The sequence below is a fragment of the Myotis nattereri genome (assembly GCF_964212035.1).
Source record: "Myotis nattereri genome assembly, chromosome: 2".
NCBI lineage: Eukaryota > Metazoa > Chordata > Mammalia > Chiroptera > Vespertilionidae > Myotis > Myotis nattereri.
The window spans coordinates 19,710,515-19,781,519 of record NC_138076.1 but is presented as its reverse complement, the minus strand read 5'-3'; the positions used below and the strand labels follow the sequence as shown (position 1 = coordinate 19,781,519).

At 45.3% G+C, this 71,005-nt stretch overlaps 3 protein-coding genes across 5 annotated transcripts; 2 read left to right on the top strand and 1 right to left on the bottom strand.

The window, feature by feature from the left end:
- Positions 1-13,301: 13,301 nt before the first annotated feature.
- On the top strand, positions 13,302-26,454 carry RNF122 (ring finger protein 122). 2 transcript variants are annotated; one of them, XM_081084559.1, is made up of 6 exons: positions 13,302-13,748; positions 19,431-19,587; positions 23,695-23,740; positions 24,071-24,112; positions 25,058-25,140; positions 25,398-26,454. In XM_081084559.1, exons 1-6 carry the CDS (start codon positions 13,724-13,726, stop codon positions 25,510-25,512), a joined length of 468 nt encoding a protein of 155 aa, XP_080940685.1. In that variant the 5' UTR covers positions 13,302-13,723; the 3' UTR covers positions 25,513-26,454. The 2 variants fall into 2 exon arrangements, with proteins under 2 accessions (XP_080940685.1, XP_080940686.1); XM_081084560.1 differs by having other exon boundaries at positions 25,061-25,140; positions 25,398-26,441.
- A 23,861-nt stretch (positions 26,455-50,315) lies between these two features.
- Positions 50,316-60,510, top strand: TTI2 (TELO2 interacting protein 2). The gene is made up of 7 exons (XM_081082913.1): positions 50,316-51,367; positions 53,555-53,741; positions 54,263-54,355; positions 56,630-56,817; positions 56,893-57,036; positions 58,852-59,014; positions 60,318-60,510. The coding sequence occupies exons 1-7, from the start codon at positions 50,748-50,750 to the stop codon at positions 60,420-60,422; spliced, it is 1,500 nt and encodes a 499-aa protein (XP_080939039.1). The 5' UTR covers positions 50,316-50,747; the 3' UTR covers positions 60,423-60,510.
- Positions 59,926-70,517, bottom strand: MAK16 (MAK16 homolog; the record flags this gene model as incomplete). Of its 2 annotated transcripts, XM_081082915.1 has the most annotated exons (10): positions 60,023-61,360; positions 61,741-61,806; positions 62,672-62,785; positions 63,473-63,547; positions 66,116-66,170; positions 66,988-67,139; positions 67,553-67,617; positions 67,719-67,828; positions 67,919-67,968; positions 70,426-70,517. In XM_081082915.1, the coding sequence occupies 10 exons, from the start codon at positions 70,438-70,440 to the stop codon at positions 61,166-61,168; spliced, it is 897 nt and encodes a 298-aa protein (XP_080939041.1). In that variant the 3' UTR covers positions 60,023-61,165. The 2 variants fall into 2 exon arrangements, with proteins under 2 accessions (XP_080939040.1, XP_080939041.1); XM_081082914.1 differs by lacking the exon at positions 70,426-70,517 and having other exon boundaries at positions 59,926-61,360; positions 67,919-67,992.
- Between the last annotated feature and the right edge of the window lie 488 nt (positions 70,518-71,005).

Sequence of the window (71,005 nt, the reverse complement as noted above, 5' to 3'; positions counted from 1 at the left end):
GAGAGGGAGGAAGCTTTGCCTTAGGTCAGTCCCCTCTGTAACGGATCCCAGCTGAAAAGTTCCACAGGGAACTACCTGTGATGGAGAGATCACAGTGGAACCAGAGAGGCAGCAAAGAACGTGCTGGCAAGAGAGAGGGCTGGGCAAGGTTGCACCCCAGGGCCCCCCACCCCCCACCCCTAGAAACCATCCCTTAAAACAAGGGTGGGAAGGTCAGGCCCATGGGCCGGTTAAGGCCCAGTAAATCAATTGGTCTGGCCGTCTAGGTGAGGAGACAGAAGAAAGCTAGGTAGCCAGGGATGGGACCATGAGGGAGTGGGTATGGGGGAGGGGGGGGAAGGGGGGGCGGAACCAGCTGGTGGAAATTACTAAGGCAACCCAGCTGGGTGGGGAAAGAAGGGCCCCTGTAGTAGATGTGAACTTTGTAATATATAGATGTTACTAGGATAGGAAGCTTACAGAAAACCAATCACAAGGCAGTGAGGTATATAACCACTCCCAAGGATGTTACTAAGGCAGAACGCTTAGAAAGGACCAATTAGGAGCTAGCAAGCTATGTATCCACCCTTACGCAAAACAGCATGTGCTTCCTCTCTCTCCCCCCCTTTCACCCACCCACCCCCGCGTGTGAAATGGGTTCCTGACACTCCTGTGGGGGGTATGCATTCCCCTGCACCCACGTGGCTTATGGCTGTTTGACCAAATACAGCAGGCTAATTTTTAAGTTGATAATTCTGTACGGCCCTCGAATGATGTTATAAATATCCAAATGGCCCTTGGCAGAAATTTTAAAGGTTCCCCACCCTGGAAAAAAAGGAAGGCTGACCAGAGGAGCAGTGGGCCAGGTGATCAGGAAAGATAAACCCTTGATCAGAGGTCTCTGTCCTCGGATAGAAGGAGCAAAAGAGCCAAGGGCTCAGGGAAGAGCCCTGCTCACAGCCTCATCCCTGGAATTGGTCAAGCGTGGCCCCAGGGGGTAAAAGGGGGTTTGTGGGTGTCATTAAATTACAACCTTGTGATGGAGAGATCACACTGGATGAGAAGGTGGGTCCAATCACGGGAATCCTTTAATGCAGAGAAACTTTTCAAATTGTGGGGAGAGATCTGACATCTGAGGTGAGGATGGACCCCACTGCTGGCTTTGAGGAATGCGGGTGGCCTCTCAAAGCTGGGAAAGACAAGAACCTGGATTCTTCCTGGGCCCTCCTGACAGGGCTGATTGTTGCCCAGTGAGAACCACGCCAGGACTCTGATCTACAAGACTGCAGGTCAATAAACTGGCACTGGATAAGCCATTCAGTATGTGATGATCTGTTCCTCTTAGGGGCAGAAATAGAATATTAGGGTCTAGTTATTAGTTACAAGAAATATTAATCATGCTCTGTTCACCGTGATTGTTTTGTGCTCATTAAAGAAAGCACGTTCGCCAAAACCTGTTTGGCTCAGTGGATAGAGCGTCCTGCGGACTCAAGGGTCCCTGGTTCGATTCCGGTCAAGGGCATGTACCTGGGTTGCGGGCACATCCCCAGTGGGAGATGTGCAGGAGGCAGCTGATCGATGTTTCTCTCTTATCGATGTTTCTAACTCTCTATCTCTATCCCTTCCTCTCTGTAAAAAATCAATAAAATATATTTAAAAAAAAAAAAAGAAAGCACGTTCGAACCTGGCAGGGAGTTGTATGCTCTGGGACCTGGGAGCTATCCTAGAAATGCCAACCATCCTCCACGTCCGAGAGCTACCTATTATCAGGGAAAGATTAACAACTTTGTTGCCCAAACAATGGCATCCCGCCCCAGCCCACATTGCCTGTGATCTGTAACCATTACACTCATTTTTATTCCTTTTGCCTACTTCCCCATGCCTGTAGTACCCGTGTTGCATACCCATTCTTTTTGTTTGTTTGTTTTGTTAATCCTCACTCAGAGATATTTTTTTCCATTGATTTTTAGACATAGTGGAAGGGATGGGGAGAGACGGAGAGAAACATGGGTGTGAGAGAGGCACTCCGATTGGTTGCCTCCTCTACGTGCCCCTTGATCGGAATTGAACCTTTGATGCTCCAACCACTGAGCCAAACAGCTAGGACTGTAGACCCATTCTTACTCCTTTTGCCTACTTCCCCATGGAATCTTTGTCCTACCCCATATAAGCTGTTGGCTTATGCGGATTGCAGAGCAGATTTTCTTGGATGACCTGCTGCTCTCCCATACTGCGAGCATTATTGGAATAAACGCTCATATATGATTCAACCCTGTCTCTGCTTAATTGTCTCAAGTAGTGACAGGCAGCCTGGATCCACTGGTTGTCCAGTTACACTGCAACAGGAAACCCATAGCAGCCCCTTGACTCACATGAAGATTTTCCCCTGTGAACATCCAGTCATGCCCTAACCGGTTTGGCTCAGTGGATAGAGCATCGGCCTGCAGACTCAAGGGCTCCAGGTTCGATTCCGGTCAAGGGCATGTACCTTGGTTGCGGGCACATCCCCAGTGGGGAGTGCGCAGGAGGCAGCTGATAGATGTTTCTCTCTCTCATCAATGTTTCTAACTCTCTCTCTCTCTCCCTTCCACTCTGTAAAAAATCAATAAAATATATTTAAAAAAACAAACAAACAAAACATCCAGCCACTGGTGAAAAATGCAGGAACTAATCTCTAACACACACACAGGGAGGAAGGTCATTCAACAAGGGTGAAAACTAGCACCTGGCAGCAAACCCCACCAGCCAAGGGTGCTTCATGTTCTGTGCAATGTTTTCAGTAACTGGGAAATGTTACCCAAAATGTGGGTTTCCGGGTCCCCTTACAAAGCTGAAAGGCACCGGGAGCCCTTGGTTGCATGTGGCAGTGTCAGTATGGGCTGTCCCATTCGGAGGAGGGAAAGCCTGCTCTCAGCTCATCACTACCCATCGCTACCTGTTCTCTCACATGGAACCTTCTTTACTTCTTAAGATCATTTGCCACAACCCTTCTGGGTAAGCCACCCCCTACCACTGTGTCCTAATGTCCTGCCCAGATATGCAAGATACTCCTCACCCTGAGAAGCCCTCAGTAATCCACCTTCCCTCATCTCCCAATCCCCCACCTGCTCCTAGACATTCTGGAATGTTCTGTTTGTGGGCAGTGGTCACCGGCCTTACAAACGGCCTGGGGTTGTTCCTCTGATTGAGCAGACACTGAAGTCGTCTGCCAGATCCCCATTCGGCGTCTGGAGCCGGGGGGAAGGGGGCTGGTACAGCTGTTCTCCGAGGAAGGAACATCAGAGGCGGAGGTGAGTGGAAAGAGGCCCAGCCTTGCCTTAGGAAGCGGGGAGGGGATCCTGTAGGAGCTGGCTCCGATGGCCCGGGGAGGGGATCCTGTAGGAGCTGGCTCCGATGGCCCGGGGAGGGGATCCTGTAGGAGCTGGCTCCGATCGCCCCGCAGACTGGAAGAAAGGAGCTCCTGTTCCCCCCAGGCAGCTTAGCCTGGGGCAGTTTGCATTTTTTAGAATTCCGAGATTAACTGGGGAAGAGAAAAATCAGAGGGGACAGTCTCTCCCTTCCGGTCCCTGGAGTTCACTCTAACTAGGTCAGGGCTGGGCTAGTCCACATTCTCCATCTATAACCGTGACTGAGCCTGAGCCCTTGATCCCAGGTGAGGACAACAGTAGCCATGAAGAGGTCAAGGATGATAAAAATATTAACCTGGGGAGGGAGACAGAGTGTGATCCAAGAACCTCCATGTCCCCCCACCCCAGGGCCAGAGCACTAGGCTAAGTTGTACTGACAACTCAAAAATACTCCTTCTTGCCCGGGAGACGTGGCTCAGTGGTTGAGCGTCAACCTATGAGTCTGGAGGTCACGGGTTCTATTCCCCGGTTAGGGCATAAGCCCTGTTGCAGGCTTGATCCCCAGTGTGGGGCATGCAGGAGGCAGCCGATCAGTGATTCTCTCTCATCACTGATGTTTCTATCTCTCTCTCCCTCTCCCTTCCTGTCTGAAATAAATAAACTCAATAAAAATATATTTTAAAAAAATACTCCTTCTTGCCTCCACCGTAGCACTTTGGCCCCAGTCCAGGGATGGGGCGGGGACCCTCACTTGAATTAGGAAAAAGGAGAGGTATGTCACAAGACCAGGAAAGGGGTGAAAGGAAGTGAGGTGAAGCAGGACACCCAGCTTCACTCCATTTTCCTGCCAATGCATGCCAGGAACCACAGCTCCCAGCTGCCAAGCAAGATGAGACGGTGACCAGCCCAGCTCAGGGCACACAGGTGAATGATCACAGCCTCCAACACGCCAGGGCTGGAAGGAATCCAGGAGAACTTCTCATTCGGTGATTTTCTGATCGTGCTTCATGGGGCTCCAGTATTGCAAACTAGCTTTCCCTGGGGCTACTGATGTGGAGGGGAACAGGGAGAGAAACCCCACCCCCATGGGATTCCAACAGAGCAGCTCTATTTTTACGTCTTTTATACATGCAGCTTCTGTTCTTCAGTATTATTTAATAAAACAGATTCTGCCCCTCCTCCCCCAAAAAGAAAAAGGTTTGAAAACATCAATCTTATCTAATCATTTAGTTTATAAATGAGAAAACTGAGCCCCAAAGAGGTGAATAACTGGAAGTCACAGAGCAGGTGCCAACACCAGGGCTCGGTCATGGAGAGCTGGCTCAGAGTCTGCCAGATTTCATTCTCCACTTCTTCCTGTTATTCATAAAACTGCCCTGAGCTTCAGCTAGGCTCATGACTGTCCAGCTGGAGACCTCGCCCCCCAGTCCCCTTTGCAGATAGATGTGCCATGAGACTAAGCCCTCACCGATAGAATTGGGACAAAAGCAATGCTCAAATTCTTACAAATAAAATGCTGTCCTCCACTTCTTCATACCCTCCCTTGGGGTCAGAACATAGATATATAGTATACCTGGTAAGCAAGCTTCTGCTACATAAACAAGAAACACATCTTAGCACAGGGACAAGCAGCAAGAAAAAAGAAGCTTGGTCTCTGGTGGCTTCATCAAGCAGAACCACCTCCTTTCTTTGGAAAATTCATGACACGGAAACAAACTAGATTGCCTGAGTCTCTGCACTTTTCTGTCTCTTTGTTATAGTAGCTGTTATCATTTATCTATTGTTAAATAGTAAATTACCCCAAAACTCGGTAGCTTAAAACAACAAACATTTGTTGTCTCAGAATTTCTGTGATCAGGAATTCAGGAGCAGCTCAACTGTGTGTTTGTGATTGGCCCTGAGTACCCTCTTTGGAGCTCTCAGCAATCCATAGTGGCTCCCTCTGCTGGGGCTGGGTGCCTTTGGAAAGGACTAAAATGTGCACCAGCGTCTGCTTTTCCTAGCCCCGGGCCAGGTTAGATCAGGCAAAGACTCAAAGCCTCCAGAGACCCACTTCTGCCTGCAGTCCCATTGACATTCATATTTTATTAGCCTCAGTTTATCGGCCACAGGATGGGGTGAGAGGTCTTCCAACAGGGTGGGGCAACTGCCTTCCCCCCAGGAAAAAAACTGGATAACAAAGGTTTACTGGAGAAAGATGTTCTCTACAGTGTGAAGGAATGACTCAGCACAGGAAGCCCCAGAGCCCCTAAACCTGGCTTCTGCTCACAGAGCTCCAGTCCACTCTGCCCTCCCTCTGATGGAGCCCAAGGTGAGTGGCCGCACACAAAACTTTGTGTGTTGGCCCTTTAAGAGGGTGCCTGCATTTCCAGCCATCGCTTGCAGGCAGACAGCGACCCTGCTACTTTTCACAGCCAGATGTTCTGTGGGCACCTTTTTCACTTCTGGTGCTCTCTGCTGGGGGGCGCAGCTTGGGGATTAGACCCCAGAGTTCTCAGTGGCAACCCCCCAGTGGCAACCCCCTACAACCCCCCATAACTTCAGTTTCTGTCTGTGGGATCCACCAGCCTTTCCCACCTCTGCCCTTCCTACCAGTCTCTATGTGGTCTCCACTTTCTCTCCTTGGTTATCAGGGTTCTCTCCAGCTAGTCTTCAGCTGATTTTTCAGGGTGTTTTTTCTGTATTTTAGTTACATTTCCAGTTTGCTCCTGGGAGAGTATCAGTGTAGCTTCCACTTACTCTGCTGCCATTGTGGAATCTCTGCAAGGACACTTAAGAGTAAATGGTTTGCACTTCTCCTCCCCGACCAGAGGGTAAATAGCTTAAATCACCCTACTCAGGGAGACAGATATCAGAAATCCAATTAAGTGCCATTTGCCAACCACACCCAAGGATAGACAAATTAAGAGAATAAGTCTCACTTTGGTACATCAGCATAAAGCTGATGAGTATTCTATTGATCTGCCCCTAAGACCTCCCCTAAATGCCCAGCCTTTTAAACCCCTGAAAATGAATGTCTCAGCATGCTCTCCCTCCAGGGAGCTTGCCTATGCCATTCCCTTCCCACCCCTGCTCCACATATCCCCTAACCTCTAAGGGACCCCACAAGGCTTGCAACCAGGGGAGCAATGGGCAGCAGCAGCTCATCCTGGGCTAACCCCCTGAACAAGGCCTGCTTTTCTTTTCTCTGACTTCCAGAGTCAAAGCAGCCCCACCAAGCCTCTCCTGTTGCTTTTTCTATGTCCTTCCTTGTTTCATTGCCTTAAGTATGTTTTGCTGGGGTCAATAAATTCTTGCTTGCTTTTCTACGCTTTGATTCTTGATTGAGATTTTTCCTTCAAGAAGACAAGAATGGAGGTCTCCTCATCTCCTCTTCTCCCTGGTAACATCTTTTTGGTTTAAACCATATACCCCACTAGAGGCCCAATTCATGAAATTCGTGCAAGGGGCTCGGCCCTTGCAGCCATGGCTTCTTCTGGAAGGTCGTCTGGAAGGACGTCCTGAAGGTCATTCGGCTGTCCGGTCTAATTAGCAAATTACGCTTTTATTATTATAGATGAGTTTGGGGCCATTGTCTCTCTCAACTGGCCTCCTCGCTTGGAGTGTATCTTCAACAAATCCCACGTTGTTTTACTTTCATTTTTGTTGACCTTATAAAATATTTTCTGCATTGATGAGAAAAACCGAGGTCCCAGCTGGTAACCCCAATCGGTAACAATTGGAGAGAGAGGGTGGCCAAGAAGGAAAGTGCAGGGAAATTTTTATGACCCAGTCTCCAAAGTCAAGCACTATCACCTCTTCTTCATTCTACTAGTTGAAGAGTCCACAAGTCCAGCCCAATCTCAAAGGAGTGGGAACCAGGCTCCACCTCTAGAAGGGAGTATCAAAGAATTTGGGGGCTTATTTTCAAATCCACCACAGGATCTCAGCCTGCAGCCTAATTAATACACTAGATGCACTGGCCCTGGTTAAGTGCTGCCTCAGAGCCATGATGCTTCATGCTGCAGTTTGATAACAATAATAATGAGCATTTTGGGGGGACTTTTTATGTATCAGGCACATGCCAAATATGTTTCAAACACTTTGTTCATTGTATGACCCTCAGTGGTAGAATCTACCGGCCCTAATTTCTAGGTGAGGAAACTGAGGGTTAATGTAGTAAGACCATGCCAGATCCCAGAGGCCTCACTCTCAACCACTGCACTCGTGTTGGGGAAAGAGCATATTTTGTGGAGATATACGAAGTGTGGTTGGAATTCTGTCACGTGAATTTCATGATTTTTAGTAAGGCTTAACCTTCCTGGGATTAAGAAAATAATAATACCCTGAGGGTTGTGGTGAGGAATAAATGGAAATGTGTGAAGCACTGAGCACAGGTGTTGGCATGCAATGAAGGTCCAATAATAGAGGGTTCTCTCCTCTCCTCTGCTTTATTCTTGAATCTCCACTTTCATACATGAGATGATTCAGATCTGGCCTAGTGTAATGACTTCATTCCACCAATGAAAAAATATAGCAGGTCCTGCAGAATTCCTGGAACCAGGTTAGCCTGAACCCCATGGCTTCTGTTGCTTCACAACCTTCCGGTTTGTAGGAGGAGCTTCAGGGGATGCTTAAGAGACTCAGGGAAAGCCCAGGCATCAATCCAAAACTGACTCAGCCTCTGGAGAAAGAAAGGAGGATCGGCCTCCTCAGTCACACCAACGCCTTGTTCTCCTGTTGGACTTCCATGTGGGTGGAAGCTGGGGGAGGGGTGGGGAAATTGATACTTCACTTTCTTTTTTTTTCTTTTTTTTTAAAATATATTTTATTGATTTTTTACGGAGAGGAATAGAGAGTTAGAAACATCAATCAGCTGCCTCCTGCACACTTCCTACTGGGTGTGTGCCCACAACCAAGGTACATGCCCTTGACCGGAATCGAACCTGGGACCCTTGAGTCCCCAACTTTCCTTGTTGGCCACTCTCTCTCTCCAATTGTTACTCTATCCACTGAGCTAAACCAGTTAGGGCACTTCACTTTCTTGGAGAACCACAGACCAGAATCTGGGGGACATTCCTGGGTAGGTTATGAATACTTTTGGCTAAGAGTGGCATCAGTCCCCTAAAAGCATCCTGGTACTGAGACCAAACCTTTTAAGGATGAAATGAGTGAAGGGCCTCATTTGCTCAAATATACAATAAACAACCCTAAACTCCCTCAAAGAATTGTGTGTTCCTCTCATGAAAATTGGTTTCTTAAGAAATAACACTGTTTTGGAAAATGGTGTGGCAATTTGTCTAACTTCGAAGTATGACATGTTTATTTGCATTTAATTATCACTTTTTACAACTGACCGTGGTTAAGCATGCTCTTCTGCATTTTAGGGCTGCATTTGGAGGCCATGAAAGAGAGAAGAGAGCCTCTTATAGAGGTAAACTGGTATGCTTACGATTTCTATGCTCCTCCACAGAATTAGCCATCTCTCCCCAAAGTGTTTCTCTAGTCTACTGCTTACAGGGCCTTAAATGAGGGGGTTTATGGGCTGAATAAGAGAATGCTGGGATGGGGCAGTGGGAAAGAAAAGAATCCCTGACTTCTTAGAAGTTTTCCATGGAAGAATTAGAAACACAGTTCTACTTCAGATTTTTCAAGTGGCTTTTTTTTTTTTGTACAGAGATGAAGGGAGAGGGATAGAGAGCCAGAAACATCCATGAGAGAGAAACATTGATCAGCTGCCTCCTGCACATCTCCTACTGGGGATGTGCCCGCAACCCAGGTACATACCCTTGACCGGAATCGAACCTGGGACCCTTCAGTCCGCAGGCCGATGCTCTATCCACTGAGCCAAACCGGTCAGGGCTCAAGTGGCTTTGAATATAATTCATCATCTTCTTTACTGTTTCCATTTCTTCCTCATTAGATAACCAGCTGTGTCTTCCTGATTCACAAGAAGCTGGTCTATGATGCATGACCTGGTTGGGGTGGGGGTGAGGTGAGTCATCTAAATTGTATTAACATGATGTGAGAAATCAACTTGTTTTGTGATAGAGACTTTCAATCTAGGAAAATGCAGGGACCAAACCAACCTTTTCAAAAATGCCAAGGTCAAAGCCCTTCCTCCAGCCTACATCTCCCAGTCTAAGCTGTCATGAGGCATTGCCTCGTGGCCACAATAACGGGAAGGATTGAGAGTGGGAGACTGGAAAGGTATGCATCAGGTTTTCTAAATTAGAGTCCTTAAGTGTCTCAGAAGACCTTACTGAAAGCTTATAATATCAGGCTTCAGACTTGAATTGTTATAGGGCAGTGATGGCGAACCTTTTGAGCTCGGCGTGTCAGCATTTTGAAAAACCCTAACTTGCCGAAACCGGTTTGGCTCAGTGGATAGAGCGTCGGCCTGCGGACTGAAGGGTCCCGGGTTCGATTCCGGTCAAGGGCATGTGCCTGGGTTGCAGGCACATCCCCAGTAGGAGATGTGCAGGAGGCAACTGATCGATGTTTCTCTCCCATCGATGTTTCTAACTCTCTGTCTCTCTCTCCCCTCCTCTCTGTAAAAAAAAAAAAAAAAAAAAAACCCTAACTTAACTCTGGTGCCTTGTCACATATAGAAATTTTTTGATATTTGCAACCATAGTAAAACTAAGACTTATATTTTTGATATTTATTTTATATATTTCAATGCCATTTAGCAAAGAAAAATCAACCAAAAAAATGAGTTTGCGTGTCACCTCTGACACGCGTGTCATAGGTTTGCCATCACTGTTATAGGGGCTCTCCCTCCCGGAAGCACGCCCAGGCCTTTCTCTTCTCTCTTCCTTTACCCCCAGGCACATTACTATTATCTTCCTCACTCACAAGCTCCAATGGCCCTTCCTTTACCTCTAACTTGTTTCCTACAGCCATTTCTTCTACAAATTACTTCTTCCTCTGTGATTTTATAAATAAACTAGAGGACCGGTGCACATGCACCCGTGGGGTCTCTCGGCCTGGCCTGTGGGGATCAGGCTGAAACCGGCTCTCCGACATCCCCCGAGGGGTCCTGGATTGTGAGAGGGCAGTTCTTGGGTGACGCACCCCAGAATTGGGCTCCCACCTCTCTGGTTTTGGGGTGTGTCACCCGAGAACCACAGCTGCCAAGTCACTGCACCTCGGCAGCTCCTGTGTCGAGCATCTGCCTCCTGGTGGTCATTGCATATCATAGCTACCGGTTGGACAGTCTGACGGTTGCTTAGGCTTTTATATATATAGATGTTCTCTTATAGTTTGTAAAAAAACACACATGAATTGTTATAGAGCATTCTGATGACTGCACTTACGCAGGTGCCACTGCGATATTCACTGTCCTGCGTGACCAGCTCAGTCTGCATGAGAACTCCCATGGTTCCCACCTTCATCTTCCCACATCAGCTCCTTAGTCTAGGTGGGGAGGAGACATTCCTCACTCCTGACAATTTTCCTTCCTCGATGCACCTCGCAATTAGGTTCACCTATAGACACCTTTCCCCTGAGTCAATGAATATGAAGAACTATTGGATAAGTAACAATGACGTTTTTTAATCGCTTTCACTGCATCTAGAATATGGCTTAAATTAAATGTTATACACATGCATGCACATACATACATTCATTCCAAAAATATTTATTGAACCAGACACTGGAACCACCACAAAAGTGATTCATGCCCTTGAAAATTCTTTTGTAAGGAAGGCTCATGAAGGGATCAAATTCAGGAAGTCACATCATTATCCTTAAAATTCTATAACATAGTACATTGTACATGAAAAGTGCTGAAAGAGATGGAGACAGGGAAGAAATGAGAATGGTGAGCCACGTAGAGATGAATTTTTAGCTGAATCTTACAAAATGTCAGGCACAGAAAGAAAAAGAGCGCATTCCAAACATAAGCCATGCCATGTACAAAATCAGTCAAGAAAGAATATACTGTATTCGAGGAACAACAGCAAAAGCTTCATGGCTGATGAATAGTGTGTGGGAAAGGAGAGTGCCAGGAAACAGGCAAGGCCAGACTGAAGTGGTTTGAGTGCCATACTCTAAAGTTCGACTGTATCCTGTGGACACCAGGGACCAATAAAAGTTATTAAGCTCAAGAAATAAATGGTTAGATTTATGTTTTAGAAAGGTAACTCTGCGGCCAGCAGAGAGGATGGATTTCAGAGTAAGATCACAGCATTATTTCAGCAAAATTGTATGAGAATTTTTTGGGACAAGGGATGTTAAATAAATATTTCTGGGGTTCAACCTTTAACTACTGAATCAAAATCTCTGGGCTGCAGGCCTGGGAGCCTGCATATATAACATCTCTAATATCACGGGCCCTACAAGTCTGAGCCATAGAGTCATAGAGGCCACTTAGAAAGGTTTCACAATTGTCCAATTCAAAGATGAAATTAGGGAGATCTGCACAGGCTGCCCTTCCAGGCTAGCTAATAATTTTTTTTAAGGCAATTATATAATTAAGTGCTAAACGTTTGTTGCAGAGTGCTATGTTATCTTGGCCAAGTCATTTGCTACCTTGACACCAGGCATTTATATGACAAAGCACTGATATGCAAATCGTGTTGAAGTGTCACAAATTCCCAAGAGATAAAGTATTTATCACTTTCAACTAAGGGGTTGCAGGAAGATTAGATTAAGCCATTCTTATTTGTTTGCTTGCTTATTTACTGTCTCCTGTAATTCCCAGGTGAGTAGAAACCTTGTTGACACTGATGGGTCTCTGGTGCAAAGGTGCCAACCCAAAGAAAAAGTAAAAACATTCTGAAAAAAGACAAATAGAAGGCGTAGGAAACGCTGCAATGTCTGGTGAAAGAAAGCACATTGGACAGGGAATTAGGAGATTCCGTCTTTTTCCATGTAGTACTTACTACTCATTCAACACCTTCACGGTGCTGGATGCTGAAGATTTTACCCCTAATGCATTGCCAATGTCCATTCCAGGGTTTGATCCCGCAACTCAGGATTAAGGAGCCCTGACAAGTTTACATTGTGGATGAAAAAAGGGGTGCTATGATAGATCATAAGTTCCTAACTGGGTCATGGTGGGTGGTCAAGACCCAGGCATATAACTTTTTAGTAAAAGGTTTATCTTGGCTTACCTCTGCCCATTGTTTCTGTGGATTTAGGTTAACAAACCTTTGAAATGCTTATTTTCAGACCCCTCCTTCAAGATACAACCTCCCAGGAGAGAGCATATAATCTTAACTATTTTCTAATCCACCACCCACCTTGCTTTCTCCCACCTCCATGTAACCTCCCTTATGTCACCTCAACTTCAAATGCACAAAAGAAACTGTAAAACTGTTACTCTCTGCAGCAGTTTAGATCTGGCTTCCTGGCAATTGTTGTCAGTTTAGGCTCAAATACACTCTTATGAAAATTCCCTACAGGTTTGTACATTTCTTACGTGGAGATCATTAAGCTTAAACTTCAAGCCTGAATTCCTTAGTAAAATGAGGGACTGGCCAAAAAGGAGATGATTCCAGATTTCACTTTGTCATTCATTTTCTTTACCTTCTGGCTTCAGTTCCCCCTTTTACCGTGAACAAAGGAAAGTGCTGGCCGCCAAATCCTTGCCCTCGGAGCAGAAATGTAACCGCTCCTCCAAGAACTGGTTCCTCAAAGAGCGATAGAAACCGTAATCGATCCGGAGGCGGAAAACAATGTGGCCCTAACTGTTCGGTGTCTCCCCGGCCCCCGGCGGGGGAGGCTGGTCCCGCCAGCTCCGGGCCAACTCGCGGCGGCGCACGCTCCTCTTTCCACTTAAGTTTTCCCAGGGCCGGGAAGGTGATGAGGGGGGGGGGGGGGGGGGGGCGACGGGACGCCCCACCTTGCGAAGACGCTCCGCCCTGGGAGGGGGCTGGCCTGCAAAGAATACCCGGGGCCCAGAGGAAGACTCCCATTGGCCGGAGGGCGGGTGACGGGAGGGGGCGGGGCTTCCCAGGGTATATATGGGAGGGGGTGTGCACAACCTGTGTCAATTTCGGAGTCTCTGGCCGCGCTTGTCCTCCGCGTGGTGCGACCTGAGCCGTCTCCCTTAAGGCTTGCCCCGCAACGGGCCGAGAGCCTCTGCCGCCTGGGTACCCCCATCCTGCTCGGTGGCGCCCCACATCTCCCCCACCCCCGGGGCCCTTCCTGCATTTCCTCGACGGTGCGTTGATTCGGGGGACTTTCTGTTTGTTTTCTCCTCTTTCCTCTTTGTTGCTCTAAAACCGGCCTCTCCGAAGCCCCTCACTCCGAAGGGAGCTCGACTTCTGGAGAAAGGCGGCTGCGGCGGACTCTCCGGCCCCACCTGCGGACCGGCGAGGGCCAGCGAGCCGGTGCGCCCTCCCGCCTGCCTCCCCCGCCGCCTGCGTTCGTCCGTTCGTCCGCCTGGGAAGCCCGCCGCGCGTTCATTGATGCACCCATTCCAGTGGTGTAACGGTGAGTCCGGGGGCGAGGAGGGGGCGCGGGGCTCGTCGGGGACGAGGAGGGGGCGCCACACTTAAGATCTGAGGCTCGCTCTGCCTCTCGAGCCAAGTTTCACTTGAAATGGGGCGGGCGAGAAGGCGTCCTGGAGCCCAACTCTGCTCCGCACAGCGCGGAAATGGAAAAACAACCAAACAAACCCACGCACAGCCCCGACCTCGCTGGCGGGCGGGGAAGGGTCTCCGAAGGGGCGGCGGCGGCGGCGGCGGGGGCGTGGGAGCCGAGGGGTTCGCGGCCTTTGTGTGGCGGCTTCGCTCTCCTACCCCTTCCCCTGCCTTTGTGCGCTCCCAGTCTGTTCTTTGTTGTGATTGTCGGAGGAGCCTGAAATCCGCGCTCCGGCTAGGATCTCCTAGACTAGAGGGAGCTCAAGTTCCCGGGCTGAAACTTTGCAGGCTATTTGAAATGTGCACACAATGCTGCGTGCGGGCCCGGCCGGGGGTGGCTTCCTCGGTGTCTTTGTTGCCTTCGCCCTGGCTGCGATGGGGCTCTGTGCCCGTGGGAGACGCCGGATTAAAGAGCGTGGCTTTATGGAGTTGATAACGCTTCGCAGATACGTATCTCGGAGCTCGGTTACCCCGGGGTGCAGGCTAATCTGGTCCCAGGAGCCTCATGGTGGAGCTTTCACCGCCAGACCCAACCACCCCATTCACTAGCCACCCTCCCAACCCCCGGGTGATGCTAAATTTATCTCATCTGAGGCTTCCTTTGCGGTTCAGGAGATAACAGGTTGGGCGTGGGTCTGATTCCTCACCCAAGCTAATTGAACTGGGGGCCTTTCTCAGGGATCCGTTCAAAACCTTGAATACTAATACTCTCTAATGGTCCTGGGATCTTGACCGCCTACTTGTAACGCCTGTAGAGTTGGGGTAGGAGGAGAGCTAGTCTTATCTCTGAGTGTGGCAAACTGGCTAGTAAGGAAAAATTCATTCTGCAAGCAGACTCCTTCTTGCCAGGTCTTGGATTAATTATTTCAAGAGGCTTTTGTTTTAAGGCAAGGTTTGGGCAGCATGTGTAAGAATGCCCTCCCCCACCCCCTTCCTCTGGCAAGTAGTATCTAATTTCCTGACAGTGAACCAAGCTCTGTGATAGGCGGGCATTGCGGGAGAGGGGGCGGAAGACGGGGGTGAGGCCGAACTGTGTATCCCGGCATCTGGGAAAGATTCCCTCGGCTGGGAAGGAGGCATTTCCCAGAGTCTCTGGTCTTTCTTGGCCAGCCCTTCTCTTGACGTCATTCCCACTCCCAGCCCACTCACGGAGATGAAACATTCTGATGTCAGGGCTTGCATAGGTCGGCTGAGACAATGGGGAAGAGACTTCAGGAGAAGAACCCCGGGGGTGTGTGTGTGGCGGGGGGGGGGGGGGGGGGGGGGGGTCGGGGGGGTTGTCAGGCACACTGGCCTTTCTTCTGGTCAGCCCTCTTTCAGAGAGGTTCTTAGGTCAGCAGAGGACGTGCTGCTTTCTCTGTTCACTTCTTAGTGACTGAGAGATCCTGTTCTTTGACTCCAATGAGGAAGCAATCCCTCTCCCCACCGTTTTGTGAAAAACCTCTGAATCCCCTCTTTCCTGGGGTTGGTGTTCTGCCCAACTTTTAGAGGAAAACTTCACCATCCAAGCAAATGGACCATCTCTTGGCTATGAAGCTCTTCTCACCTACACCCCTGTCCCATAAGAGTCCTAAGCTCAGTGACTCAATCCTGGGTTATCAGACAAGAGAAGATGATGAAGATGGACTGCTGAGGCCAAAGTGCCTGCAGAGTGCATACACAAATCCTCTACAATAGCTACTGTCACCCCACTGCGAGCTCCCAGAATAGGAAACCAAATGCGGTTCTTTGGAACCCCAAAGACACCAGGATCCAACCTATAAAAGAATGCATAGAGAGTCAAGGCAGATTGGCGGTTAGGTCCTCTTATAGCATCAAATAGTGTTGGGGGCAGGGAGGGATGGAGTTGCTCTTGTTGGGAGGAGGGCCTCATTGATATTGTGGACACAGTTTCTTGAAAGGAAGCCCTAAGACCCTTTTCCAGAATAGACTCAGTCCACCATGATGTCTTCAAGAAAATTTGATTTCCTTTGGCCCATCGAGCAAATATTTGAGTGGAGGGGTGGTGAAAACTTTCTAAATCCTGCTGGAGACTAGAAGCAAGGGCTTATTGTTGGGTATAGCAAAGTTTAGTAGCTAATTATTTCATTGTTTTCAGCTTAATAAAAAAAATCTTTCAGGATAAGAATTACTTCTTGTTTACCCACAATGTGTAGGTCATTGCGTAAATCAGGCCTTCAACAATACTTGTTCATTGACTGGTCATCCATTCAGCTGAGGGCAGTTTCTAGGCAATTTTCCCAAACATCAGTCTACTTACTTCGGAGTGTGAGTTTCTGCCAAGGTGCCAGGGTTTGAGAAAATTAGGAGTTATTTATCTGTTAACTAGTTTTTGAGAACCAGCCAAACACTAGACTAGGCACTGGAAAATATCCAAATTGCTTTCCTCAGACCTCAGAGCATTCAGGTTGTTAAGGACTTTCATCTCTGATCTTAGGATTATAGTTGCACCTCCTCTGTGCTTCATTTTGTATGGTAAAAACCTTTTTGTCTGGCCCTTGCTGGTTTGGCTCAGTGTGTTGGCTCTCAGACTGAAGGGTCTCAGGTTTGATTCCCAGTCGAGGGCACATACCTTGGTTGCAGGAAGGCAACCAATCAATGTTTCTGTCTGTCTCTCTCCCTCCCTTCCACTGTTTCTCTCTTTAAAAAAAAAAAAGAAGAAATCAATGGGAAACATATCCTTGCATGAGGATTAACAAAAACAAAACAAAAAACACCTTTGTGGCTTTCTTCTTCCCTAGAAGGTAAAACCATCTACTCATTTTTTTCCCTTGATTTTATCTTCAGTTTCTATCATGGTACTTGTCATATAATCAATGCTTAATGTATGTTTGAATTAAGTTGATGCTAGGAACAACTGGGCAATGTAAGACAATTACGAAGTATTCAAGAGCCAGAACATGTGATAGAGCTGTGAGCACACAGAATTCTGGGAAGAGAGGGTCACTGGAATATGACAAAGACCAAGTTTGGTGGATTTTAGGAAGACAGGGAGCTTCAGGCAGGTAAAGCTGATGAACAAAGGCATGGAGGCAGTGAGCACAAAGTTGGGCAAGAAGTAGTGAGGAGACAGGCCCACATGGGGTGGTGCTGGAGAACATTGGTGGGAAGGTTAAGAGGGGACCCAGTGCACACGTGGTTAGGAGGAATTTAAGCCAGTCATGAGTTTGGGAAACTCATGATAGAAACAGAGTAGGAGGATATGAGAGCCATGTGGGCTAAATTAGAGGAGGGACTAGACATCAATTAGGCGACTGGATAGGGACTTGGAATAGAATTGGGCCTAACGTCTGTTTGGAATAGGGACTTGGCAATAAAATTAGGCACAAAATATGAAAGAGGTTTGGAGGGAGGCTCATTATATGGTCACTGGATCGATCTAGGGCAGGGGTGGGCAAACTTTTTGACTCGAGGGCCACAATGGGTTCTTAAACTGGATCGCAGGGCCGGAACAAAAGCATGGATGGAGTGTTTGTGTGAACTAATATAAATTCAAAGTAAACATCATTACATAAAAGGGTACGGTCTTTTTTTTTTTTTTTTTTTTTTTTTTTTTTAGTTTTATTCATTTCAAACGGGCTGTATCCGACCCGTGGGCCGTAGTTTGCCCACAGCTGGTCTAGGGGATGAAGAGAGGTAGGAGAAGTACATCAAAGATGGCTTCATCTTTCAAGCCAGACTTCTGCTGAACTGTAGCTCTGGTAATTATAATGCAGAATTCTGAAGTATATATTAATGGGTTCTGGCTCGTAACCAAAATGTCAGGAAAGTTCCTAAAACCCATGTTCAGGGCTCGAGTACAGAGGACTTTGGAGCCAGGCCTTGTTAACTGTTGGAATATAGACAGTTCAATGATTGAGTCTTTTTAAAACTAAACTGGTAGCATGAGAATATGCCTAGGATGTAGCAGGTATATGGTAAATTCTCATTTGCTTGTCTCACCACATTCTGAAACAAAAATGTTATGCTTATCTTTTGGATCACTGTGGTATTTTTGCCTGCAAGCATGAATAAACACTCAACCAGCTTATTGATTATATCCTATCTTTTTTCCCCCTTTTTCCTTATGGTTAAACATTACAGGCAATGTACTGTCAGAACCAGTAGCCCCAAGATAGAGAATGGCTCCAGCACTGGCTAATCTAGCAACTCAACTGATAAAATCTTTCCTCCTCTTTGTTTCCCCTGCCACAGGCTTTATATTGAACTGCTCTCTTTCCAGCTATAACTTGGCTGCCACCAGGACAGGTGTTTTGAGCAGACATGACCGAAGAGAGAGAGAGAGAGAGAGGGAGAGAGAGAGAGAGAGAGAGAGGAGAGAGAGAAAGCTTCCCTTTTTCAGCAGACATTTCTCTGTTTCATTGGCCAGAATCTTGTCACACACCTACCTCAACACAAAACCCTGGCGAGGGGAAGACGGCTATCACAGTTGGTGGACCAACCAGGATACCCCTGAGGTCATGTGAGAAGGGAAGCGTAGGGCTGAGGACCTTGTTAATGTGTAGATTCTGATTCATTTCTTCTGGGGTGGGCCCAATTCGCTGCATTTCAAATAAGCTCCAGGGAGTATCATTGCTACTACGAGACTGCACAGTGAGGCTTTGAGTAGAAACCGGGACAGTAGACAGTAAGAGTAAACTGCAACCCCCACCCCACTTTCTGGAACTCAGCCTTGGAATGAATAATTTCTATTCTGGTCCTATTGCAGCTTGTCTCCTGGAGCAGGTGGCTTCATAATGACAAATGACCTTTGGGGTTGCACTTTGCAATTTACAAAGCATATTTCTTTTTTAAAAATATATTTTTTTATTGATTTCAGAGATGAGGGGAGAGGGAAGAGAGAGATAGAAACATCAATGATGAGAGAGAATCATTGATCAGCTGCCTCCTGCATGCCTCCCACTGGGGATCAAGCCTGCAACCCAGGCATATGTGCCCTTGACTGGAATCAAACCCACAACCCTTAAATCCACAGGCCGACGCTCTATCCACTGAGCCAAGCCAGCTAGGGCTACAAAGCATATTTCTTAAGGCTGGTTCTCTATGTATTTTTTTTTTTTTTTGTCCTCTCTGTATTTTCCTTGTTTTCACATAACAGAGTGAAGCTTAGTGAAGTAACCTCATAAAAGGTCACATAGCTAGGAAGAAACGGAGTTTAGAGCCCAAATATACATTTCCTCACCTAAGGTTCTTCATTTTGCTGCTGCACCATACGGGCTCTAACTAAAGGAAGTATTTCCATTTTTCTGCCCATTGCCTGAAATCTTGACACCCCGCCTCCGCCCCACCTCCCAAGATGGGGAATGCAACTTTAAGTACTGTGTATAGTAGTCCATTTCATAGATTGGTTACTTGACCCATGATCACATAGCTAGTATTAGAACTAGAACATGAACTTAAGCCCCGGAATCAGAGGTTTAGGAGCCCAGAGTCTGCCAGTTCTCTCTCCGTCTTTGCTGACACAGAGTACATCAGCCCCAGAGGTCCATTTCCCACTAGAATAATATTATTTTTCCTCCCCCTTTCCCTGCAGGGTGTTTCTGCGGCCTGGGACTGGTTAGTACTAACAAGTCCTGCTCAATGCCACCCATCAGTTTCCAAGACCTTCCTCTGAACATCTACATGGTCATCTTTGGCACAGGCATCTTTGTCTTTATGCTCAGCCTCATCTTCTGCTGTTACTTCATCAGGTGAGTGACTCACTGGCTGACCTGGAATGGGAGAGTCGGGGAGGAGGCAGCCAGGGGTAGGGTGAGCTGAGCGAGGCTCACAACGGTCACCAGCCTCCAGCGGGTGTCCTGCTTGAAAGACAGGACTTAGCCAGTCCTTCACTGGGCCCCCGAGGCCTGGTGTTTCTGTTTACATCAGCCTATCAAGTTGTCCCAGAGCAGATAAGGTCACTATGGGTTGGGCTGCATCCTGCCTCTTGGCCAGTTATGCTAAGGTTGTCAGGCTTACTGTCTGACAAAGTAATGTCATTGATGGTCCTTTAACTGTCTCTCTTCCCACTCACACCCGCTGGGTAGCTGGGGATAAGTAGGCATGAGTTACACCAGTGGCACGTACCTCTGTCCTCCTGGGAAATCTTTCTATGTCCAGCAGATGCTAATATTAGCCAGCTGGTGTCTGGAGATCTGCTTGTTTATTCTGCCTTGGAGCCCTTATTTTTGAGAGTGAAAAAACTAAAAGCCTCCCTTAGTGCACAGGGACCCAGGGAAGGACTGGAGTTTCTCCAGAAACTGTTTCTCCTCCTGGTGATAAGACATGGGAACTGTGGCTATTTCCTACCAAAAATGTGGGACATAACCGGAATTTAGACTGGAAATTAGAGCCATTTCTTTTTTTTTCTTTTTTTTTTTCTTAAATATATTTTATTGATTTTTTTACAGAGAGGAAGGGAGAGAGATAAAGAGTTAGAAACATCGATGAGAGAGAAACATCAATCAGCTGCCTTCTGCACACCCCCCACTAGGGAAGTGCCCGCAACCAAGGTACATGCCCTTGACCGGAATCGAACCCGGGACCTTTCAGTCCGCAGGCCGACGCTCTATCCACTGAGCCAAACCGGTTTCGGCTAGTCATTTCTAGTAAGAGCACGCTTTTGGTGTTAGTCATTCTTCGCTGTATATTGGGGAGTGCTGAGCGCCTCTGACTAGCAGAACATGCTAGAGCCATTGTGATAACTAACCCCCACAAGTGCTTGAGTAGATGTCAGCTGGAGTCTAGGCTAGTGTCTGATCAAATCATCTAAGAAGATGAAGTTAAGACAGAGGAAGAAGGAGATCTGGTTCCCTACTGAGGCGTCCTGGTGGATTTGCGTCCTTCACCCAGAAGGAGGCTAGAGAAGGTGCTTGTCCTATTCTTCAGGCTGGAAGATCTCCCTCTAAGAGGAGGAAGTGCCTGCAGGCCTGCTCTCCAGTGCTCTTGGTTCTTTCTCAGAACTTTAAAAAGTCCCTACAACTAGAATTTTCCACTGAAGCCACTATCTTCTGTAAGGACTTTTGTTTTTTTCCTCTTGTACAATTGTGTCTAGAATTTGCATCTCACTATTAAGTGAGGGGTGAGGATAGGTTTCTGGTATTGCCTCACTCCCTTGCCTTTCCCCAAGCCTGAGTTTTGTTCCTCAAACTTCCATCTGCCTGACCACCAGCCAGTCCCATCCTCTCATCTCGAGCAAATGTGCAGTTCCCAGAGGCTGAAGGTGGACACATTCCAATACCAAAGATTTGTGTATGATGCTGGAGGAGTCTGTAAAGCCAACTCCACTTGGTCCCTTTACACACACACACACACACACACACACACACACACACGAGCTCACATATGCCAAGCTGCAAAGGTGACCAAGTGAAGAAATCCTAGAAAATCACTCTGGGCCACTAATGGGTATAACCCTAGATTTTTAGCTATTCTTTACCAAGTGCCACCTGCATGCCAGACATCATGGTTAGCATTTTGTAAAATACTTAGCTCACTTAATCCTCAGAACATCCCTGCAGTTTAGGTATGAGTCCACTTTATAAATGGCTGATTCTTACTCCTTGACTGTGACGTGGAGGGGAACTGTGGCTGTGGCCACCTCTTTACAGCTAAAGATTGGGTGTCTGCAGAAGGAGAGGCTGGGAGCTGGGGATGGCTGATTAATTTTTGTTTGGCTGGCCTGAAGGAACAGAGCGACAGAACCGCACGGTGCCAAAAGCTTTCCCGTGGCAGGGCTGCTCGGCACCACCTGTCCCTTCTGCTGTCATCTGCCCCTGCACCACCCCACTCTGCTCTGCAGCCCGCTCCGAGCCAGCCCACCCCGCAGTCTCATGGTTCCAGAGGCTCACTGGTGTGTGGCAGCCTGTGGGCGTCTATATATAGAAAGACACACAAGTGCAGAAGCCACTTCCTCTCCCTGCTTCTTGGTTTCCTCCTCAGCCAAAATAGGCCCATGACCCCTGCTCGGGACCTGGTGAGCTCATTGGCCAACACCAGCCTCCACTCCCAGCTCCCCCACACTCATTCTCCCCCAGCCCCCAAAGGGCTGATCTCTGCCCTCCACAGGATGGAGGGGCCAGTGAAGTACACACAGGCAGGAAAGGAACAATTATTTTCAGGACCTGGCTGCATTGTTTGTTCGAAAAGGGAAAAGAAGCTAAGGGAGAGCTCACTGGCAGTGGCTGGAAATGGTGTCATTGAAATCGGGGTATTTTTAGCTACTTTGCTCACCCAGCAGCTGAAAGGGCCACCTGTGCAATGTTGTTGGCACCATACCCCCTGCTGGGATGGCCCGGCGTCTTTGTTTTCTTGTTTTGTTTCCTTTTGCAACCTGTTTGGCCCCATTTCATCACACGCTGAAGCTTCCTGATCCAGAAATCTGCATGCAGGCTGCAGGTGCAGCCTGAAGCCCCTCAGTGCTAGAGCGTCCTGGGCTCCGAGAGGCAGGCTTCTGGAGTTTCCTCGGATAAGACCATTAAAAGGAGGGCACCCCAGGCATCCGCCCGTACAGCGCGGCGCACACGACATAATAGCCATGTTGCATTGAGGCTCACAATTATGTGTGGCATCCCCTCATTCTCTGGCCAAGAAGCAGGCTCCTCACCGCTTCCCTAGTCACTCTGCTCCTACCTGCTCAGAGTGGCTGTCTCCCTCAGAAGGTGGCTGTAAGCACACCCGACTGAACATTCCTTCTTTCCCCAGTGTCTGTCGGCTGGCAGGTATGTAAGCTTTGGATGCATCCTTCCCGCCCTTCTCACTGGGACGTGGGGACAGAGATGCCTGTGAACATATGAAAGTGCAAAGTGAAGGATGGGGCAGTGGGAGCCCTGAGGAGGCCTTTATCCAACCCTCCACTTTAGGAACCCTCCGGAGAGGGGAGAGAAAGGGGACAGATGTGCTGCCCAGGCCTCAGCCCAGTGGCAGGAGCCACTTGGATTGGAGTTCGTTCTTTAGAGGATCCAGGCACCTATGGCCTGGCCAGGCCCCCGACTATGGAGTGCTCACCTAATTGGTGAAACAGGCCACATTTTGTGTTAAAGAGCTCGGGCTCTGTAATCAGATAGACTTTCATTCAAATGCTGCCAACTGGCTCTGAAGTTTGAGCAAGTTACTTCTCTGGACTTCCTTTCCCCTCATCTGTGGACAGGGAAGCCTGTCCCTCTAAAGCTGTTTGGAGTCGATGGGCATGTACTTGAATATGTTAGTGGGGGATCGGTGCACAGCAAGTCCCCGGTAAGGGTGTGCCATTGCCTTTGGTAACGCGTGCCAGGTTTTGGCTCTTGAGAGAGGCAGCATGCAGGCCACCAGCTTGAAACAAAAAGGAGCAAACAAAGAAGGGCTCGCCTGTGTTTTCCTGGCACCGTGTGGGGAGAGTGCTCTGTGTCCAGAATACTGTGTTCTCCGGGCAGAACGTCCTGCAGGGCCAACAGACACTTCTTTATCCTGCTCCCCTAGGTTCATGGAAATAGCCCTTTTAAGACTATCTAATTTCTCTACACTCGGTAATTGTTAATCTATAGGGTTTGGGAGCCTGCAGGAATTTACCTCCTGAGAAAAGCAGGAAGAGGGAACCTCCCAGTCGGTGGCACTTGCAGAAAATGTTGAGGCTGTTGAGCCTGAGACCTTAATTCACTCGGGGTGACCCACATAGGTCCAAACCCGACTCCATGGCCTCTATAGGTGAGCCACCCTTGTGAGGAGCACCTGTCCCCACCCCCGGAAGAAGCCAGGCAGCCAGCCTGCCCGCCTGCCTCTCCTACTTTGAATGGCTCTGTTGGTGCCATAGTGACCGCTTCTCTCCTTTTCTTTTTCTCCAGCAAACTGCGGAACCAGGCACAGAGTGAACGATACGGATATAAGGAGGTAACGCACCGCATCTTTCCCTGAGACTTCCTCCTCTGCTCCTTGTCCTGCTAGAGACAGAAGAGGGGAAGCTTGAGCTGTCCTGGCCTGGAATCCCCCTCAGCCTCCCCTCTGGCCTTCTCCAGGGTTAAATCCTTTCACTGTCCTTGGCCTAGGCAGTGCCCAGAGCAACCCCTTAATAGGAGGGAGGGGGGAGGGAGGGAGGGAGGGAGGTAGAAAGGAGAAGGGGAGGAGGATCCTGTGCAGAGCTGGGGACTTTCCTCATTGGTTGATACCACCTGGCCCCGTGATTGGCTTCTTTGGACACCATGCTGCCTCCTTTGTTCCTAGGTGGTGCTTAAAGGGGATGCCAAGAAGTCACAATTATATGGGGTGAGTGTGTTGGGAAGCCAAGTGGGAGGGGCCCCGTGGGTAAAGCACAGGGCACCTTCAGCTTTCAGCCTGGGCCCGTTCGGGAACCTCTGAAAAGAAGGTCCTTTTACCCTTGTATATTCACTCTGCCCTGGCAGACTATGGATCTAACTAGTGTGTCCATGCCTGTGGTTCCTCCCTGTACCCCCATCACTCTGCCCACACCCAACAAATCCTGGGTTCCCCTGCACACTGACTCTTTAGGAATAGGCCATTCCTACCCCTTTCCCACCTGTGCCTGGAGGTCACCTAACTCACCGCCCAAAGCTTCCTTCCATAACCAGGACCTCCTGCACACAGTGTTTGTGGTTGTGTGGAGAAGGGAGCATCCCAGATATCATCAGACACAAGATTACTGAGAAATGAACCCATTTTGTCCCTGTTTTTAAATATATTTTTATTGATTTCAAAGAGAAAGGGAGAGAGAGAGAGAAGCATTAATGATGAGAATCACTGATCAGCTGCCTCCTGCATGCCCCCTACTGGGGATCAAGCCTGCCCTTGACCAGAATCGAACCCGGGGCCCTTCAGTCCAAAGGTCGACACTCTATCCACTAAGCCAAACCAACTAGGGCTGCCCCTGTTTTTTATATCTCAACAAGTTCAGATGTTTCCCAAGCCCTCTTCTAGAAGAGTAATTCAGTTGAGATTGAGGGGATTCATATATACGGACAGAAGGCTGGATTTAAAGACGGTAACTGACCACATACCCTCACCTTACCTCTCGTTATTGAGACATGTCCCCTTGCTAAATGTGCTAGGCTAGAACGCATTAAAAACCATTCTTCTAGAATAGCACTGTCCAACGGAAACCTGTGAAACTGGGGTGGCGATAATGTGTGTTCAGGGTGGTGAGTGGGGTTCTTGCCCGATCTCACACTGCCCCTGCCCCCTTGCTCTCCACAGCAGACCTGTGCAGTCTGTCTGGAAGACTTCAAGGGGAAGGATGAGCTAGGTGTGCTCCCGTGCCAGCATGCTTTTCATCGGAAGTAAGTGTCTACAGTGGGGATGTGTGCCCGGGGGTGCCTTTTAAAAGAAATAAACAGGAAATGTCTTGTAGAACCTACGATCCCTACCTCCTCCCACTTCCCCCTTGTCAGCAATGTCCTACAACCTGTCTGGACAGCAGGCAAAAGGGAGAGGTTCAATTGCAGTAAGGATAGGATGGTCTGGGTCTGAGAAGCAGCTGGACTCTGATAGCCGGCCAGAGCAGGTTGCGGTATCTCACGTCTTCTGTTGCCCACAGGTGTCTGGTGAAGTGGCTTGAAGTACGCTGCGTCTGCCCCATGTGTAACAAGCCCATTGCTGGCCCCTCCGAGGCCACTCAGAGCATCGGAATCCTATTGGATGAGCTGGTGTGAGGGCTGCCTTTACATCAAGGCCTGGAGAAGACGTCTTGCCTCATGGGTGCCTGGTCCCTCTGCACAGCTGCAATGAACAAGACTGTTGGGTGATAATGGTCATGCCTACCTGAAGGGGAGGTAGTTCAGGGCTGGTCTCCCACCATCAGTGAGAAGCCAGACTTGCCCCTCCTTCCTGCCTCCTGAAGTCTTCTTCTCTGCTACTCAGTACTGAAAGCATCGCCCATCAAGACCATTGTATCCTGGTACTGGATGATTTCCCTGCCTGACCCTGCTCTGGGGGAAGAATCACCCTTGAAGCATACAGTAGAGATAGAGACTGTATGACCACAAAGCCCTAGAAGGGATGAGATGGGCTCTGTCCTCCCCTGTCCCCCACTCCTTCCATCAGAAGGTTAGAAGGGAAGGAAGAAAAGATCAAGGAACCAAGTGCCTCCAGTGGAAGTGAGGGAGGCTCTGTAGGAAATTAGGAAGAGCAGGGACATATCAAAGCAAAGTCAATGTTTACATGGGACCTATGGGAACAAAGGCTGGCTGGCCAGCCTGGCTACAGGGTAACGGAGGGCCATCCCTCCCCCTGCTAGGGTCTGCGGTGCTATCCATTCGCTCTCTTCCTCCGTCAATCTCGGAGCTTCCTAGTCCACGTTGGAGTCTGAGTGCCCCTCCAGAGGAAGGGCTTGTTCTACACTCACACGGATTTCCAGGGGCTTTTTCTAAAGGAGCAAAGGGGGCCTGGGGAGGGGGGTATCTGAAGGTGAAGGTAGCAACAGACACCTCCTTCCCCTTGTAAATAGTATTTTTATACTTCATCCTCACCATCTCAGGATTTATATATGGAATGGAGGGGGGGGGGGTTTCTGTTCCTCCCCAGAGTGGGTGAGGGTGGGAGAAGGTATGTATTTAAAGAAAATTAAATTTAATAACAAGTTTCTCTAACCTTTTGGCTGTGGTTGTGGCCTGTGTCTGTTGGCTTTTTTCCACCAATAAGGAACAAAGTTCTGTAACTGCTGCTTCTCACTTCCCCACATTCAAATCAAACACACACACACACACACACACAGAGTTTCCTAACCCTTAAGAAGAAAAATTGGCAATAGATTACTGCCTGTACAGCACAGGTTGGGACTAATGTCAATGTACTTTATGACCTGAATAAGCCAGGCTCATTGGATTTCTAGAATATTTTTAAAGAAAGTTGGTGTATGCCACCATACCATTCTGCCAACTAAGACGTAGTAGAATTCTACTAGAATTCTACTTGTATTTAAAGCTGTTGTGCTCTTAAGGCAACCAAAAAGGTCTAGGTTGCTACCATGGGGGCTTGATCTCTTTTCCCTTATACTTTTTTCTTACCGTTAGCTGACAATCACTGACCTACCTTACCCTATGCCACATCTGGAAATAGGACTTAACATTCGATGCCCCTGTGCGCACTCAGATCTTGGATCCCATATCTTGCCACTTTGCTCTCTGTGTCCCAAGGGGGTGATGTGTCAATAATGGATATGCAAGATGAATTGAGAGTGGCAGGAACAACTGGGCTGTGGTCACCCTGCTTGGTGAAAGACATTAGTGCCAGGGGGCAAGCCCTGGGTACTGTGTACAGGAGAAGCATTTGGAGTGGTGGGTCACGGGCGTGCAAGAGATGCCCATGTGCCCAGAGGGGCCAGGCCCAGGAGTAGGTGACACCCTCACCCCTGCAATTGTACCATGGAGGCTCTTGGCACAGTCGGTGCTCAAGCTGGACAGATCTGAGGTGCAGCTGGGGCATCTCAGTGGGGGACCTTTGCCTGAGGATGTGCCTGTTTTTGCCATTTCACACCTTCAGGGGTAATTCTATCTTCCTTAATGCCTCTATACGCCCTGCCTGCTGCTGCCAACCCTATGAGGCCTGGTCTTTCCTTCATCGGGGCACCACTTCTCCCTCTAGTCCTGCCAGCTTGCTTTAGTGTAGGAATAAAATGCATTTCCTACGCAAAACAAAGCAAAGCCCTCTCTCTAGCTCCTGCTGCAGGCAGGGAAGCCAGTGGTCTGCAGGCTGGCTTCATCTACATGCTCCTCCCTCACCATTTCCCCTTCCTCTCAAGGGAAATCCAGGTTTGGCATGTTGTCATTAAAATGTTGGCACTAAAATGTCTGAGAACTCAAATAGCATTGTCCTGGAATCAAAATGGCAGTGTAAAGATGCCTTGTATTACTCTCAGTGCTTCAATACAGCTAGGTAGGATGGGACTCCAGAGAGGGGGAAACTAGATATGTTTTGCCTGGCCAAATGTGAATTATTAGTAGCCAATCATAAGTGAAATAGTCCCAAATTTAGAGTCATTAGTGTGGTCTTGTTACTCAGGTCAGCATTCCTAGGTCTGCTGCCATCTGTGCCAGGCACTGTGTAAGGGAACAATCCTTACCTTGGGAAAGGGTGCAATCACAGTATTTTGGGTCAGCAAGTTCATTGTGGTAGAGAGACCCTTAACTCAGTGTGGAAATCCAGGACAGTAGGGGTTTCTGCAGGAAGAGGATACCTGAGCTGAGTCTTGAGAGTGATATGAACAAAAGTATCCCAGGATTCAACGGCCTCTTGTGTGCCAGAGAGTGCAAACAATTCAGTGTGGAGTTGTGCAGGGTGTCCTGTGTGCTGCCAGGAACCTCAGACTTGATAGACGGAGACTCCTAAAGTTTCTCTAGATCAGTCTTCTAAAAGACCTGGGCACCATCTGGGAGCTAAGCCTATATTTTTCTTTGCACGAAATATTCATGGGCATCTACACTATACCTGGTACTGTTCCCATCACTGAAGAGGAGTTTGCATTGCAAACGTGTTTCAAAGGGGAACAGAGCTGAAGGAAGCTAGCTGATAATCATGTGTACCAGATAATGAGCACCTAGCCACCACGTTCTTTCACAAAAATACAGTTTGCTTTCCTTTCTGTGTGTACCCCTCTGAGTTCAAGATAGAGTGTGGACAAAAGCAAATGAATGGCCTACTCATAATTACACAGATAAGCATCAGCACCAAGGCACAAATCCAGACTGTACAGATCTAAGTTCAGTGTTGGCCTCGACAAACATAGCTTTGGAGGCAGGTTGTGTTCCTTGAAGATAAAGTAGCAGGTTCTATAAGTCCTGGGCTGATGCAGTCATAAAGGACAAAGCCCCAGATAATCGTCAAATGATTTTTTTTGCTTGCCTTTATCTAGGACCATGGATTTTTTTTCTTTTAACTCCACAGTGGGTTGTGTCTTTTAAAGAAACTTAAATGGATCAACCATTTACAAAGTTGGTGATTAAAGTGAAGGTGAGAAGCTCAAAGCAGAATTTGCAAATCACTGACTTTGATAGATTGGGACAATGGGTGTCTTGAAGAATTGGCCCCTCTGGTCCTCCTTCTCTCCCTCCCATCAATCTTTCCATTTCAATTCAAAGTCACCCATTTCTCATCTGGCCTTTTTCCATTCTCACTAGGGTCTGTTAGGCCTCCCCAACTTTGCTATGATTGACCCCCTAAGCTAAACCCAACCTCTGCCCTCCATTCTACCACCCTCTTCTGTCTGGGTGTCATAATATCTTTGATGACCTTGATCATATCCCTCACTCACAGGTGAATCTTCTGTTAAAACCAGGACAAACTGATGACCAGTCATGCAGGCTTATACAACAAATGTCACTCATGAAAACAAGTTAAACTTGTTTTCCATGCCTCAGACCATCAACAGCATTGGATCCTCTCTATTTTTTTTGAAAACATGCCCATTTGATTCTTCCTGTGATAAACTGGCAACTATATAGACAGGACGTGACCAAAGGTCACCTTTGGGCCTTGGCATGGCTTCTGATTCTGTCTCTATGTAACAGTCTCAAAAACAAACTAGAGCATGTGCTCTGTAGATGAAGGGGAACTCCACAGCTCCAGGAGGCACAAGGATACATTTTGATGGGTCTTGTTTGCAGAAAAATAGACAAGCTATAAAAAGTTCCTGGAGTATTTTAAATCTGGATGATTAAGGACCAAGAACTTGGTGGTGGTCTTGAATATTATGTTGTAAGCATGAATCTCCACTGCAAACTCAGACTTCCAGAAATGCATTGGTTTCTAACCTTTAAATTGCCCTTGACCTTTGAGCCACCCACTTTCTCCCCATCTGCAGTGCTCTTTCCTCTCAGAATAATTCACAAGTCTCAGTGACACAGATCAACCCTTCCTTCCTTATACGCTCTAACCACTTGGCTGCCTGTTCTCTGAATCCCCAAAGACTCTGCATCTATCATCCTGCCCAGTTTGCTGAGTGAGAAGCTGGTATAGGTGTCAAGGGCCCAGGCGGTCCAGGTCTCACACGGTTGTCTCTACTGATACCATCTCAGAATGCTACCTGGGAGCTAAGTTGCAGGTGCCTACTATCCTTGGGACCTGCCACCTTTATTCTTCTCAGGTTGAAGAGTTGTAGTGTGAACCACCTGCATTCTACATTAAACATTTTGTTATATTTTATCCTATATCATCCATCTAGCTTTAATTAACTTTTTTTAATCCTCACCTGAGGATATGTTTTTTTATTGATTTTTAGAGAGACCTGGATGGAAAAAACATTGATCAGTTACCTCCCGTACCTTCCCCAAGTGGGGATTGAACCCAAAACCTGGGTATATGCCCTGACTGGGAATCGAACCCACCAACTTTTCATGTAGGGGATGATGCGCCAACCAGCTGAACCGCACCAACCAGGGCTAGTCAGTGTATTTTTCAATGCATTTCAAAGCAGGCTTCAGATACCAGTACACGCCTTGTATTAAATTTTACAGCTAACATCTTGTTTTGCAAGTGAACTGAGAACAATGAGAAATCTGCCTTGAATATGAAGATATCCATTTTCCGATAACTTGCTGATAAATTCTGAAAAGTAGCTATGACTTCAGAGCGATTTTAGAAAGAACTCAGTTCTATGGCCATAGCACCCTGAACACACCCTATCTCATCTGATCTTGTCAGCCAAGCAGGGTTGGGCCTGGTTAGCATTTGGATGGGAGAAAGAACTCAAATATGAAATCATTTTACATTTAAAATGTGGTGATGGTGCTAAAGGGTTCTTCACTGCCTCTGGTAACTTTTCACTTTGCTAAATGATGTGTTGTGTGTCAAGGGGGAGGGGGCGTGCATCATCAACAGTGTAAGACACCTACCCTTACTACACATATTAACCATGGAATATTGCTTGCACAATTAACCATGGAATATTTCTGCTTTGGACTTTTTCCACACCCTAAATTCAGCAAGCTAGAATTATCTTTTAAAAACCACTTTAAGCAACCTTTTTGAAAGGAAAAATGCCTACAGAAGGAAATCTGCAATTCTTTGTGGCTAGAATGCAATGCCCTCGACTTAATTATTCTGCAAAGAAGCAAATTTTTCCTTTATTATATGTTGAGAATATGGCAAAGCCAGCAATCCAGCAAATTCATTACAGGTTTGTGAGGTTAAAAACACATATATTCAGGGTGAGAAACAGGCATCCTGCTGTGTGTGATCTGGCAATTGTAAGCCCTGAATTGTGTAATTGCCTTAAATGTGCCAGGCGGGTTTCATTATTTAAAAGAATTATGTTGCCCGGCGGGCGTGGCTCAGTGATTGAGTGTTGACCTATGAACCAGGAGGTCATGGTTTGATTCCCAGTCGGGGCACAAGCCCCGGTTTCGGGCTTGATCCCCAGTGTGAGGTGTGCAGGAGGCAGCCAATCAATGATTCTCTCCCATCATTGATGTTTCTATCTCTTCCTCTCTGAAATCAATGAAATATATTAAAAAATAAAAAAGAATTCTATGTTGAGTCTTTAAATAAGATCTTAGGACTTTTTTACTTTTTTATTTAAATTTGTGTTTCTTAAAGTGAGACGTACCTATAGAATACAACAGAAGTAATTTCTTTAAAGTCTGACTTAAAAAGAGAAATGCATGACGTTAGCACAGATGAAGAAAGAGCAGTTCTGAGTGATTTTTGTTCATAGTTACTGGTTTGTAAAAGGGGCAAAGCTCAGTATTAAGAAAAGGTTGACTGGCCAGTCAGTATGAACTGCGGCTGTTTTAGGAAATCATGGGTACTTTCCCTTCTGCTCCTCATTGTGAGGTTAATTTGTATAGTGGAATAAACAAAACTAGCATTGGAATTCAAAGAATGGGATTTAAGTCCAGCTCTGCCTCTAATTAGCTGGGAACACCCCCCCCCCCCCCCCCCCCCCCGCTGCTTTGTTCCTTAATCTCTCTGCGCTTCACTGTTCTCCTCTGTAAAGTGGAAATATAGTGACTGCTTCAGAGTGTGGTTAAAAAGAGTACATCAAAGAATGTTTTGAAAAGATTCAAAGTGATACTCAAATATAAGCTATTTTTGTTTCTAGAGTCATAGGGATTAGCCCTCCCTCTGAATAAGGGGGCTAAATGAAAAGTTGATAAGAAAGCTTGTGTATTTCCCCCTAAGCATCCTAATACAGCAACCTTTATTGAACACACATTGTCACCGGTGCTGCACTCAGACATTGATTTGCTTTGCTTCGTTGGTCATGGCTGAAAACCCCTGAATATGCCATTTGTATGGAAGTCTGAAATGGATAATTGCCCTTACAGTCAAATAGCCACCGTGCCAATGAACAAAAACCAAGATGTTCCCTATCCCAAGATAGTTACGGTCTAACCGGATAGAGAGATACTAAACAAACACAATGTATATACGTGCCAACCAGGAAATAGTATGCAGTACCCACTTAATTAAACTGGGGGTGCGGGGATGGGGCGGGGGAGATAGGCAAGAAAGGCCTTTCTGAGGAAGAGGCATTTAAACTGAGACCAGAATGACAAGAGTTGGGGAAAGACCAGATAAAAGAGCATATGTGAGAACTTTGAGGCAAAATGGAGCTTGGATTGTTGGAAAGCAGCTCCAGTGCGGCCAGAGCTAAGTGATACAGGGGCAAGATGGGGTTGCAGGGACCCAAGGGTCAGGTGAGGTGGAACTCAGTAGTGACAGTAAGGAGTTTTAATTTATGATAATGGGATTTAAGCAGGGAAATGACATTATGTGAGTTAAGGTTTTACTTTTAAAAAATATTTTTTAAATTAATTTTAGAGAGGGAGAGAGAGATAGAAACATCAGTGATAAGAGAGACCCATTGAATGGCTGCCCCCTTCACACCCTTTACTGGGGATCTAGCTCACAACCTGGGCATGTGCCCTTGACTAGAATCTAACCTGGGACCCTTCAGGCAGCAGACCGATGCTCTATCAACTGAGCCAAACCAGCCAGGGCACAAGTTAAGTTTTTAATAGAGATGGGATGGTGGACAAGAAGGGAAGGCTATTGGATTGGTCAAATGGAGAGGAATTGGAGTGAGATGGTAATAGTGGCAGCAAATAAAATTGATGAATTCAAGATATTTTTTAGAGTCTGGCTGGTGTTGCTCAGTGGTTGAGCATCGACCTATGAACCAGGAGGTCATGGTTGGAGTCCCAGTCAGGGCATATGCCCGGGTTGCAGTTGAGAGCTCAATCCCCAGTGTGGAGCATGCAAGAGGCAGCTGATCAATGATTCTCTCTCATCATTAATGCTTCTATCTCTCTCTCCTTCTCCCTTCCTCTCTGAAATCAGTAAAAATATATTTAAGAAAAATTTTAGAGAGAAAATCAATAGAACTTGTTAATAGGTTGCAGGTGGGGAGGGAGGAAACAGCAAGAATGACAGTCATATTTCTGGCGAAATGAGTGGGTAGATGGAATGAAAATATAGAATGAAAAGCTTTGGAAGCTTTCAGAAGATTCAAATTTCAGTTCAGAAATATAAAATTTACTCATAAGACATACAAAAGAAGACGCTAGATAGGAATTGGAATGTGTGATTCTGAAGCTCAGCCATGAGTCTGGGCGAGAGGTCCACAGCAGGAGTTGAACACCTTATAGGCTGTGGGGAGCATGAGAGCACCCCCAGAGTCAAGGTTGGCAATGAGAAAAGGGTCAATGGCAAGTCCTGAGGGACTACAACCTTTCAAGGGCAGGAAAAAGCAGAGGAGAAGGAGTGACAGAGAGGTCAAAGGAGGACCAGGAGGGGCGAGCTCACCACAAGCAAGAGAAAAAGGTTTTAGGGAGAGAAAGATCAAGGGTCAGATGTTCCTTAGAGATCAAATTAGAGGGATACGAAAGTGTCCACTGAATTTAGCAATGAGGGGGCTATTGGTGATCTGGACAAGAGCAGTTTTGCTGATTGGTGGGGTGAAGGCAGAGTTGAGTGTGTTGAAAATGGAATGAGAGCCTGGTGGTGTGGACCCATGAATCAGAGAGTCAGGATTCAATTCCCGGTCAGGGCACATGCCTGGTTTTCAGGCTCAATCCCAAGTGGCAGGGGGTAGGGGGTGGGGGGGGTGGGGGGGGGCAGGGGGGCATGCAGGAGGCAACTGATCAATGTTTCTCCCTCATCATTGATGTTTCTCTCCCTTCCTTCCTGTCTCTGAAATCAATAAAAATATATTTTTTTGAAAAAGAAAAGGGAATGAGAAAAAAAAAAGCTATTCCTAAAAGACTCAAAAGTAACAAAAATAAAAGAATCTAACTCTGTATGAAGTTGGCCACAAAGCCATAAAAAGGTTTTTTTCAAGTGACTTGAAACCTAGCATTTGATTGTAATTATTTTCCAGATACATCCTAAAGACAAAAAAGAACAGCCAAGAAATCTTAAGTTGTTTTTTATCTTAATACCTTTATGTGTATATTTAGGACAAAGTAAGTAACTAATAATATTAATATTATTATTAGGAAATAATATTTTCAGTGAAAAAGAAGAGCTATATATCTCATATTTTAAAAGTAGAAGCCTGGAATCTTCCATGTGAATTGTGAATATCAATATGAATTCATGATTTATTTTCTCTTTCTAAATAACATATTTCCTAGATGTGTCTGCTGAGTCCGGAAGCCTAAAAGTAATAAAAACTCTGAAGCAATGGCATCCCACTGTTTGGACTGTAGCCTTTAAATAGCATTTTCCCTTAGAAGGAACTAGGGCTCTTTGGGAAAATGGCTGATTCAATTTTGTCATTCTAGAAAGCAAGGAAGAAATCCAGGCTACTGAGTCATGTCAAAATGATACAGGAGCCAAATGAAACTAGATCATCAACTTTTACACCATACACAAAAACAAACTCAAAATGGCTAAAGGACTTAAATGTAAGACGGGAAACCATAAAAATCCTACAAGAATCCATAGGCAGCAAAATAGCAGACATATGTCGTAGCAATAGCTTTACCGACACAGCTCCTAGGGCAATGGAGACTAAGGAGAAAATAAACAAATGGGACTACATCAATATAAAAAGCTTCTGCACAGCAAAAGAAGCCATCAACAAAACAACAAGAAAGCCCACTGCATGGGAGAACATATTTGCCAATGCTATTTCAGATAAGGGTTTAATCTCCAAAATTTACAGAGAACTCATACAACTTAAGAAAAGGAAGGTAAACAATCCAATCAAAAAATGGGCAAAGGACCTAAATATACACTTTTTGAAAGAGGACACTCAGAAAGCCAAGAGACATATGAAAACATGCTCAAAGTCACTAATCATCGGAGAGATGCAAATCAAAACAATAACGAGATACCATCTCACACCTGTCAGAATGGCTATCATCAACAAATCAACAAACAACAAGTGCTGGCAAGGATGTGGAGAAAAAAGAACCCTCGTGCACTGCTGGTGGGAATGCAGACTGGTGCAGCCACTGTGGAGAACAGTATGGAGCTACCTCAGAAAGTTAAAAATGAAACTCCCATTTGACCTAGTAATTCCACTTCTAGGACTATATCCCAAGAAACCAGAAACACCAATCAGAAAGCATATATGCACCCCTATGTTCATAGCAGCACAATTTACAATAGCTAAGATTTTGAAACAACCTTAGTGTCCATCAGCAGATGAGTGAATTAAAAAAATGTGGTACATCTACACAATGGAATACTACATTGCTATAAAAAAGAAGGAACTTTTACCATTTGCAACAGCATGGATGGAATTGGAGAGCATTATGCTAAGCAAAATAAGCCAGTCAGAGAAAGATAAATATCACATGATCTCACTCATATGTGGGATATAATGATCAACATAAACTGATGAACAAAAATAGATCCAGAAACAAATGGCAGGTGAGGTGGGGGAGTTAGAGAGCAACCAAAGGACTTGTATGCATACATATTAGCATAACCAGTGGACACAGACACTTGGCAGTGGGGGCTTGCCTGGGGTGGGAATGACTGGAGGGAGGGGGGTCAATTGGGGAAAAAGGAGACATATGTAAAACTTTAGACAATAAAAATAAAATAAAAATAAAATAAAAAAATGTGAAAAATTATACAGGAGCCAAAATGAAAAGACTCCTATTGAGTTGCACATGTGTGGGGGCAGGGAATATGTGAAAAACCTCTGTACCCTCCACTAAATTTTGCTCTAAAAAATAAAATGTACGCCTGCCTGGTGTGGCTCAGTGATTGAGCATCAACCTATGAACCAGGAGGTCACAGTTTGATTCCTAGTCAGAGCACATGCAGGCTTGATCCCAAATAGGGGGTGTGCTGGAGACATTCAATTAATGATTCTCTCTCTCATCACTGATGTTTCTATCTCTCTCTCCCTCTCCCTTCCTTTCTCTGAAATCAATAAAAACATACTTAAAAAAATAAAGTTTATTAAAAAATATATTTTTTAGACTCCCTCTTGAAAAAAGATAGGACAATTTGAATATAAAAAGAATAATGACAAGGAAATAAAAGTCATCAAAACTATAAAATTCTTTTTTTTCCATCATAAAATGTATTTTTTATTGTTGACTAGAGGCTCGGTTGCATGCATGGGTGAGGTCTGGCCCACCCACCCCATCAGGCTGGGCCAGCGGGGGGGAGGGGCCGCAGGTGATTGGCTGGCCCCACCCCTGATCGGGGTGTTGGGGGCCAATCGGGGGCCAGGCTGGCTGGGGTGGGAGGCGACCAGGGCCCGGATCAGGCAAGTTGGCTGCCCCAGTGCACATCATAGTCACTGGTCATTCTGGTCATTCCACTGTTCTGGTCGCTGGACTTTTATATATATACTAGAGGCCCGGTGCACAAAAATTTGTGCCCTTGGGGGGGGGGGGCCCTCAGCCTGGCCTGTGCCTTCTCACAGTCTGGGACCCCTCAGGGGGTGACCACCTGCTGGCTTAGGTCTGCTCCCCGGGGGATTGGGCCTAAGCTGGCAATCAGACATCCCTCTGGCAGTACAAGAGCCCTTGGGAGATGTCCATTTGCCAGCGGGGAGCAGGCCTAAACTGCAGTCTGACATTCTTAGTGCTGCTGAGAAGGCAGGAGAGGCTCCCACCACCACCACCACTGTGCTGGCAGCCGTCAGCCTGGCTTGTGCCTGAGCAGAGCTCCTCCTGTGGGAGCGCACTGACCACCAGGGGGCAGCTCCTGCATTGAGCATCTGCCCCCTGGTGGTCAGTGTGCGTCATAGTGACCAGTCATTCCCAGTCTTTCTGCTGTTAAGGTCAGTTTGCATATTACCCTTTTACTATATAGGATAGAGGCCTGGTGCATGGGTGGGGGCCGGCTGGTTTTCCCTGAGGGGTGTCCTGGATCAGGGTGGGGGTTCTGCTGGGGTGTCTGGCCAGCCTGGGTGAGGGGGTGATGGCTGTTTGTAGGCTGGTCACACCCCCTTCAGGGTGGGGTTCCCCACTGGGGTGCCTGGCCAGCCTGGGTGAGGGGCTGATGGCTGTTTGAAGGCTGGTCAAACCGCCCCCCCCCAGTGGGGACCCTCACCCCATGGAGGTTTGGCCAGCCTGGGTGAGGGGCTGATGGCTGTTTTCAGGCTGGCCACACCCCCTTTAGGGTGGGGGGTCCCCACTGGGGTGCCTGGCCAGTCTGGGTGAGGGGCTGAGGACCATTTTCAGGCTGGCCAAGCCCCTCGGTGATGGAAGCTCCCAGCCTCTCCTTTTTTCTTTTCTTTTTTTTTATTCTGGGATTTATTTACCATCTATAATCGAAACTTTATAGCCTTGAGTGGAGCTCAGAGCCAGCCACGGCAGGCTGGAAGCTTGGCTTCCTCCATCACTGGAGCAGCCAAGCCTCCTGCTCACTCCAGCTCCATGACTGCTGACCGCCATCTTGGTTGGGTTAATTTGCATATAGTCGCTCTGATTGGCTGGTGGGCATGGCTTAAGGCAAAGCAAAGGTACAGTTAATTTGCATGTTTGTCTTTTATTAGTGTAGATAGACTAGAGGCCAGGTGGAGTCCAGCTGGCCCACCCCAACCAGGGCCAATAGGGCTGCGCCAGCAGGGGGGGAGGGGATGCAAGAGGTTGGCCGGCCAACCCCACCCCCTGGTTGAACTCCTGGTTGAGGGGACAATTTGCATATTAGGCTTTTAATATATAGGATAGTATTATAGATATCTCCCATTTTCCCCCTACTGCCCCCTCCTCCCAGCCTCTACCCACCCTCTAGGTCCTCACTACACTCTTGCTCATGTCCATGGGCTGTGTGTATAACTATATAAGTTCTTTGGATTATCTCCTCTCATCCCCCCAACCCCACATCAAGGTATGTCAGTCCGTTCCATGCCTCCATGCTTCTGGTCTTATTTGGTTGGTCAATTCATTTTGTTCATTAGACTCCACAAATAAGTGAGATCATGTGATATTTGTCTTTCTCAGAAACTATAAGAACTTTTTGAGATCTAAGAACAACAAGAAATAGGTATTCATTGAAGGCTGCTAGGGCACTAAACTCATTATTTTAAAACTTGGTGAGGGGAAGGATCAAGCACTTATCCTGTTTTTCCTGTAAAAACTGTATTTCAGGGTGATCAAATAACTAGTTGTTGAGGGAAGGTTCTATTTAAAGCAGAGTTCCAGGTAAAACATGCATAGGAAAATAACAGAATTACAAAATTGCCATTTCGTAACCCTTAATGACCTACAAGAATTAAGCAATGATCACCTATAGCTGCGAAGTCACCAGGGGGAAAATTGATGGGTAAGTTTATATCAGATAACCCTCTTATCATCAATAAAAGTGGGACATTCCGTGCTTCCTGTGTTGCAGTCAGAAGTACCCAGCCCCACCCCTATGCAAGATGGGTCCTGAATTTAATGCTGCCTCCAGATCTAAACAGCTATTTACAGGAAATGGGGCACATAGAGGAACAAATTCAGTGACATCACGAAGAAGCATTCTGCCAAGTCCAGAGTTTCAGTCCTTTTGCAGCACAAATGACCTTGTTTCTTCAATGGCATTAAAGAAAAAGGGGCAGAGGGGCGCTTATAAAGTTTTAAAAACTTACGAGATATAACCAGGTGCAAACTTTCCATAATAAAAAACAACTTAGTGAATGAACAACTGAGGACAACATATGTGGGTTTACTGTTTCGTTTTTCATTTGAAGACACTTTGGTGAGCAGAGAAATAGGGTGGTTCCTGAGAAGGAATATGGCAACAGAAGGAACATTTTAATGACGGAACACAGTGAGCATTTTGGGGCACTAATGGGAATAATTGAGTAGAGAGCATAAAAGGGGAATGCCATTGGAATGAGGTCCTCAAGGCAAAACACGGGAGCAGGATCCACACTCCCTGTGGAAGGAACAGTTTTGGGGGAAGATGTACTTAACTCATATACTACCTTAATAATAATAAAAAAAAACTTGTGGTAAATTAAGCTCATGGCACAGACATGAAAAGGAAATTAAGTAAGCTTAGAATTTTAGGGAGAGAAAGGTATATTGGCAATGCAGTGAACTAAATACCACAGAGAAAGCCAACCCATTACAGTCAAATTTTAAACTTGCTAGGACTTAAAAAAAATTTTTTTAAATATATATTGTTGATAGTATTACAGATATCTCCCATTTCCCCCCCTTTCCACTCTCTCGCCAGCCCCACCCTCCTCCCCCAGGTCTTCATTATCCTATTGTCCCTGTCCATGGGCTATGCATATCTATATCTATCTATCTATCTATCTATCTATCTATCTATCTATCTATCTATCATCTATCTATCTCTATATCTATATCTATCTATCTATCTATATAAAATAGAGAAATATGCTAATTAACCAGAACGCTGTAACCGAACAGGAAGAGGTTGCGCACAGCATCGGGACGGGGCAGCAGGGGCCTCCACATGCCTGCGCCAGGGGAGGTCCTGATCAGCAGGCTGCAGAGCCTGGGGAGCGAGGCAGGGCCAGACCAGCAGGCTGCGGGGCACGGGGAGTGAAGCAGGGCTGGACCGGCAGTGGCTGTAGGGGCTGCTGTGCTGTGGGCCAAGGTCAGGGCTCATGCAGGAGGCAACCAATCGATGTGTCCCTCTCACATTGATGTTTCTCTTTGTCTTTCCCTCTCTCTTCCATGCTCTCTAAAAATCAATGGGAAAATATCCCTAGGCGACTGGAGGGTGGGCAGTGCTGCGCAATTTCAAATCAAATTTCCAATTGTGTGCTGGGCTCCTAGTCCTATCTAATAAAAGAGAAATATGGTAATTGGCGTACGACCGCTACCCTTCCCATTGGCTAATCAGGGTCATATGCAAATTAACTGCCAGCCAAGATGGCGGCCGGCAGCCAGTCAGCTTAAACTGAACATGAGGCTTGCTTGCTTCAGTGACAGAGGACTCCAACATTCCCCGCCTGCCTTGCCGGCCTCTGAGCCTGCAGTTTGAACATTGTAACAAATATAGAAGTGAAACAAAACCCCAGAAACCTGCTTTCAGCGAGCCGAGCCGGGATCTCAAAGCTAGAGTTGATACAGAGTTTCAATTATAGAACCGAAACAAACCAGATACCTGCTTTCAGCAGCAGAAGCCTCAGAGCTGGAGCCTCAGAGCTAAAGCTGGCCCAGAATTAAAAAAAGAAAAAAAAGAAAAAAGGAGCAGTTGGGAGCTTCAGTCCCAGCCTGAAAACAGCCCTCAGCCCCTCACCCAGGCTGGCCAGGCACCCCAGTGGGGACCCCCACCCTGAAGGGTATGTGACCAGCTGCAAACAGCCATCATCCCCTCATCCAGGCTGGCCAGGCACCCCAGTTGGCCCCCCCACCCTGATCCAGGACACCCTTCAGGGCAAACCAGCCAGCCCCCACCCATGCACCAGGCCTCTATTCTATATAGTAAAAGGGTAATATGCCTCCCAGCACCGGGATCAGCGTGACAGGGGGCAGCGCCCAAACCCCCTGATCGCCCTGTGGCTGTGTGTGTGTCAGGGGCGGGGCCACAACCTCCCTATCTGCCCTGCTCTGTGCCTGATGGGGGGGAGCTCCCCAACCCCCTGATCGCCCTGTGGCTCTGTGTGTGACAGGGTGCAGTGCCCCAACCCCCCCACCCCACAGGCCCTACTCTGTGTGTGACGGGGTAGAGCCATAACCTCCCCATCGGCCCTTCCCTGAGTGTGAGAGTGGCGGCGCCCCATCCCCCTGATCGGCCCTGCTCTGCGGGTGATAGAGGGGGGTGCCCCAACCCCCACACCCCACAGGCCCTGCTCTGTGTGTGATGGGGTAGAGCCATAACCTCCCCATTGGCCCTGCCCTGAGTGTGACAGTGGCGACGCCCCAACCCCGTGATCCGCCCTGCTCTGTGCATGACAGGGAGGAGCTCCCCAACCCCCTGATTGGCCCTGCTCTGTGCGTGACAGGGGGTGGCACCGCAACCTCCCCATCGACCCTGCCTTGAGTGTGACAGGGAGCGGTGCCCCAACCCCTCAATAGGCCCTACCCTGAGTGTGACTGAGGGTGGCATCGCAACCTCCCAATCTGCCCTGCTCTGTGCATGACAGGGGAAAGCGCCCCAACTCCCCATTCGGCCCTGCTCTGAGCCCGACCAGGGGCTGCACCTAGGGATTAGGCCTGCCCTTTGCCACCCGGGAGCAGGCCTAAGCCAGCAGGTCATTATCTCCCGAGGGGTCCCAGACTGCGAGAGGGCACAGGCCGGGCTGAGGGACCCCCCCTCCCCCTGAGTGCACAAATTTTTGTGCACCAGGCCTCTAGTATATATATAAAAGCCTAAGTGACTGGCCAACTGTTCGACTGTCCAACCAGTAGCTATGATGCTCACTGACCACCAGGGAGCAGATGATCAACACAGGAGTGAAACCACGGGCATGGAAACATGAAACAGACTGATAAATCTCAGAGGGAAGTGGAGAGAGGGGAGGGCGGGAAGAGATTAACCAAAGATCTTATATGCATACTAGAGGCCTGGTGCATGAATTTGTTCACCAGTGGGATCCCTCAGCCTGGCCTGCTCCCTCTCAAAATCCGGGACCTCTTGGGGGATGTTGGAGAACCAGTTTCAGCCCTATCCCTGCAGGCCAGGCTGAGGGATCCCACCAGTGCATGAATCCGTGCACCGGGCCTCTAGTAAGTATATAAGTTCTTTGGTTTATGTCTTCTCATATCCCCAACCCCACATCGGGGTATGTTAGTCTGTTCCATGCCTCCCTGCTTTGGGTCTTATTTTGTTGGTCAATTAATTTTGTTTATTAGACTCCACAAATAAGTGAGATCATGTGATATTTGTCTTTCTCAGTTGCTATGACATTTTTTATTTTGACCGATATTGTATGTTTGTGAGATTCTTTTGTTGATAGCTCTCTTTACACCATTTCGAATGATTTGGGGTCATTAAGGACCATGGGTGCTATTCTACACATCTTATAAACATGTGAACCTTCAAAATAGATTAGTGTGCTCTTTAGCTGAAACCAGTCTTCACGATCAATGTTTAAAATGTTGCTGTTTCATATGCAAACGAATGTAGTGGTTGCCTCATTCACCACAGGAATTTAAGGGCTGTAAATATTGTACTATCATTTTTCCATTTGGCCTGTAATCAGAAAAGTAGCTCTGCTGCAAGCAGTAATTATCTTACAGTGTGTTTCAAAATCCTGTTATTAACCACATTTAGACCATCTGAACCTTGAAAGACTAGTTGGCATGCTGTCATGCTGTAATCACATCAGTTGTTATTCTTATTAGGATAAAGGAGAGCAAGCACTTCTCTTTTTTAAAGTTACTTTTTTTCTGGTGTTAACCCTCACCCAAGGATTTTTTTCCATAGATTTTTAGACAAAGTGGAAGGGAGGGGAAGAGAACTCACACACACACACACACAGAAATATTGATGTGAGCGGGACACATCCATTGGTAGCCTCCCGCACCTGCCCCAACCCAGGCCAGGGATTGAGCCTGCAACCGAGGTTCATGCTCTTGACCAGAATCAACCCCGGGACCCTTCTGTCCGCAAGCTGATGCTCTAACCACTGAGCCAAACCAGCTAGGGCAAAGCACTTCTTTTTTTACTTCCTCTCACTTTTGCTTTTCCATACAAAGAGGTTTTCAGCCTAAATCATTAATCATATGGTCTTTGGGAAACGAAGAGGCATGGCTAAATGTTTAGCCACAAAATCTCTGGAATTTATTGCATTCTTCCATTTCTCTGTAAAGGAAATACTTTACAATTTAATCTCATTATACATAATCACACTCAGACATCATTTTACTGAAGTACATATACACACTCGCCTATATGCTTTGTAAAGAGGTGTGGCCATTCTTTTCTTTCCATTCCTTTTGTTTGGCTCGGCCCTTCCATCTCCCTCCTCCTCCTCTCCTCTGCATCGGTACCCAAGGTCATCTACACCGAGAACCTGGGATAGTCCCCCATATTTTCTCCCGACTTAAGTGCTCTTAGGCCTACACATATGTATGTATCTACATATGCAGGCATTCATTGTTTCAAAGCATTGTCTTATAAACAGGGGACCACAGCCTCTCTTGCATCTGCCATTCATCAGGGAACAGCCCTTGTGGAAAGCCCTCCTAGTCCTCTTGTTTCGTTCCACTTCTTTTAATAAATGGCTGGAGAGTTTCCCCGTGTGGATGTGCCGAGGATGAGCCTTCACTTTGATTAGGTTCTTGCCCTATGAGCAGCGACACAGGGAACCTTCTTGTTTATCCTGGTGGACTTGAACCCCTGTCCTTAAATATGGATATTCATATTTGATCAATTCTCAGGAGTACAGCTGCCACTAAATTCATTTATTCTTTTAAGAGATGTTGTCGTGGTGCTTTCCAAAAACTGGAGGAAGAGCAAGTCAAGGAGAGAAAGGATAAAATGCTTCCTCCCTGAATTTAAATTGTGTAGATTGAATAAGGGGACAGTGCAGGGTGAAGACCAACTGAGCTGACATTATTATTAGTTCTTCTCCTATAAACTGCAGACTCCCCTAGGTCACTCCTGGGCCTCTGTGGAGGGGGACTTTCACGGGGTCTGGGAAAGGATAGTTATTTTCCTGTGATGTGCTTATTGTAGATATTTTTCTTTCTTTTTAAAAAAAATATTTTATTGATTTTTTTTTTTACAGAGAGAAAGGGAGAGGGATAGAGAGTTAGAAATATCGATGAGAGAGAAACACCAATCAGCCGCCTCCTACACACCTCCTGCTGGGGATGTGCCCGCAACCAAGGTACATGCCCCTGACCGGAATCGAACCTGTGACCCTTGAGTCCGCAAGCCGACGCTCCTTCTTTTTTAAAAAAATATTTTTATTGCCAAAACCAGTTTGGCTCAGTGGATAGAGCATTGACTTGCGGACTGAAAGGCCCCAGGTTCGATTCCGGTCAAGGGCATGTACCTGGGTTGCGGGCACATCCCCAGTAGGAGATGTGCAGGAGGCAGCTGATCAATGTTTCTCTCTCATTGAATTTTCTAACTCTCTATCTCTCTCCCTTCCTCTCTGTAAAAAATCAATAAAATATATTAAAAAAAATATATTTTTATTGATTTCAGAGAGAAAGGGGGAGGGGGAGAGAGAGATAGAAACATCAATGATGAGAGAGAATCATTGATTGGCTGCCTCCTGCACGCCTCACACTGGGGATCAAGCCTGCAACCGGGGCATGTGCCCTGACCCGGGAATCAAACTGTGACCTCCTGGTTCAAGGGTCAATGCTCAACCACTGAGCCACGCCAGACCAGCCTTGTTGGTATTTTTCAAAGAATCAAATCAATATTTTAAAAGTTTTTTAGTTTTAATATAGAAAATATCTGAATATCTCACATAAAGCCAAGTTCTTTGAAGTCCTCAATACGTTCTTAAAATAGTTTTTGAATTGAGATTTAATTCATATACCATAGGATTCACCATTTTAGAGTACAAAATTCAGCAGGTTTAGCATATTTACAAGGTTGAGTAGCCATCACCACCAGTTAATACCAGAACACTCATCACCCTAAATGGAAAGTCCATACCTACCCAATTCTCCTTTGTCCCCATCCCCTGCCAACCACTAATCTACTTCCGACTCTACTGATTTATCTATTTTGGACATTTCATATAAATGGGATCTCTTGTGTCTGGCTTATTTCATTTACCCTAATGTCTTTAAAGTTTAGCCATATTATAACATACATCAGGACCTTATTCCTTTTTATGGATGAATAATATAGTCCATTGTCCATTCATTAGCTGATAGACTTTTATGTGGTTTCCACTGTGGGTTGTTACGAATAATGCTGCTATGAACATTTGTGCCCAAGTTTTTGTATGAATACATGTTTTTAGTTCTCTTGGTTATATCCCTAGGAATAGAATTGCTGGGTCATATGTTTAACTCTATGTTACTCTATTTTTAACTTTTTGAGAAACTGTCAGACTGTTTTCCACAGCAGCTGCACCATTTTACATTTGAACCACCAGTGTGTAAGCATTCCAATTTCTCCACATCCCTGCCAAAATTTATTTTCAGTGTTCTTGATTCTAGCCATCCTTGTGAGTATGATTCAGTAATTTTTAAGCGTGTTATAGATTCTGAGACTAAAATGTTTGAGAGTTGTTTTTCTAACAAATAGCTTTAAAAACATTTAAGAAAACATTAAAAAAAAAGTTCAAACCAAGTTCATAGATACAGAGGACAGATTGGTGGTTGCCAGAGGTAGGGGTGTGGGGGACAGGCAAAATGGGTAAAGATAATAAAAAGGTACAAATGTCCAATTATAAAACAAATACGTCTTGGGCATATAATGTATAGCCTGGTGAATACAGTTAATAATATTCCATTGTATATTTAAAAGTTGCTGAGAGTAGATCTTAAAAGTTCTTATCATAAGAAAAAGAAATTTGCAACTGTGTGGTGATGGATATTAATTAGACTTACTGTGGTGAACATTTTGCAATATACACATATATTGCATCATTATGTTGTACACCTGAAACTAATATAATGCAAAAAACCTTAAACATAATAACCAACAATAACTCCACAACGTTGTGTAATACCAGGGAAATCAAGTTTGCCTGGGAGAGATCCAAGTTCCACCTTTGTACCAGCACAATTATTCATAGTGTTTCTCCTTTGACTCTCAACATGCCCTGTTTAGATGACAAATTATATAAACACCTTAGTTATGAATCTATGTTCACATGTCCCCAATTGATGTAAATATATCTTTTTACAATTCATTTATTGAATACAAGATCCAACATTGCATTTGATTGAGTGAGGTGTCTTCAAAAACTTTTAATCTAAATCAGTTCTTCCTCTACTCCGTTTCTTTCATGCTAGTTATTTATTGATGAAACTGGGTAATTTGTGGAATTTCCCACATCCTTACCTTGGCTGATTATATTTTCTTGGTATCGTTTAATTTGTTTCTTTGTCCTCCATATTTCTTCCCATTGGGTAATTAGAACTAGATGTTCGATTAGATTTAGGTTCAAATTTGTGCAAGAATATTTCATAGATGGTGTGCACTTCCTATTGCATTGCATTAGGAGGCCCATGGTATCTGGTGGTCTCACTTTTTGTGATAAATCAGTGGGTTCAGGTTTTGTTACCTCAATACAGCCAGCATAAAGTTTCCCATCAACATTCTACCCCATAATTGTAACAACTATAGATGATTGTTGCCTCCTCTCAGAGCTTCATTAGGAGTTGTGATTACTGACTTTCCAATTCTATCAGGCCTGTGGCATTTGTTACCTTTATAAACAACCTGGCCGTCTTGAAATATATAGCAGAATAAATGCTTGATCCCCCTTCCCCCACTCTAATTTACCATTTTTTAAAATAAAGAGTTGGTACTTAGCTGATCCAAAGGTGAATGATGAGGGATTTTTTTTTCTTTTTGAGTAGTACTATGAACTCATGGATTTTGCCTATAGTTGATATATTTCTTTTTTTTAAAAAAAATATATTTTATTGATTTTTTACAGAGAGGAAGGGAGAGAGATAGAGAGTTGGAAACATCGATGAGAGAGAAACATCGATCAGCTGCCTCCTGCACATCTCCTACTGGGGATGTGCCCGCAACCCAGGTACATGCCCTTGACCGGAATCGAACCTGGGACCTTTCAGTCCGCAGGCCGATGCTCTATCCACTGAGCCAAACCGGTTTCGGCTATATTTCTTTTTTAAAAATATATTTTTTATTGATTTCAGAGAAGAAGGAAGAGGGAGAGAGAGATAGAAACATCAATGATGAGAGAGAATTATTGATCGGTTGCCACCTGCACACCCCGTACCCTGACCAGGAATCGAACTGTGACCTCCTGGTTCATAGGTTGATGCTCAACCACTGAGCCATGCCGGCCAGGCTATAGTTGATATATATCTATCCAATAGTCATTATTCTTTTTTAAATCCAAATTGTTCCACATTTGGCCAAATAGTGCCCCATCATCTTTGATCTTGGGGTCTTTTGATATAACCTCAGTAGTATTTGAGAGCTACCTGGCTTTCTGGCATAATAAAATGCCACACCATTCCTGCCCCAGTCCTGAAATCAATAGTTGCCTAAAGAAGTCCTGGTTCCTCTTAGTGGACAATGGCATTAAATTATGAATTTAAACACGAGGGTTGCTCACAATCATTAGATTGTCATTGCTTCTTGGCTTTTTCAGTGAACACAACTAGGATATATGTATTTTGTAGAAAGATAAAATTTAAACATAAATTCATACTGTAATTGCCAATTCAAAATTTTGGTTACAGAACTTATACCTACCTATACTGATTTGATATTTGTGTCTCTTTTATCTCTTACTGAAGACCTTGGTTTCCAACAACACTGATATTTATTTGCTATTTTATATACATGTATGTAAAATGTACATAATGTATAAAATAGCATCTAAATAACAATACTAGCATTATTACTAACAAATATTATACCTACATGCAGTTTGGTCTGTTTGCTATTCTTTTTTTGTCCTTAGGATATGTCACCATAAGGATATATAGTGAAAATAATGAGATTTAAAGTCAGCTTCTTATTGTTCTGTGCAGTTATAGGAGTATCCCCATGAATACAGGGTGGAAAAAGGTAAGTTTACAGTTATGAGTCTGAAAAACACAGACTTTGTTCTTATATTTTTACTTATTATTGTATTATTTTCCATATAAATAACGGTAACCCTACTTTTGCCCCACTCTGTACTTTGATTAATGGCTTTTTTTTTCTTTTTAAAAATTATGTAAAACATGCACACGATTCCAAAGTCAAACTATAAAACACAGTATATCCAGTCTAGCTTCCATTCCCATTTCTTCCACCCTCTCTTATGTGTGGCCATTTTTACGAGTCTGTAATTTATACTTTCCTTGCTTCTTCTTTAAAATGTAAGCAAATGCACACATCTTTCTAAGAAGAAAGGCAACATATACTGGTACATGGTCTCAGCCTTGCTTTTTCACTTAATTTGTAGCAGAGTTCCACGGCCTTCCACAGAGATGGTCTTCATTCCTTTGTCCAGCTGCACAGAGCTGCACTGTGTGGCTGTACGGTGGTCTATTCAACCAGTCCTCTGTGGATGGCCGTGTGGGGGTCACAATCACGTGACTTAAACTGTGCCAGGCGCTGAGGGTAAGTGCAGGGTGTCTGGCCTCAGAAAACTGTGAGTGTCGGGGGAGACCTCTGCAATGCAAGTACTTTCCTCATCAGGGAGTGAGATCTTGGATCCACTTAGCCCTAGGGACTCCTGGAACAGGGAAGACAGGCTCCCACACAGGACGGATGCAATAACTGTCTGTGGGTTGGCATCTTGCTGGTCCTTAGTACGGGAGAACCCCCTTGGGAGGAAATGATTTTTCTCTCTATTTGAAATTGCTTAGAAAATCACGAGTGCCACCGTTTGGTCAGAAAAGGCAAGACCAAATGAAAGAGGCAGAGAAGGGCCCCTAACCACGAGATTCCCCCGAAAAGAGATGTAACTTAACACAGAAGCTGTGGTTTAACTACAGGCGCTAACATCTGTGCAGTATATCTTAACACTGAGCAGAGTGCTCTAAGCAGTTTGCATATGTATTTAACTCCTTTATTTCTCATAACAAGCTTAAGTAGGGGCTAAATAAAAGTTAAAAAAAGAAAAGGGGACATCTGTAATACTTTCAACAATAAAGCAACAATGCTAAAAAATCAATGCCAAAAATATAAAATAAAGAGAGAAGTAGTGACTATTATTTACCCGAATTTTACAGGTAAAAAAATTAAGGCACAGAGAGGTTAGCGAACTTTTGCCCGAGGTCACACGGCGAGGGAGGGAGGGAGCAAGGAAGGAAACATTGGATACTTGCAAGCAGTCCCCTCTCCAAGGATGCTGAAATCTCTCCGCAGCCTCTCCCCTCGCTGGGGGAGAAGAACCTACTCGTGACATCTCCCTCCCGCCCTTCCTCCCCCCGATCCCCACAGGAAAATGCTTTGGGGCTTTCTATGCACTTTTGGGGGCTCGGAGGCTGGAGGAATCCCAAAGCCAGAAGGCGACTTGCTGGGTGCACCGCCGAGGCTGAGCCGGCCCGCCCGTCTGCGAGGCGGCTGCCGCGCCCCACCCCCACTCCCTCCCCCACGAGCCGGCTCTCCCGGTGTCCGACGCCCATCTCTCTGCGCTCGTGCCTAGGCCTTGGCACCAATGAAGTTTGCTATCCCGGGCTCCTCCTATAAAAATATATGAAGCCGCGTACGAACTTCCAAAGTTGTTTAGGTACGGGGACCGGCCTTCTACTCTCAGAGAACCCATTGCAGGGGAAAGAAGCACGGCAGACGCCCTGTGAGAATGGCTGGGACGAAAGGGTTGTGGCTCCCTTCCTCATTCAAAACCGGATTAAGGCTAGCTGCATGCAGGGCGCAGCTGCTCGCCCGCCCGCCATCTGTCAGCAGCCGCCGCCAGGCGCCCAGCCCCAGCCCCGCGGACCTGGCGCCCACCCGCGGCGAGGGTGCCCCCACCTGGACCAGACCACGCACCTACAGCCCCCCTAATAACTGCAACCGGAAGTCCCGGCTCATTCTAAAGACTTGTTTGGGCTGCTCAAGAGACAACTCTGGGTTATAATGATCCTTCAAGTTCACGTCAGACGGGTCATGTGCCAGAGCGTAACAAGGTTCATGGGCGGCACATCTCACACAGCAGCGTGAACACCCAATCATCACGCTTATGAACTCCGAAAGGATCAGCTTAAGCTTTTGGTTAAGGAACCTCGAATACAGCCCACTGAGCTTACAGAAAGGGTGACATACATAGTCCGCATGTACTCAGTGTAAACACACAAGATCATGTATATTTTTTAAATATCGCCGATACCCTGTGATTTTATTCTTTTGTTTCTACCTTAACAAGTGAAAACAGGAACAAAATTAGCGAGCGGATTATTCTCTATGCAAATTTCTCGCAATAGCCCCACCCTTTATAAAACCCGACTCTGTATTGCTTTACGACAGAATGTCGTGAAATAACGGAGCATTGACGTAGCATTGGCGGAAGCTAGCCTTGTGCTTTACGGCAACGACTTTCGGTCGGTTCGCGTCTGGATAGGCTCAAGAGGTGCAGGGCGGGCTGCAGGTGTGCAAGGGCTGACGGTATCGGCATCCGTTTCCGTATCTAGCTTTAGGGTTTGTTTTTGTCTGCTTGTTTTTGAGTCTTCAGGAGGGCGAGAGTAATCCCCCCACTTCTCTGCTGGGAGTCGGAGGTTCTGTTACTGGCCCCGGAGAGGTCGCTCTCCCTTCCCTGCGTCGTTTCCTTGACGCACACTTGACTCTTAGGCTGGTTAGACTCGCCCTCCCTTCGCCTAGAATGATGTCTCGTCGTTTGATTTGGTTTTAGTTCTGTTCTTTGGGAGAAGTCCAGCTTCCGGTGCCTCCTGAGCGGATCCCCCTCTCGCCTCCATCTTAGTCCCCCGGGGAGCCCGGCCCCTCGCTCGCCGCGGTCGGGATGGAGCGGGAGGGCTCTTCCCCGCCCGGAGAGTGCCCTGCTTCTGACCTCGGACAGGCCCTGTCCCAGATCCTGCACCGTCTGACCGGCCCGGAGTCCCGACGGGGCAGCGCCAGGAATGCAGCTCTCCAGGACCTCAGCGCGCTCCTGGAGGCCACAGGGTGCGATCGGTTGTTTGCGGGGAGTGACACGCCGCTCGGCGGAGCGCCCGGGACGCTGGGGGAGGTGACAGCCGCCCTGGAGAAGCATGCAGCGCCCCGCAAGGAGGAGGAAGGCGGAGGGGATGGGTGCTCTGCGGTGGCCGAGAAGGCGGCGGCGGTTGGGCTGCTGTTCACTAAGCTGCTGAGGAGAGTGGAGTCGGCCAAGGAGTCCCCGGGTTGCCTCGCGTGGAAGAGAGGCCTGCGCCACCTGGCTGGACCCATCTATGTGTTTGCCATCACACACAGCCTGCAGCAGCCGTGGACCAGGCCGGGGGCTCGGGAGGTTGCAAGAGAGGTGCTGGCCTTACTGCTGCGCGTTACTGAGTGTGGTTCTGTGGCGGGATTCCTCCACGGGGAACACGAAGGCGAGAAAGGGAGGTTTGCTGAGATAATGGGGCTTCTCCAGCCCGATTTGAATAAGTAAGTACCTACCCCTGCAGAAAGGGCCAAGGGGTGGAACTGCAGGCTGTTTGAGAATGTGAGAGCGCAAAGGCGGTTAAGGCCCAGAAAGGTTGGTTCTCTATGAATGACATAAGTTGCCCTGGCCGGTTTGGCTCAGTGGGTAGAGCGTCGGCCTGCGGACTGAGGGGTCCCGGGTTCGATTCCCGGTCAAGGGCATGTACCTTGGTTGCGGGCACGTCCCCAGTGGGGGGTGTGCAGGAGGCAGCTGATTGATGTTTCTAACTCTCTATCCCTCTCCCTTCCTCTCTGAAAAAAAAATCAATAAAATATATAAATGACATAAGCAGCTATTGGTAAATTTGACATTAGCATACAAGTCTTCAGACTCCACTTTCAAGTGTTCTTGTCGGTCCTCCTGACGACTACCCTGGAAATGGGAAGTTCTGTCTCATTTATTTAGATTGAACTTTCTGAAATAAGACGGAGGTGGGAGCGTGGAGAGGATTTAAACTTGTAGTTTGAACGTAGGGATCTTGAAAGTCATCACTAGTAGATAGGGAGGGATAGTTATTAGATATGGAAGCAGTGTTTGGGATGAAAAATATAGGCTTTAGATTGCTATTAAAATATTTTTTTAAAAAATAATCTTTATTCTGTCTTTCTCTTTTTTTTAACACTTGTTTTTTTAAACACTTTATAGAGAGGAAGGGAGAAGGATAGAGAACTATAAATAATGAGAGAGAAACCTCCATCAGCTGCCTCCTGCACGCCCCCAACTGGGGATGAAGCCTGCAACCAAGGTACATGCCCTTGACCGGCATTGAACCCGGGATCCTTCAGTCCACGGCCGATGCTCTGTCCATTGAGCCAAACCGGTTAGGGCTAGATAAAGTATTATGTTGTGAGTTTCCACTTGCTACTTTGTGTGTTAGTGTTTGTGATGAGTGGACATTTGTTCCTGTCCAAGATGACCATGGAGACATTTGATTTAGCCAAAAGGTTCTTGAAATGTGGTCTTTTCCAAAACGTCCACAAGACATTTGGTCCATGCTAGCTCATCTCCCTAACCCCATGTGTTAGGACCAGCAAGGCTGTCTAGTGGAGAAGGGTTATTATTGGCAATACAGGCACAACACAATTATTGGACCAATAAAATGTGATAGTATTTTATGTATGAATCCTGCAAACCAGGAGTATAAATAAACGTTGTGGGTTCTTTGGGCCCAGGGACATTTGCTAAGTGTGGACATTGTTGACAGGACCGAATGTCGGGCTGCTTGGCATGGACCAAAGATGCTCATGGATGTTTGGACCTAATGTGCTGCAAGGGTATCGTAGCACTGCAGTAATAGAAAACTGTGCACGGCTGTCATTGTACTAGGAACTTGGAATTAAAAGGCTTAGTTTTGAGGCTGGTGGTGCTTCCTTTTATTGCTTCTGAGTAGGACCAGGTCAAATAATCTCTTCGATCCTCAGTTTTATTATTTGTAACATAAAGGTAATACTGCCTGTTACAGTTATTTTGAAGATTAGTTGAGTAATGTGTGTAAACTCATTACTTGCTGTTCAGATTTACAAACTGCTGTTCAAATTTTGATTCCCTTATAATAATAATAATAATAGTAACAACAACAGCAACAAGAATCTGAAGACAGCCCTGACCGGTTTGGCTCAGTGGATAGGGCGTCGGCCTGTGGACTGAAAGATCCCAGGTTCGATTCTGGTCAAGGGCATCCCCAGTAGGAGGTGTACAGGAGGCAGCTGATTGATGTTTTTTCTCCCATCGATATTTCTAACTCTCTATCCCTCTCCCTTCCTCTCTGTAAAAAAAAAAATCAATAAAATATATTTAAAAAAAAAGAAACTGAAGACATTTTTATTAGTTATCTCTCCCTTCTCAACATATCCTCACTGTAGCCACTTATCACCATTGCCACAGATCCTTTGCATTGCTGTGCTTATGAATGGCTTCTTCTCATTGGATAAGCTTTAGACTCAGAGCTCTGGGTGAATGTTAAATGTATGTAGTGTAAGTTCTGTAAGTTATTTTGATTTAAGTCTTAAAATGTTTGTTATTAACATCAGGAGTTACCTTATGTGGGATGTATTTTTTTCATTGACAAGGGCATACTCTGTTTAGCTTAATTTTCTTTGCTAGTTAACACCATGTCACTGTACTTAATTTGGCTTCACATTCCCACTTAGGGAATCCTGGAAGAATAACCCTGCCACCAAACATGTTTTCTCCTGGACTCTGCAACAGGTCACTAGACCCTGGCTGAACCAACATCTAGAAAGGATACTTCCCCCATCCTTGCTCATCTCAGATGACTATCAAATTGAGAACAAAGTCCTGGGTGTCCATTGCCTCCATCACATTGTGCTTAATGTGGTAAGCAGCCTCTGCTCTGATGGACAGGCTGAGTCATATGGCTGTTCCCCATCCATGATGTCACTAGTTTATTTTGCCTACTAGTATGTTTGTGTCTTTTATTAACTAACTTTCTATTATTGCAGTTATGTGACTAAATTCACTTATTTATGTTTTTTCTCTTTATATTCATTCCATCTGCCAACCTAGTAGAGGTTATATCTCATAGGTAATATATATAAGAAACATGGGCTATTATTGTGCATATAGGCCACTTTCAAACTGAAAGATTTGAGTAATTAACAGTTGACTTTCAAGGATCAAAAAACTGGCAGGGGTTATGTTCAGATGTGCAAGCTGTTACTCGAGGAAGTTTGTATATTTCTTTCTTAACTGTGTGTCATAGAGCTTTTAAAATACACACAGAAGTAGAGAGAGTGGTATAATGGATCCCATATACCCATAATTCAATTTTTTAAATTATCAACATTTGCCTGCCTTGGCTAACTTTTCTTTTAATTGGGTGATTTGTCTGATTGCAGCCAGCTGCTGATTTGCTCCAGTATAATAGGGCCCAGGTCCTATACCATGCCCTTTTCAACCATCTGTACACACCGGAGCACCACCTCATTCAGGTAATTACAAGATTTGTTGGTAACTGAGTCTAAGTTCTCAAATTTGAGTGGCAGGTGGCATTATGTGAATAAGAATAGTTGAGAGACATTTTCTTGGAAAGTGAGGATGATAACTAAAAGCCATTGCCAAGCTGAAAATATGAAGGTAGCAGTGACTGGTGAAAATATCTCCATACCAAGCCACCATCCACATCCTTGAGTACCCACAGAAAAGCCAGTGTTTTTTCTTTATCTGGGTCAATTACATATCACTTGGGGGCAACTTTATGTCTGAAAAAGTTATTAATTTAAGTGTCTTTTGTGCTGACTTATTATAAACACACACACACTTGAAATCCCTTGTATGTTGGATGTGTTAGTGTCATTTATTCTTTCCTCCAATAGAAATTGAATACCTACTGTGTGCCAGTAACCATTGTAGGTTCCAAGAGTGAATGAATCAGACAGTATTTCTTAGAGCCAGAGACCCTTTGGGAGATGTTTATGTGAATATAAATGTTTATACATATGTCTACTGCAGGGGTCCTCAAACTACGGCCCGCGGGCCACATGCAAATACAAATATTGTATTTGTTCCCGTTTTGTTTTTTTACTTCGAAATAAGATATGTGCAGTGTGCATAGGAATTTGTTCATAGTTCTTTTTTAAACTATAGTCTGGCCCTCCAATGGTCTGAGGGACAATGAACTGGCCCCCTGTTTTAAAAGTTTGAGGACCCCTGGTCTACAGTATAAAGTGATAAATCTATTAAAGGAGGTTTGTATAAAGTGCAGTGGGTGTCCAGCAATAAGCAGCTAACCAGGTTTGGTGGTGGTTTTAGGAGGATTCCAGAGGAGGTGGTATTTGCTTATGAAGGATAAATAGGAGTTTTGATGGGGAGGAGGAGGAGAATATTCTCACAACAGAAGGAACAAGTTATAAACAAGTTACATAAAATTAGAGGTCGACATAACCATATTTCTTTTTTTTTTTTAATTTGTTTTTATTGATTTTTAGAGAGAGAGGAAGGGAGAGAGATAGAGAGATAGAAGCAACAATGAGAGGAAACATCATTGATCAACTGCCTCCTGCATGCCCCCTACTGGGGATTGAGCCTGCAACCCGGGCATGTACCCTGACTGGGAATTGAACTGATGACCTCTTGGTTCCTGGGTCGACATTCAAATGCTGAGCCACACAGGCTGGCACCATGTTTCTTATTTTATGCCTACCCACACTTAACCCCTCACTTTGCCACCTTTCTTTTTTAAATATTATTCTAGGCCAGTGATGGCGAACTTATGACACGCGAACTCATTTTTTTGGTTGACTTTTCTGTTAAATGGCATTTAAATATATAAAGTAAATATCAAAAATATAAGTCTTTGTTTTACTATGGTTGCAAATATCAAAAAATTTCTGTATGTGACACGGCACCGAGTTAAGTTAGGGTTTTTCTTTCTTTTTTTTTTTTTTTAAACATATTTTATTGATTTTTTACAGAGAGGAAGGGAGAGGGATAGAGAGCTAGAAACATCGATGAGAGAGAAACATCGATCAGCTGCTTCCTACACACCTCCTACTGGGGATGTGCCCACAACCCAGGTACATGCCCTTGACCGGAATCGAACCTGGGACCCTTCAGTCCACAGGCTGACGCTCTATCCTCTGAGCCAAACCGGTTAGGGCAAGTTAGGGTTTTTCAAAAGGCTGACACGAGCTCAGAAGGTTTGCCATCACTGTTCTAGGCATTGAAAACCCAGGTACTTTACAACTAGAAAAGTTAGGACTCTTGAGATGGTGTTCGAGAGGAAAAAACACTACCAAAAAACTATAAGAAAACCAAAGAGCCAGGAGAGATAGAAGGGATTGCCTAAACACTGAATCCTCAGATACAGTGGTCCAATTGGACACAAATGAGGACCATCTTAGAGTCTATTTAGAAGCAGTTTTGTTTTAAGTACATGTAAGTATTACTTAGACTTAGTAATACAGTGACAATAGACTCAGACTCCTAAAATTTGGGTTAAAGTCCCAGCTGCCTTCCCATTTGGTAGCTTAGCAAAGAACAGTCCTGAGGAGAAAGCATTAACTTATTTGGGACTGTCAGATAGAGATAATGTAAAAAAAAAAGAGATTAAAAAATATAAGTAATATACACTGAATGTATTGTAACTAGTATGTTTTAGAGTTTTATGACATTACATTAATAGATTATTAACGTTGCTAGAAACCTCAGAGAGGGTTGTGAATGCGAATGGATGGCTACAGCTCCTGTCCATTGCTCTCTGCTAGGCTGTGTTGCTGTGTCTGCTGGATCTGTTTCCAGTCCTGGAGAAAGGCCTGCACTGGAAGGGAGGTGCAGCTCGACCCACCACACACTGTGATGAGGTCCTGCAGCTGATCCTGACCCACATGGAGCCAGAGCACCGCATTCTCTTACGCAGGACCTACGCGAGAAATCTGCCAGCTTTTGTGAAGAGGTGAGTGCTTGGGCTGCTGGCTGGCCATCCTCCAGACTTCATTCCTCTGCTGTCACATTTTCTCTTTGTTTGTAGGCTTGGGATCCTGACCGTCCGGCACTGGAAGAGGCTAGAACGAGTCATCCTTGGCTATCTGGAGGTTTATGATGGGCCAGAGGAGGAGGCGAGATTGAAGACATTGGAAACCCTAAAACTTCTCATGCAGTATACTTGGCCCAGGTATACCAGCCAGCAGACATGTGTGGTGAGAGGGGCAAAATTCAGATTTTCTCTTCAGAACTTGACCAGATGTCCATGCAGTGCAGAGTGTTAAGGATATGCCACGGATACCTCCCATACCTATTGAACTCAGAAAAATGTCATTTAAAAGATAAACTGTACCCATTGTTGCTTCAGGTGTACATCTCTCTAGATTAATAGGCACATTAAATTTAAAAGGCCATGTAGAAGTGCTTCAATAAAGACAGGCCTAGCTTTGTTCATATTAATGTTTTTGACATCCAGTTGGGACCAGAGCACTTCATAGCACAATACTGAACAGTGATCAGGAGAATACCAGGTTAGAATCTGATTGCTTAGAAAGCATTGCAACTCTGGCTTGAAGTAGGTATTGGGAACAGTAAACTGGTATTCAAACATTTTAAGTCAACAGAAGGCTTTCTTTTCTTTTTTTAAAAATCCTCGCCCAAGACTGTTTTTATTGATTTGAGAGAGAGAGGAAGAGAGAGAGAAAGAAAGAGAGAGAGATAAATGTGAGAGAGAAACATGGATTGATTTCTCCTGTATGGGCCCAGACTGGGGATTGAATCCAAAATCTAGGTGTGTGCCCTGACCGGAAATCAAACCCACAACTTTTTGGTGTATGGGACAACACTCCAACTGAGCCAGGGCAACAAAAGCCTTTCTTGCATGAAATAACAAAGTTTAATTCATCTAGAGTCCAGTGCCTTAACTACATACATGTCTATTCTGAACCATATTATCTCATTTCTTTATAATGTACCCAAGTGTTTCCCTGAGTCACATTTGGAACCAGGTTGCATTTGTTTACTCTTTCTCCTTACTGAATTACAGGCTCCAGGAGGATGAAGACCACTTTGGTATACTGAGCGTATCAGAGTTCACACAATACCTGGTATTAGGTGCACGAATATTTAAAGAATGTAATAGATGGACAAATGAAACTGAATCATATTAATACTGTCAGGCCTTTAAAGAGCAGAGACCAAGATTCAAAGTAGAGAGATTGGCAAACAAACGTAAGGGTTAGAAAGTGAATGTGATGTATTGTGGAGGGGTGGGGCTTGGGAAACAGCAGATTACATATTGAATGATGACAGGTAGAAGGCTAAGCAATACACAGATTATAGGAAAACATTTCATTTTTTAGATTAAGGCAGGGGATGCAAACTTTTCCATCATATTTCTGCCCATAATCGTTTATTATGCATATTTTCACACTATGTTAAAATTACTTTCCAGCTGCCATGAAAGCTTTTTAGTTTCTATTGTGGTAAAAAACATACACACAGACATATACTATTTTAAAATGTACAGTTCATTAGGTACATTTCCAATTTTGTGCAACCATCACAATTTTCTTAGAAAGGCTAATAAGCATAAGTGAATAGGGCGGGTTTCACTGATTGATAGAAAATTCAGATTGACACTTAAGTCCCAGAAGCCAAGCTTATTTCCTTTTTAACTTTCTAGCCTGAGACTGCATAAAAGTTAAAAGATAATGGGCTACTTCCTGTTCTCTGGCCGAAAGTGTGGGACCCTGGTAAGGGGAAATCCCAGTTCTCCCTCTTCAGGAGCGGCTGTTTCCTTAGAGTGGAGGCAGGCTTCCAAAGGGGAACAGGCCAGGGTGTGTGTGTGGGCGTTGCTTAGAAAACAGTGGGGCCTGAGGAAATCGAGTCTGGTTTCTGGTTCTGCTTCCAGCTCTTTGTCATTTGACTTTAGTTCCTTCATTTGTGGAGTCTCCAGTTTAACATCCTGATTTAGAGTATGAACAGTTTTTCTTCTTGATTCCAGAGTTTCCTGTAGACTTGTGGTCTTACTGAAGGCTCTCTTGAAACTGATATGTGATGTAGCAAGGGATTCAAGCCTTACACCGGAGCCTGTTAAGGGTGCTTTATTAGAGGAGGCCACAGACTGCCTGCTTCTCCTGGACGGCTGCTCTCAAGGACAAGTGAAGGTAAGGGACAGTATGCCACATGGTTTCAGTTAGGCCTCATTATCCTTAAATCCCGTTTGCTATTCATGTGTCTGGCCAAGTCTGTAAATGAATGTGGAGGGTTCAGGTCTCCATTTCTGGAGCCCTCTAACCTTCTATAGACTTTGAGCAAAGGTATTCAGAACTGTTCAGCTCAAAAGGCAGAAGGATTAGAAAATATTTCTGGGGTCTTCTTTCCTGTAACATTTCTCGAGAGCCAAAGCAGAGCACCGCCTAAGCCGTGTTTCTTCTATCCTAATTTCTTCCTTGGTTTCATCGTCCCCAGCATTAATGAACATGTTCCCCTCGCCCACCTCCCACCCAGAAAAAAGAAAATATCTCTGGGCCTAGGACAGAAAATGGGCAAAAGGATCATGATCAAGTGTTTATAAATTCTGTTCCAGTTAAAAAAAAAACAGGTCCAGCCACGTGTGGCTCAGCAGATGAGCAACGACCCAGGAACCAAGAGGTCACCAGTTTGATTCCTGGCCCTGAATCTGGTTTACTGAACACTTGCATTTGTGTTCCACACCCTGTACAACAGCAACTTTGCAGAGGGCCCTCTTGCACTCTGGGACCCCTCGGGATGTCGGAGAGCCAGTTTCAGCCCAATCCCTGCAGGCTAGGCCGAGGGACCCCACCTGTTGGAGGGACCCCACTCATTCCACAGACACCCCTTCAAGCCACAGTGCCACCCCAGGTGCAGCCGATCATGGAGGGACGGCAGGAGGTTGGCTCCAGGGTGTGTCTGGCCTGTCTTGCCCAGACCCGCCCAACCAGCCACCTTCTAATTTCCTTTCAATGTGCATGAATCCATGCACCAAGTCACTAGTAGCATATAATAGCTATGTGTGTGTTTATATATATTTAATAAACTATTGCCTCATTTCTTACCCCATTAGAAGTCTTTATTTGAAAAGGTGTAAGGCAGCATGAAAAGAAATTCATATCCTAAAAATACTTACAGATAGCATAGTTTCTTGTTTTATTAGTTTATTCAGATTAAGATTCATCTTTGCTCTTTAATTTCAGGCAGTTTTCAAGTCCTAGATCCCATTTAATTCATCTCAGCTGGTATTAAGCTGCTGCTTCATGAGCCATTTCCAAACATGCCAACAATTCTTAGTTATACTTGTTCTGTGAACTGTCCCCTAGTGTCGTCTATTCTTTCCTTCTTTGAGTATGAAACCAAGAAAGAAGAACCAAGGTAAAAGGAAAAAAAAATTACCCCCTTGCCCCCCCCCCCCCCAAAAAAAATCAAAACTTGTTTGGTTTCATGTTTCAGGGTCTCCTGGCTAAAATTCCCCAAAGCTGCGAAGACAGCAAGGTGGTGGAGTGTGTCAGAAAGGTGCAGCTGGTTTCTGAAGGCGCTCCTTACAGTGGAACTTAAAAACTTTGCAGTACTTTCCTAAAGAGAAGAGGATTTTCTTTTTGTATAAATGGAATTATTTAAATAAAAAGGTATTTTTGTACTGGACAATATAATTTAGATCTTTTTCCTTCTTGTCTTTTACTTCTAATAGAAGTAGGCAAAGAACAAGAAAAAAACTGAAGTCTGGACATTTCTGAATAAAGTTTTTTTTTGGGGGGGAGGGCACCTAAGGTGGCTACCATTTATAAACTAGAGGCCCGGTGCATGAAAATTCATGCACTGGAGGTGTGGGGGAGTGTCCCTCAGCGTGGCCTGCCCCCCTCACAGTCTGGGAGCCCTCAGGGGGCAGGTATTAATGCCCCCATCACACCTCTGCTGCTCCAACTGCCAGCAGCGCAGGCCTTGGCTGGCCCTGGCCAGCTGGGGGAGCAGCCGGCCCCACCCCGGCTCTGGGCACTGCCATGTTGTAAGGGTGTGATGGTCAATTTGCATATTGCCTCTTTATTATATATTTACAATCATAAACTCATCTGTCAAGCTATCACCTCAACACATTCCAAAGCTATAAAAATACTCTGTTTATAACTTTAAGGATTTCCTCCACTCTCCCCCAGATTTCTTGCTCTACAGAAGTGGCATAAATATAAAAAACACAAATATTGTGTTACATACAAAACAAAGAGTGAAAACGAGGTATGTATGTAATGACGATAGGATAAAGTTCAAAATGTTCAGTCCTATTAAAAATGTCTGAACGTAATTCACGTGGTTTTGGCCTTGGCCACAGGCTCTGTCTCCTGCTCATACTCAATCTCCACATAGGCTCGTTTTCTCCGCAAAGTTCCTTTCAAGGGTGTTTTGCCTTTGTGTTTGGCGTCAAGGGCCTTTTCTTCTTCCTCACTGGAGGATTTCTCACCCTCATCTTCATCACTGCTGGCATCCAGTTTGTCCATATCCTAGCATGGGGAGTAAAGAAGTAAGAGCAGGGAAGACGCTAGTAGACTCATTCCCCAAACTCCACTGTCCTCTCAATTTTGAACAAACTAGAGCAGCCGTGGGCAAACTACGGCCTGTGGGCCGGATCCGGCCCGTTTGAAATGAATAAAACTTAAAAAAAAAAAAAAAAAAAAGACCGTACCCTTTTATGTAATGATGTTTACTTTGAATTTATATTAGTTCACACAAACACTCCATCCATGCTTTTGTCCGGCCCTCCGGTCCAGTTTAAGAACCCATTGTGGCCCTCGAGTCAAAAACTTTGCCCACCCCTGAACTAGAGGATTTATCTGCCTCTGTGTGTTTGGAAACCCTTCTTCCTGTCACCCATAAATCTCACCTCAAAGTCACTTATGTCACTCTCATCCACCTCATCAGCTTCCACAAACTCTCTTTTTCCCACATCCTAAAATAAAACATAACTGTTAGGTCAAAATACATGATGAAAATTCAACCTAGACAACTAGTTTTATGCAGTGGTTCTCAACCTTCTGGCCCTTTAAATACAGTTCCTCATATTGTGACCCAACCATAAAATTATTTTCGTTGCTACTTCATAACTGTAATGTTGCTACTGTTATGAATCGTAATGTAAATATCTGATATGCAGGATGGTCTTAGGCGACCCCTGTGAAAGGGTCATTCGACCCCCAAAGGGGTCGTGACCCACAGGTTGAGAACCGCTGTTTTATAGTCTCTGATAAGTAAATGCATAAATAACAACCAGAATCAGTATTTACTTGCTAGGCAACCCAAGTCTACCTATTTCCAAGTTTAATACTTCTGAAATCAGTATTTAAGATTTACAAACATTCAACTAAAATTATTAATTTCAAATAATCAAAAACTAGTTTAGTAATAGGAAAAGTATGCTTCTGTACCTATGTGAGTTAGTATACTGTGTGGCTTACCATCTACTTGCTAAATCTGCCCTTCTAAAAATAGTATGTTAATAGTAAGATTAAATCCTTGTAACTTTCAGTAGGTTCCTTAATGGTGTATTCTTACAGATGATGAAGGTTCTTCCTTTGTCTTCCACAGGAAAAATATTAGAAAGCCCATCAGTAAAATTAAAATTGTCAATGCACATTTGGTTAGCTGAACCTGGAGAACACAGAAGCCACTGCTGAACTAGAATTAACCTCACGATAGAAAACTAAGATCATTTCATTACTTTTGGTTAAGAGGCTGAAAATGACAGCCTGTCTCTCAAAATAGATCTAGTCCTATAGATTATTGCTGGACAAAACAAAAATACAAACAAGGCTTACTTCCTCATCATCTTCATCTTCTTGTTCCTCAGCATCTGAAGAGTCGCTCCCTGCCTCCTGCTGTTCCAGGGCCTTGTCGAAGGCATGAATGGGGAAGTTGTAGATGTCGCCATACTGAAGAACACACAGATTGGCTTTAACGATATTTGAATCTCACACTTAAAGTCCACTGTCCAACAAGCGTACTTTTTCCTCAGTGAAATGAGAATATTTAATTTGATGAGTAATATTTCTATCTTATTTTCAAGTCTAGAGCTGGCAGTGTCTTTAAAAAGCCCATTTTAACATTTAAATAATCAGTGGTTAATACCAAACTGGTAACTTCTATGAAGGATGGAAGAAAAATCACTTAAAACTTAGTAGTCTATAAAACCCAAGGAGTAGGACAGATGAAAAATTTTGCTGATAAAGGGGAATAAAGAAAATTTTTTTATTCATACTGTCTCTATAAATGACATTAAATCTTTAAAAGAGGAGAATAGACAGGAGGATCAGAACGATGGTTTTTGCACAGAGATCTGGAATTGCTGCGTTTGGGAACAGGAGTTGGGAATAATGGCAAAAGCGAGAGAGGTCTCGTACCGAATGGAGTATCAAGAACAACCAAAGCATCTTATGTGCTGGCATCAATGAACTTAAATGAAGAAGCCAGGACCCATATGTTATTTGTTCCAGGAATAAAATCATGGTGAACATCTAGCACCTTTAAAAATAAGACCCATTTCTCACTAGTCCCACATTTCCTAGCATGACAGTACCACCTAAAACAAAATCCGTACCCCAGGCTCCTAGCTTTCTCACCGTATCTTGTTTAAGTCTCTCCAGCAATTCCTTTTCAATGGCATTATCCAGCTGGGCAGCTACTAATGCCTTTTCCTGTAAGAAAAGAGCAAACCCATTTACCTCACTAGTATTCATTTTCTAGCCTGTACAACAAGAAGAAACTATTAAGTTTTTATAAGAAAGAAGATGTAATCACTTCTCCCTCTTGCTATTATGGGGCTTCTGCCTCTCCAACCAGATGTATTTCTTTACCTCTCAACCCTTCTTGGTAACCTTTCAATGTAAAAAATTCCTAGAGTTTTTATAAATAGCATTTTAAATTCTAAAAAAGCCTTTGATAGATATACAAAGCAGGTAGGTCTACATACATTTAAGTGTCTTAGAAAATAAGCAATCCTGAAGCAGACTCACAGAAAAGGGAACAGAGACCCTCATTCATTTACGTTTTCTAACACCATAGTAGACCCCTTGATACAAAAAAGAAAAAAAAAATCTCTTCCTTCAATGATGTCTCACAGGAAATGATACATGGCATCAACCTGTACCACTCACAACCAAAACATACAAATCTCACCTCAACCCTAGCCTAAGATTGTGCATTAATTAGTGAAAATCATAGAGGATTTCAAAGTGTTACACACTGAAGCTGTGTTAGCATGAAGAACAGTGTCAGATAAATCGCAATGCAGAAGACTGGGGCACATGGGTTAGTTAAAAGTCTACTGTGGTGGTCTACATCATTCTCTAAAGTAGGTGCTTACACCTCAAAGAGTGATCCAGTGAGATGTAGGAAGAAAATACTCAGAACTTAAATGTTACAAATATTTTTTTATGCATACTGACATTGGTGACTTGATCTGTCCACAGAGCAAATAGCTGTGTCAGATACAGTGAACTAGATAAAACAAATAGCTATATGTCCGATAGAGTGGACATTTGCCAACCTTTTTTAAAATGACAAATGGCTGTCCGTATTATGTAACGTAGCAGGAGTTTTAAAAAATATATTTATCTGCTCTTTCAAGAGAAAGGGAATATTTTACCAGTGAGTTTAAAGAAAAAAAACTGTGGACAGACCACCTTAAAAAGAAAAGGATTACATCTATGTGATATTGCTGAAAACATGTCTCCTACAAAAATTTCAGTCCCACAATTTAAAAATCTGGAGACATAATTTCCCAAACCATTAAAAAATCATCTGCATTTTCCAGAGAGCTTCAAAATTATTTGGCATAAACGGAAAAATTTAATTTCTTCTGAAAGACTTGCATGAACACCTGTTTAACAATTGGGGGTGGAGAATGAAAATAAAGAGCAAACAATCACAATGCACTTCTCTAAGCATCCCTGCCATACCTATCAATTATGAGAGCCCATAAGGACAAATTTATACTAAGCTAAGAACCAGGCCATCGCCGAAACCAGTTTGGCTCAGTGGATAGAGCGTCGGCCTGCGGACTGAAGGGTCCCAGGTTCAATTCCGCTCAAGGGCATGTACCAGGGTTGCGGGCACATCCCCAGTAGGAGATGTGCAGGAGGCAGCTGATTGGTGTTTCTCTCTCATCGATGTTTCTAACTATATCTCTCCCTTCCTCTCTGTAAAAAATCAATAAAAATATATTAAAAAAAAAAAAAAAAAGAACCAGGCCATCACAAACAATTACTTATACCTATGAGCGCAAGTATGCATGTATAACACTTATAAATAATGGGAGCATATGCTAAAAATTTTATGATGGGGTAAGTGATCAAAAAACCTTGAAGACCAATGATAAAATGCATTTGAGATACAGAACTCCATGGATTAATGGAAACAAAAGCATCAACATTATTAAAGTTATTTCTAGACAGAACTTGACAAATAATCAGGTAAATGTCTATTGCTAGAAAGGAAGTAAGCAAAGCAAATACTAGAATGAATGGTTGGACTTGTCGGGAAAAGCTAATTCCTGGGTCTTGAAAAGCCTAAGAAAATTCAGCTTGACCAAAGTACCAGGGAGGTGGAGAGGCTGATTGCTCTCTGTGACAAAGCTGGAGTTTCCCGACTAGATTTTCCATGGACAGCAGGCCATTAACATCGCTAGTCATTACTTTGGTAACAAAGCTGCTCAGTTTACTTCTAAGAAATAATTCCAGTCTGTTCCTTACTAACAATTTCAAAATAATAATGAAAAACACACACCTCAATTTAGTGGCCTAATATGACCTGATGTCACAGGAATCTAATTAAAGCGATTTAAAAAATTCCATCTAATGTGAATGAGCGTTCTTATATTTCACTGCAAAACTACTAGTGTGTTTGATTAGAATGCTCTAACCCTGCTGAGGGCAATATGTAAGATCAGACATACCAAAATTCTGAATTCTGAAACATCTGACCTCCAGAATTTCAGGCAAGGAGTTGTGGCTCTCTAAGGGATTCTATCTCTATATGTCTTCCCCATCACATATATCCCCAAGTGCCCACATTTTAACCTGCCCTGAAAGTCATAATCTTAGAATATAGAATATCAGATATCTTATGCAACCTTTACTGTTATCCATTAGTGTTATCCAGGGCTTGAAAAGTTTACAGACAATAGTGACTGAATCTTTTTCTACCTACATAGCCCTACCCTCAACGAAAATACAGACACTATGAATATCAGAACAATACGTTACCTCTCTTCTTTTTTCTCTCCGCTCCACCTTCTTACTCAAAGGAACAAGTTTCCTCCTACGGGAAATAAAACACGTTATCAGAAAACTCAAGTACATGTGCTACATGTTCCTTTAAAAAATGAGAAGAAAAGGATTGGAATTCATTTTGTAGGATTCAGATCAATACAGCAAGATTATATACTTAAAATTTTCTAGATAAATCTAATGCTATAAAAAAAATCAAACATTTTTGTATCTACTTTAATGCGGCTGTTTTTGTTTTCTTGAGGTGTTCTGAGACTTCTAAGGACATTCACTATGCCAACAATGCTTCAGTGAACTAAAAGGACTTTGTTGTAGAAGACTGACAGCTTTAGTATTCTCCATTAAGTCTGGATTTCATGTCTCTTTTAAAAATGAGTTTGCATTGTACTCAAAGTAAAGTTCTTACATTCCTGTTCATTCACATTTTTAGGTCATTTTAAAATCCCCCAACAGGGGGATGGGAGCATGAGTGTGCGGGGCGAGAAGGGAGGTTGGGGATTAATGGGGGGGATGAGGACACATTTGTAATACCTTAACTAATAATAATAATAATAAATAAATTAAAAAAAAATAAAATAAAATCCCCCCCATTTTAAGGTTCCTGCAGGGAGTTATAAACAGAATGTTCTGAAGCTGGTTTTCAGACAGGGAGGGGATAATCAAGTTGTACTATACTGTTTTTAAATTCCTTCACCTTTAACCTGAGGTGAAGCTTATTCTTAGCATAACGCAAAAGGCTACCCCGTTGAATTTTACTGTAATATAACAGTATTACTAGAGGTTTCACAACACTGTTTCATATGATCCATGAAAAAATTGATGTAAAAATAAATGATCTAAATACTTACTGTCGCTTTAGTGTAAGTTTTCGAATTCGAATTAGGTACTGGGTGATCTTGGTGAACCTCTGCTTACACTTGTGTCGAATGAAACGGGGCCAGTAAATTAGATTTTCATCTATTTGCTCCAGTGCTTTCTCATAGTTTTTGTGAAGCCGGACCTATCAAACAGATAAAGGAAGCTGAGCCCAGCGGGTGTGGCTCAATGGTTGAGCATCAACCTATGAACCAGGAGATCATGGTTTGATTCCTAGTCAGGGCATGTGCTTGGGTTGTGGCTGGATCCCCATAGCGGGTGTGCAGGAGGCAGCCAAATCAACGATTCTTTCTCATCATTGATGTTTCTATCTCTCTCTTCCTCTTCCTGAAATCAATAAAAATATATTTAAAAAAGAAAAGAAAAAGGAAGCTTGAAGGGCAAAGATAAATGATTAGGTCTTCACTGTTAACAGCACTATGGGACCTAATACGGATGGTTTCAAAGTTTAATCTAGAGATGATCATGGGAGAGGGAAAAATGTGACATTTTTGCTCTTGAGCAATGGTCACTGTAAAATTATGTTCCAAGTCTTACCCGTTCCCAGAGCCGCCTAGGAAAAGCTGCTCGTTCTATCACCTTCATGTACAGGAAGCACTGTCCTGCGGGATAAAGTAAATGCCTTTAATATTATCTAGAGACTAAAGAACATCCTTTGAAAAGCTGCTGAGTGGTTCTCATGAAAGGTGAACCTGGGCCTTACCTTTCTCTTCTTTGACAGTGGCATACTGACTGTTTGCCAGGGGACAGGACGACCGGTTACACAGGCCGGTCAGGCTGTACTCATTTCTGCAAAAGCCCTGTGTCTTGGTTCTAGAATTCGAGGAACAGCAAGCATTACAAGATGGGTTACCAAGAGGGTAAATAAAGGAATCTTTGTCCAAGCTGCAAATCTAGACTCACCTTATCTTGAAGGAACAAAATTGCTTGTTTCCTAGTGTATCCCAGATAACCTGCAAGACAAAGTATACATCCATTTCAACTGCTCTGACCCAGTAAGTGGCATATTAATCCAATAAACAATGCCCTAGGGCAGTGCCCTGCTTTATTGAGGAAAGAACTCTGTGAGGAATGAGGAAAAAATGCTTTGTAAAATAGTCTGACTTTTTTTCTTTACACATATAACAGATTCTTATAGAAAAAGTAAATACAAATTAGCAATAACCATAACCCATTACCCAGATATTTCATTATTATTTTGTAAATATTTTCAACTTTTTCTGTATGTGTATACATTCCAAGAACTAGTATGCCTATATGTATGTTTTCAACAAAATGAGATCATATTATATATTTTGTAACTTTCCTTTTCTACTCAAAATGTTCACTATCCAGTGCAAAAGGCTACACAGTCTAGACTTTTGGAAATATGTACAATTTTTCATTGAGGGCAAGAAAAACATCCTATTGTTATCCTCTGCTAATGTGTGGTTTTTTGGTTTTGATACTTGTATTTATTTATATTTTTTACTGATTTTCAGAGAGAAAGAGGGAGAGAACATCAATTTGTTTTCCCACTTACTGATACACTCACTGGTTGATTCTTATATGTGCTCTGACCAGGGATTGAACTGGTAACCTTGGAATATCAGGACGATGCTCTAACCCAGTGGTCGCCAACCGATGGTCCGTGAGGTCCAAAAGGTTAGCGACTGCTGCAACCAACCGAGCTACCTGGCCTGGACTAAGGTGTTCTTTATTCATTCAGCATTTATTGTGTACTAATTTATGTAAGGCACCGACATCCCCAAATCCTGACAAACAGGAGGCACTCAAGTACTTGTTGAATGAAGGAAAGTCTAGTCCTTAAAGGGTGTTATCTATCTAGTTAGGGAGAAAGACACATACACAAAGCAGCAGTCTGAGTACCAAAGAGGTGTAGACTGTATGAGAGCCTCTGAGCGAGCTGCCCTGAGGAACTGGGAGAGGCTTTAAAGTAGCTAAAGGGAAAAACACAAACATAAAAGAAGGGAGCAAACGTTTCTGGAATTTTGTAGGATGCGTTTGGCAGGGGATGGAAGGAAACAGGTTAGAGGAAATGAAACTAGAGAAGTAGCAGCTCAATCAGGCTAGTGGCTTTAAATATCTCTCAATTATGATTCCGCAATTTTTATTTCCTGGTCAAACTTCTCTCCTGAGCACCAGACTCGTACATACAGCCAGCTGCTACCTGACATCTCGGCTTGGTGGTCTAAAAGGCATCGGACACATGAACATGTCCACATGGAGCTCTGGATTCCATTCTCTCTCAAAGAATACTGTGCTCCTCCCCCAGCCTTCCCCTCTCCAGAAATACAACCACCACTCAACTGTTGTTCAAATCAAAATATCCTTGATCTCTCTTTTCTTTTTCATTTAACCCCTCGCCAAGTCTTTTCTATTAAACCTCACATTTATCCATTTCTTTTCATATCCGCCATGACTACCTTAATTGAAGCTTCCTTCATGATATTCTAGTCTCCTTGCTTCCAACCTTTCTCTCCTTCAAAAACCTTTCACACAACTAGAGAACTTCACACAATTGTAAACCCGATGTCATTTCCCATGAAAGCCCCTAAGAACACTTCTTACAAGACTTCACATGCTCTTGGTGTCCTTGAATATATTCCTTCTTCACTGCCTGATTGACTGCTTTTAGCTCAGCCCCTCCCGTGGCGGGCCATTCTCATCCTCTAGATCTCAGCTCAAAGGTCTTCTATTCAGGGACACCTTCCCTGTCTGACGTGGTCTCTCCCAACTGCTCTCTACGTCATCACCTCTGGTCTTTCAAAGCCCTGGGAGGCCCCGCAATGGTCCTTGTTTGTTCACTCGTCTCCCCCACAGAGGGCTCCGGGGAAGCAGGTCGTCTGCCTGGCTGATTAACGCCCACACCTCCAGGAATGACCACCATCCTGGCACACCGCAAGCGCGCAGGTATTTCTCCTACACGTTACTCAAGGAATGAATCTAGGATGCTTCCAAAACCATAACTTGGGCAGACAGTGGGACACACGTAAAGAAAAACCCACACCCAGCAAAAGCAGACTGAAAAGTAGGGTGCACATGCATGAAAAGGACCCTTAAAGTGGATGCCGAGACTTCGCCGTATCGGCCCCCCCAACCCCCACCCGCCCCCCAAGTCCCCCAGGCCCAGACGCACAGCCCGTCATTGCTGGGCACAGGGGCTGCAACCGCCGACCCTCTGGACTGAGGGGGGGTGTTCTGGCCCCCTAACCCCGCTGGGGCCACGGGCTGGAGGTCCAGGGCAGACACGTGGGAGCCCCACGCCCGGAAACCGGAAGCCTCGCTTCCGAAGCCACACGAGACAGGAGGCGAGCTGAGTATGCGCCTCTGAGTCGAGACACGCAGACACCCTGCGAGACACCCAGACACCCTGCGTAAACCCCGGGTGGCAGAGCACAGGGACTCACATCATCGGACTGCATGGTGCCGGCAATTCAGCGTGCGGAGCTGGCCAGATCCCCGGAAGCACCCATGCTTCTTCCGGCGACTCACTTCCGGAACGCCTTAGTCTCACCTACCGCGAGAGCTCCGCGGTCTCAGACTGGCGCACGGCGCCGCCTGGCGGTGGGACGTGCGCGCGCCTTCCCGGCCCCCGCTCGATCCGCCCGTCACCGCGCGCTCACGTCGCGCGGGGCTTGCCCGGGCTCGCCGAGGGCGCAGGCGCGGCTCGTGGCGCGGAGCAGCCGGCGGAGGAGGCGCCCAGTCCCGGAGCGCGGAGCCGAGAGCGGCCGGCGCGCCCTGGTCCCCAGCCTCCCGGTGCCGGGCCCTGCAGGCGGGTCAGGGCTACTTTGCTTTCACTCCTTCGCCCAGTGAGTGGGTCTCTAAGTCGGTCCTGGTAACTAGAGACCCTCGCGCCCGCAGACACTTGTTTGGTGGGCATGGGGTCCAGGTTTTAGAAATTCAAACATATTTTCGAAGGACTAACAACTTTTTTCAGCTTTATATTTTGACGGAGGCGGGGAGGGTAAACACCTTTACTAGTTCATA

Coding starts and splice junctions, on each gene's coding strand:
- TTI2 (XM_081082913.1), top strand. CDS start 50,748: ATGGAGCGGGAGGGCTCTTCCCCGCCCGGAGAGTGCCCTGCTTCTGAC. Junction 51,368..53,554: donor CTCCAGCCCGATTTGAATAA/GTAAGTACCTAC, acceptor ATTCCCACTTAG/GGAATCCTGGAAGAATAACC. Junction 59,015..60,317: donor GCTCTCAAGGACAAGTGAAG/GTAAGGGACAGT, acceptor TTCATGTTTCAG/GGTCTCCTGGCTAAAATTCC.
- RNF122 (XM_081084559.1), top strand. CDS start 13,724: ATGCACCCATTCCAGTGGTGTAACG. Junction 19,588..23,694: donor TTCTGCTGTTACTTCATCAG/GTGAGTGACTCA, acceptor CTTTTTCTCCAG/CAAACTGCGGAACCAGGCAC. Junction 24,113..25,057: donor AGAAGTCACAATTATATGGG/GTGAGTGTGTTG, acceptor TGCTCTCCACAG/CAGACCTGTGCAGTCTGTCT.